This window comes from Triticum aestivum, chromosome 1B (assembly GCF_018294505.1).
Source record: "Triticum aestivum cultivar Chinese Spring chromosome 1B, IWGSC CS RefSeq v2.1, whole genome shotgun sequence".
Classification (NCBI taxonomy): domain Eukaryota; kingdom Viridiplantae; phylum Streptophyta; class Magnoliopsida; order Poales; family Poaceae; genus Triticum; species Triticum aestivum.
In genome coordinates this window covers 661,195,850-661,267,749 of record NC_057795.1, presented here as the reverse complement: position 1 = coordinate 661,267,749, position 71,900 = coordinate 661,195,850, and the positions used below count along the sequence as shown (strand labels likewise).

The window sequence follows — 71,900 nt, the reverse complement described above, 5'->3', positions numbered from 1 at the left end:
ATGTGGCTAGACTGACAACCATTCGAGTGTTACTCGCTTTGGCTGCCTCGCATGGTCTTCTCGTTCATCAGATGGACGTTAAGACGGCTTTCCTTAACGGAGAGCTCGACGAGGAAATTTACATGCAACAGCTGGATGGCTTTGTAGTAAATGGTCAAGAAAGAAAGGTGTGTAAGCTAGTGAAATCTTGGTATGGCCTGAAACAAGCGGCTAAGCAATGGCATGAGAAGTTCAACACTACTCTGACATCTACTGGCTTTGTTGTGAACGAAGCTGACAAATGTGTATACTATCACTATGGTGGCGGCGAAGGAGTTATACTTTGTCTGTATGTCGATGACATACTGATATTTGGGACCCACCTCAAGGTCATTGAGGAGGTCAAGTATTTTCTATCTCACAACTTTGAGATGAAGGACCTGGGTGTGGCTGATGTTAACGTGAACATCAAACTACTGAGAAATTCTGAGGGTGGAATTGCACTTTTGCAATCCCACTATGTTGAGAAGATTTTGAGCCATTTTGGATATTCGGACTGCAAACCTTCTGCAACACCATATGATCCTAGCGTGCGGATTCGAAAGTTCGAAGGCACGGCTGTAGATCAATTGAGATATTCTCAAGTGGTTGGTTCACTGATGTACCTAGCATGTGCTACTCGTCCTGACATCTCATTTGCTGTGTGCAAACTGAGCCAGTTTGTTTCCAATCCGGGAGATGTGCATTGGCATGCTGTTGAGCGAGTGATGCGTTATTTGCAAGGTACTGCGAACTATGGAATTCACTATTCTGGGTACCCAACGGTACTTGAAGGGTATAGTGATTCGAATTGGATATCTGATGCTGATGAGATGAAAGCCACAAGTGGACATGTCTTCACACTTGGTGGTGGTGCTGTTTCCTGGAAGTCTTGCAAGCAGACGATCTTAACCAGATCGACTATGGAAGCAGAACTCACAGCATTAGACACATCATGCGTCGAAGCAGAATGGCTTCGAGAGCTTTTGATGGATTTGTCGGTGGTTGATAAACCAGTGTCGGCTGTCCTTATGAACTGTGACAATCAAACAGTGATTGCCAAGGCTAATAGTTCAAAGGACAACATGAAATCCACAAAGCACATAAGAAGAAGATTGAAATCTGTCAGAAAATCAAGAAACTCCGGAGTAATAGCGTTGGATTATATCCAGACGGCTAAGAATCTAGCAGACCCTTTTACGAAAGGGCTATCACGGATTGTGATAGAAAATGCATCGAGGGAGATGGGTATGAGACCCACGTAAGTTGCCATGGGGGTAACCCAACCTATGTGATCGGAGATCCCGTGAATTAGGACCTAGGAAAACAATCCAGCGGTCAACTGAGGAGAGTATCCTTAATAAACCCACTCCGTTGGAGATGCAGTAATACTCTTAATTCTGTAAGGCAGGCTGACTTTTGTCTCAATATGTTCCAAAGCTTATGTAAGCAAGACGCTAACCTACAGAGCATTCTTTGGAGGGACACACCTATGTGAGCCCGACTGATGGTCACAGTCTATGAGATTGGGTAATCTCTAGTAAGCTCATGAGAAGGTACGGAGTATGACTAATAGGCTCCACCCGTGGGGTTTAGCCTACGGCGGCCATGTATCAGCTGACAATAGGCGAAACTTCTGCACGCCAAACTGACAATTCAAGGCATAGTCCATTGTTCAGTTGTGAAGAAGTCTAATCCTGTTGCTCTAGGTGAAAGATCAACTTAACAGTCTCCATTGAAAATTCTGGTATATCAAACATTGTTTGGAACAGTTGACAAACTTATGTGCCTCGAGATCTGGTGGGGGATTCTTGGATTATGGATGGGCTTAGGCCCATATAAGACACTAATCCCTGGTTAATCTTGAGGCCCCATGTATGAGATGGCAGGTGGTGGGAAGTTTAGTCCCACCTTGCTAGTTGAGGAGAGTTGAGACCCCTTTATAAGGGCTGCTCTACCACTTGCCATTGGGAGCTTGGGAAGAGGAGTGGTACACGCGCGCTCCTCCTCCTCCGCCGCCTGATACGTCTCCAACGTATCTATAATTTTTGATTGCTCCATGCTACTTTATCTACTGTTTTGGACTATATTGGGCTTTATTTTCCACTTTTGTATTATTTTTGGGACTAACCTATTAACCGGAGGCCCAGCCCAGAATTGTTGTTTTTTGCCTATTTAAGTGTTTCGAAGAAACAGAATATCAAACGGAGTTCAAACGGAATGAAACCTTCGGAAACGTGATTTTCTCACCGAACGTGATCCAGGGGACTTGGACCCTACTCCAAGGAACGAAAGAGGCGGTCACGAGGGTGGGGGCGCCCCCCCTAGGGCGCGCCCCCTGCCTCGTGGGCCCCCTGTCTCTCCACCGACGTACTCCTTCCTCCTATATATACCTACGTACCTCCAAACGATCGGAACAGGAGCCAAAAACCTAATTCCACCGCCACAACTTCCTGTATCCACGATATCCCATCTTGGGGCCTGTTCCGGAGCTCCGCCTGAGGGGGCATCCACCACGGAGGGCTTCTACATCATCACCATAGCCCCTCCGATGAAGTGTGAGTAGTTTACTTCAGACCTTCGGGTCCATAGCTAGTAGCTAATGGCTTCTTCTCTCTTTTTGGATCTCAATACAATGTTATCCCACTCTCTCGTGGAGATCTATTCGATGTAATCTTCTTTTTGCGGTATGTTTGTTGAGACCGATGAATTGTGGGTTTATGATCCAGCTTATTTATGAATAGTATTTGAATCTTCTCTGAATTCTTTTATGTATGATTGGTTATCTTTGCAAGTCTCCTCGAATTATCCGTTTGGTTTGGCCAACTAGATTGGTAGTTCTTGCAATGGGAGAAGTGCATAGCTTTGGGTTCAATCTTGTGGTGTCCTTACCCAGTGACAGAAAGGGTTGCAAGGCACGTATTGTATTGTTGCCATCGATGATAACAAGATGGGGTATTTATCATACTGAATGAATTTATTCCTCTACATCATGTCATCTTGCTTAAGGCGTTACTCTATTTTTAACTTAATACTCTAGATGCATGCTGGATAGCGGTCGATGAGTGGAGTAATAGTAGTAGATGCAGAATCGTTTCGGTCTACTTGTCACGGACGTGATGCCTATATACATGATCATACCTAGATATACTCATAACTATGCTCAATTCTGTCAATTGCTCAACAGTAATTTGTTCACCCACCGTAGAATACTTATGCTCTTGAGAGAAGCCATTAGCGAAACCTATGGCCCCCGGGTCTATTCTCATCATATCAATCTCCATCACTTTTATACTTGCTTTGTTTTTACTTTGCCTTTTACTTTTCACTTTGCATCTCTATACCAAAAATACCAAAAAAATATTATCTATCATCTCTATCAGATCTCACTCTCGTAAGTGACCGTGAAGGGATTGACAACCCCTAATCGTGTTGGTTGCGAGTAACTATCGTTTTGTGCAGGTACGAGGGACTTGTGCGTGGCCTCCTACTGGATTGGTACCTTGGTTCTCAAAAACTGAGGGAAATACTTACGCTACTTTGCTGCATCATCCTCTCCTCTTCGGGGAAATCCAACGCAGTGCTCAAGAGGTAGCACCGCCCGCCTCGTCACGACGCGCGCGCGCCGCGGGTTGCGGGTTGCGGGAATGAGCCGAGCCAAAGCTTATTTTTGCCGCTCAGGAATGAATTAATTAATCAGGGATTAATAAATGAGTCACTAATAGGTGGGCCACTGTCCGAGACGTTGGACTGTGGGCTGACTTGCACCCTTGCCGGGAGTGGGCCGACTCGGTCGTGGGCCTCCGTCAGGCCCACGACTTCCTACCTGACTGCCTATATAAGAAAGCTCTGCCCAGTGGAGTGACCTAGTTCAGTTCACTCACTCCCTCTCGCGTGACCTAGCCGTCATCTACTGTTCCTCACTCTGTGCTGCCTCCGGCGATCCCATCCCGACGACCGCGTGCACGGCTGGTCGGGAGAGCAGGTGCCTCCGGAACCCTGTCGTTTGAGATCCTGCCCGGGAGAACGGCAATAAGGTTTTTGGGGAGCGTCTCGACGTGACTGCTCCCGATCCGTCCCCAACTCAGTTCGCCTCTGCTTCCACTACTTCCTCTGCATCGACACCATGGTTGACGACGCTACCGCTAAGAAGAAGGCCACGGACGACGCTGAGGCTGCTGCTGCCGCCGCCGCGTTGGCCTGGCCAGCCGGAGGGTATGATTTGTTCATCCCTCATTTACTCGTACTTATGCTAGCCGTATATGTGCTGCTCATAGAAGGTTCGATTCTATGTTCTGTACGTGCTAGTATGCTTAGGTATCGCTATGAGATGCATACTTTTTATGCCATGCTTACTGTTTACTCGTGGATAAGTCTAATCGGAAAAGTGCTAATATTTCCAACCGTAATTTGTTCAATATAATCAATAAAGCTCTCATCCGATGGCATTAAGTTAGGGCGTGAAGCCGGTCATATCCCATAGCGCACCACGCTGGTGTTTCTCTCCGGCCCGGAGCAGTTCCGCCGGCGCCGACCGTCGTCTTGGCCGCTCCAACTCAACCTCGTCTAGAGGTACGTGTCCAGCTCTCCTCTCTCCCCACCGTGTTGCGTGCTCGCTGGCCCTTCCCTGGTTTTGTACCCATCCAAGCCCTAGATAGCAGATCCACTTCAGAGCAAGATACTCCGTAGCTCCCCTTGCAATCTTTCATATACCCTAACTAATTGGCCAATCGACATCCTTATTTAGCCCATGATTTTCCTAGTTCGTATAGCAAGCCTATACATCGAAGGAAGATAGTGGGGAGCTTGGCAAGTTTTATCTAGAGTATCTAGCATGCCATTGCATGCAGATATGATTATGAATAGTACAAGTTTTATGTACCTAGCATGCACCTACATGCAGATAAGTTCGTGATTCTAAAAGTATTATCACCATGAACGTGTTTGGCTCAAAGAATTTGAGGTGTAAGTAACCCTAGTATGTGGAAACAAATCCCCTTAATTCCTCTTTGGCTGTGGTGAGCTCTAATCGCATAATCAATTCCAGTTTCAGTACTGGAGTCCAGCCCTCAATCCTGCAGCCTGCCGGCTGATCCCTGACCCCTCTCCCAATCTTCCTCCCAGCTGCATATCTCTCTCAGATGCATCATCCATGGAGTTATCTCCTGAGGACCTGGGAAGAAGGTCCGCCTTGCTACTTCAGGATGCCTCATGCATGTTTCACAATTGGGACTGACAGTGATCTCCATTGCATTTTCTCCTTCCAAACATGTAGGCCGTGTCATGGGCGTAAGGGCGCCGGCTCGTGGTATGTTAGTCCATAGCGAGAACAATAGAGAAGGGTTTTCTTCTTCTTCATATTTTTCCATTATGAACTCTGTAGTCCAGTTATGTTCGTCAACCAAACAAATTCAGTAATCGTCCATAACTGCATGGACTGCTGTAGTGCTGTTGTGATCTCATTACGTTTACTTCATTGCTTGTGTGTCACTTTTTGTTGAACCAAACAGCTCCTAAGTGGGTGACGACCACCCAACGCACATCAAGTGCCCAAATAAAGCAGATTTTCAATTGATTGAATTCCATAGTAGTAACTTATTGTTCAATTTACCATGGTCATTTTGTTTTGTATTTTGACATTGCCAACTTTCCCTTTCAGTATTCTCCCATAAAAATGGATTCTAAGAAGGTGATTGCTGCTGCTAATCTAACTGATGATCTAGTGGTGGAAATCTTCTCTCGGGTACCGTTCAAGTCTTTTTGCCGCTTCAAATGTGTCTGCAAGGCCTGGCTTGCCTTCGCCTCTGATCCACACTACCATCGAAAACTGCCGAAAATTCCCACTGGTCTTTTTCATGGAGGCAATGATGGGTCTGTTGCCGAACTTGTTAGCATGTCCCCAAATGATGAAGAAATTAATGGTGCTCTTACATTCTTGCCGCACCATGAGCATTTAGAATTTGTGGACTGTTGCAATGGCCTAGTTCTTTGTAAGTACAAGATCACTTATGCTTCTGCGGAAGCTTGCCGCTTCATCATGTGTAACCCTGCAACAAGGGAGTGGAGTTCACTTCCTGTTCCTGATACTCAACCTGACCCAACTGAGTTCGTGGGTGACACTTTTTTGGCTTTCGACCCATCATGGTCAGCACAGTTCTATGTCTTTAACTTTCAGGAGAAGTTTGATGGTTATTGGACACTCGGTATCAACAAACTTGAGGTGTTCTCGTCTGACCTATCCACCTGGATTGTGGATGCTGCATGGAGTCCTTTTATAAAGATTTGTAATCCACACCACTTTATAGGAGGAGTTTTGTATGTGCACACAGATGGGGGCGACATTCTGGGGTTGGAGGTAATCGGTTCTGGCATACCACCACGTCATTTTACTTTCAAGTTGCCGCAAGGCCATTCAGATCTCGTGTCTGGTTGCTTTGGTCAATCATTAGGGTTCTTGCAGTGTGCACTTCCAGAGGAGAGCGGTCCGGTCATACAATTGCAGTTTTCAGTCTTGATACTTGTCATTCCTACAAATGGTCTTTGAAGTATCGTCTTAGTATGGGCAATGCATTTGGAAGGGACGACTTCCTTCACATTGATGACGAGGGCTGGTACCGTTGGCTTGATTATCAGATTGTCGCTCTTGATTCGGAAAGAAAGGTTCTCTCCCTTGTTGACAAGGTTCAAATGAAGCTTTTGTCATATGACATCATCACTGGAAAACTTAGCGAGATCGAAGATGGTTGTCGTACTGACTACCTTTATTATGTGGCATGCTACTCAAAACTTTGAGTTCTTTCCTCTTTTGAGCATAGACAAGAAAATTGTTAATTATTCTGGTTCTAGCTGACAAGAAACTCGTTAATGTTGTGCGTATTTGTGTCTGTTTTACAACAATGGATTAGGTTGGTAACATGGTGTTGTTGTACAATACAATGGATTAGGTTGGTAACATGGTGTAGAAACAGAATAACCTCAATTGTGTCGCAAATGAGCTTAACTGGCCAAGGGCCATTCTAACTTATGCAAGCTGTTGTTCTTATATATGGTTAAGCACACCTTCTGAATGTTCTTACCAGAATTTAAGGGACTAGAGATTGTAAAAAAAAATTCTCTTGTGCTTACATGCTTTGCTTTGTGAAGGAAATTAAGGTAATCTGTGATGGGCTATGTGGAGGATTCACTGACACTCCTCATTCTTCTGTCCAATGTGAACAATGTTTTTGCATTTGTAAAATCAGAAAAAATGTGTTTCTATTTGACACGGTGCACGCACATGTTTCCTACATACCTGTACAATTTCACACTTTAGCATATATAGGTCATGGATGTTCTTATAAAAAATGTTAAAAGTGCGAGGAATCAAAATGCCAAACGGAGACCAAGCTCCATGGAGGCCTTTATTTGAAAACTTTAAAATTCAATTTTTTTTAGTTTCAAAAAATTCTGAAAATAAATACACCTATACCTAGATACATAATGTACATGTGTGCAAATTTTATGGCCGAAATACATTAAAATGTGAGCTACACAAAAAAGACAAATCTGGAGCTTTTTAACATATGTACTGTTCATCTTAAAAGTCCATGATTTTGTTTTTTTTCTGTGCAGCTCGCCGTTCAATGTATTTCATCCTGAAAATTTTCACACATACACTTTACATCCTTGCATACATGTGTAATTTTTTGGAATTTTCCGAAACTGAAATTTATGAATTTTGATTTTTTCAAAATAAAGGGCTCCATGGAGCTCGGTCTCCAAAATGCCCTACTCGCGAGGAATGCCTTTGTTTTCTATTTTGGTTTCTCCTGTGCGTACATGCCTTGGTTTCTGGAGGAAAATAAGGTACTTTTAGTGCCCTTTCAAACAAAAGAGATAAGCAATGTGGGGAATTCACTCACACTATTAATTCTTGTGCCCAATATATATGAGCATATTTTATTTACATTAAAGAAATGACAGTTGCTTCCACACTTACACAGATGTTTATACTACACGTATATATACAGTTCCATGGATAATTTACTACCACACCTGCATGTAGTGTTGAGTACTCTTGCCTTCTTCTTTTTTGGTTCCTTGCTGATAATATCAGAGTCTACTAGAATCCATGTGCCATCCCATCACTTTGACTGCGTAGCCCAATGGATAAGGCGCTGGTCTTTTTTTTTTGAAAGAAAGGGGGTTGCCCCCCCCCCCCCCCCCCCCCCCCCCCATTTTTATAGAATGAAGTAGACTACAACCAGTCACAAGAATACAAAGTCCGAACGACCCGAATACTACAAAGCATCTAACTCGCCGAAAATAACCTACAGCCAACATACCAGTGTTGGAAATATGCCCTAGAGGCAATAATAAATTAAGTTATTATTATATTTCCTTGTTCATGATAATCGTTTATTATCCATGCTATAATTGTATTGATAGGAAACTCAAATACATGTGTGGGTACATAGACAACACCATTTCCCTAGTAAGCCTCTAGTTGACTAGCTCGTTGATCAACAGATGGTTACGGTTTCCTGACCATGGACATTGGATGTCGTTGATAACGGGATCACATCATTAGGAGAATGATGTGATGGACAAGACCCAATCCTAAGCATAGCACAGAGATCGTGTAGTTCGTATGCTAAAGCTTTTCTAATGTCAAGTATCTTTTCCTTAGACCATGAGATTGTGCAACTCCCGGATACCGTAAGAATGCTTTGGGTGTACCAAACGTCACAACGTAACTGGGTGGCTATAAAGGTGCACTACAGGTATCTCCGAAAGTGTCTGTTGGGTTGGCACGAATCGAGACTGGGATTTGTCACTCCGGTTAACGGAGAGGTATCTCTAGGCCCACTCGGTAGGACATCATCATAATGTGCACAATGTGACCAAGGAGTTGATCACGGGATGATGTGTTACGGGAACGAGTAAAGAGACTTGCCGGTAACGAGATTGAACAAGGTATCCGCATACTGACGATCGAATCTCGGGCAAGTACAATACCGCTAGACAAAGTGAATTGTATACGGGATCGATTGAGTCCTTGACATTGTGGTTCATTCGATGAGATCATCATGGAACATGTGGGAGCCAACATGGGTATCCAGATCCCGCTGTTAGTTATTGACCGGAGAACGTCTCGGTCATGTCTGCATGATTCCCGAACCCGTAGGGTCTACACACTTAAGGTTCGATGACGCTAGGGTTATAAAGGAAGTTTGTATGTGGTTACCGAATGTTGTTCAGAGTCCCGGATGAGATCCCGGACGTCACGAGGAGTCCCGGAATGGTCCGGAGGTAAAGATTTATATATAGAAAGTCCTGTTTTGGTTTCCTGAAAAGTTTTGGATTTTATCGGTAACGTACCGGGACCACCGGGAGGGTCCCGGGGGTCCACCAAGTGGGGCCACCGGCCCCAGAGGGCTGCATGGGCCAAGTGTGGGAGGGGACCAGCCCCAGGTGGGCTGGTGCGCCCCCCCACAAGGGCCCAAGGCGCCTAGGGTTGGGGGACCGGGCACACCCACCTAACTTGGGGGGCAAGTTTCCCCTCTTCCCCCCCTTGGCCGCCCCCTCAGATGGGATCTGGGCTGGCCGCCGCCACCCTAGGTGGAGGCGCAGCCCCCCCCCTCTCTCCCTATATATACTTGAGGGGTTTTGGGGCTGCCCATAGATGAGTTTTGACCTCTCCCTGGCGCAGCCCTACCTCTCTCCCTTCTCCTCTCCCGCGGTGCTTGGCGAAGCCCTGCTGGATTGCCACGCTCCTCCATCACCACCACGCTGTTATGCTGCTGCTGGACGAAGTCTTCCTCAACCTCTCTCTCTCCTTGCTGGATCAAGGCATGCGAGACGTCACCGGGCTGTACGTGTGTTGAATGCGGAGGTGCCGTCCGTTCGGCACTAGGATCTCCGGCGAATTGGATCACGACGAGTACGACTCCTTCAACCCCGTTCTCTTGAACGCTTCCGCTTAGCGATCTACAAGGGTATGTAGATGCACTCTCCTTCCCCTCGTTGCTAGTTTCTCCATAGATAGATCTTGGTGACACGTAGGAAAATTTTGAATTTCTGCTACGTTCCCCAACAGTGGTATCAGAGCTAGGTCTATTGCGTAGATTCTTTGCACGAGTAGAACACAAAGTAGTTGTGGGCGTTGATTTTGTTCAATATGCTTACCGTTACTAGTCCAATCTTGTTTCGACGGTATTGTGGGATGAAGCGGCCCGGACTGACCTTACACGTACTCTTACGTGAGACAGGTTCCACCGACTGACATGCACTTGTTGCATAAGGTGGCTAGCGGGTGCCAGTCTCTCCCACTTTAGTCGGATCGGATTCGATGAAAAGGGTCCTTATGAAGGATAAATAGCAATTGACATATCACGTTGTGGTTTTTGCGTAGGTAAGAAACGTTCTTGCTAGAAACCCATAGCAGCCACGTAAAACATGCAAACAACAATTAGAGGACGTCTAACTTGTTTTTGCAGGGTATGCTATGTGATGTGATATGGCCAAGAAGAATGTGATGAATGATATGTGATGTATGAGATTGATCATGTTCTTGTAATAGGAATCACGACTTGCATGTCGATGAGTATGACAACCGGCAGGAGCCATAGGAGTTGTCTTTATTTATTGTATGGCCTGCGTGTCATTGAACAACGCCATGTAATTACTTTACTTTATTGCTAACCGGTAGCCATAGTAGTAGAAGTAATAAGTTGGCGAGACAACTTCATGGAGACACGATGATGGAGATCATGGTGTCATGCCGGTGACGATGATGATCATGGAGCCCCGAAGATGGAGATCAAAAGGAGCAATATTATATTGGCCATATCATGTCACTGTTTGATTGCATGTGATGTTTATCATGTTTATGCATCTTATTTGCTTAGAACGACGATAGTAAATAAGATGATCCCTCATTAAAATTTCAAGAAAGTGTTCCCCCTAACTGTGCACCGTTGCGAAAGTTCGTCGTTTCGAAGCACCACGTGATGATCGGGTGTGATAGATCCTTACGTTCACATACAACGGGTGTAAGCCAGATTTACACACGCAAAACACTTAGGTTGACTTGACGAGCCTAGCATGTACAGACATGGCCTCGGAACACAAGAGACAGAAAGGTCGAGCATGAGTCGTATAGTAGATACGATCAACATGAAGATGTTCACCGATGATGACTAGTCCGTCTCACGTGATGATCGGACACGGCCTAGTTGACTCGGATCATGTAATCACTTAGATGACTAGAGGGATGTCTATCTGAGTGGGAGTTCATAAGATGAACTTAATTATCCTGAACATAGTCAAAAGATCTTTGCAAATTATATCGTAAGCTCGCGCTTTAGTTCCACTATTTAGATATGTTCCTAGAGAAAATATAGTTGAAAGTTAACAGTAGCAATTATGCGGACAGTAGAAAGCTTACGTCCTTAATGCACCGCTCAGTGTGCTGAACCCCAAACGTCGTTTGTGGATGTTGCGAACATCGGACATACACATTTTGATAACTACGTGATAGTTCAGTTAAACGGTTTAGAGTTGAGGCACCAAAGACGTTTTTTTTGAAACGTCGCGGAACATATGAGATGTTTCGAGGGCTGAAATTGGGATTTCAGGCTCGTGCCCACGTCAAGAGGTATAAGACCTCCGACGATTTTCTTAGCCTCCAAACTAAGGGAGAAAAGCTCAATCGTTGAGCTTATGCTCAGATTGTCTGAGTGCAACAATCACTTGAATCGAGTGGGAGTTATCTTCCAGATGAGATAGTGATGTTTCTCCAATGTCATTGCCACCAAGCTGCTAGAGCTTCGTGATGAACTATAACATATCAGGGATAGATATGATGATTCTTGAGGTACTCGCGATGTTTGACACCGCGAAAGTAGAAATCAAGAAGGCGCATCAATTGTTGATGGTTGGTGAAACCACTAGTTTTAAGAAGGGCAAGGGCAAGAAGGGATACTTCATGAAACGGCAAATCAGCTGCTGCTCCAGTGAAGAAACCCAAGGTTGAACCCAAACCCGAGACTAAGTGCTTCTTTGATGAGGGGAACAGTCACTAGAGCGGAATTACCCTAGATACTTGGTAGATGAGAAGGCTGGCAAGGTCGATAGAAGTATATTGGATATACATTATGTTAATGTGTACTTTACTAGTACTCCTAGTAGCACCAGGGTATTAAGATACCGGTTTGGTTGCTAAGTGTTAGCAACTCGAAATAAAAGAGCTACGGAATAAACGGAGACTAGCTAAAGGTGAGCTGACGATATGTGTTGGAAGTGTTTCCAAGATTGATGTGATCAAACATCGCACGCTCCCTCTACCATCAAGATTAGTATTAAACCTGAATAATTGTCATTTGGTGTTTGCGTTGAGCATAGACATGATTGGATTATGTCTGTTGCAATACGGTTATTCATTTAAGGAGAATAATGGTTACTCTATTTATGTGAATAATATCTTCAGTGGTCTTGCACCTAAAGGAATGGTTTACTGAATCTCGATCGTAGTGATACACATTTTCATGCCAAAAGATATAAGATAGTAATGATAGTACCGCTTACTTGTGGCACTGCCATGTAAGTCATATTGGTATAAAACGCATGAAGAAGCTCCATGTTGATGGATCTTTGGACTCACTCGTTTTTGAAAAGTTTGAGACATGCGAACCATGTCTATTGGTGTATATGCATGAAGAAACTCCATGCAGATGGATCGTTTGGACTCACTTGATTTTGGATCACTTGAGATATGCAAATTATACCACATGGGCAAGATGACTGAAAGCCTCGTTTTCAGTAAAATGGAACAAGATAGCAACTTGTTGGAAGCAACACATTTTGATGTGTGCAGTCCAATGAGTGCTGAGGCATGCAGTGAATATCGTTATGTTCTCACTTCACAGATGATTCGAGTAGATGTTGAGTATATTTACTTGATGAAACACAAGTCTGAATTATTGAATGGTTCAAGTAATTTCAGAGTGAAGTTGAAGATCATTGTGACAAGAGGATAAAATGTCTATGATATGATCATAGAGATGAGTATATGAGTTACGAGCTTTGGCACGCAATTAAGACATTGTGGAAATTGTTTCACAATTAATACCGCCTGGAACACCATAGTGTGATGGTGTGTCCAAACATCATAGTTGCACCCTAATGGATATGGTGCGTACCATGATGTCTCTTATCGAATTACCACTATCGTTCATGGGTTAGGCATTAGAGACAACCGCACTCACTTTAATAGGGCACCACGTAACTCCGTTGAGACAACACCGTATGAACTATGGTTTGGAGAAACCTAAGTTGTCGTTCCTTAAAAGTTTGGGGCTGCGACGCTTATGTGAAAAAGTTTCAGGTTGATAAGCTCGAACCCAAAGCTGATAAAATGCATCTTCATAGGACACCCAAAACAGTTGGGTATACCTCCTAATTCAGATCCGAAAGCAATAGGGATTGTTTCTAGAAACGGGTCCTTTCTCGAGGAAAAGTTTCTCTCGAAAGAATTGAGTGGGAGGATGGTGGAGACTTGATGAGGTTATTGAACCATCACTTCAACCAGTGTGTAGCAGGGCATAGGAAGTTGTTCCTGTGGCACCTACACCAATTGAAGTGGAAGCTTATGATAGTGATCATGAAGCTTCGGATCAAGTCACTACCGTACCTCGTAGGACGACAAGGACGCGTACTGCTTCGGAGTGGTACGGTGATCCTGTCTTGAAGGTCATGTTGCTAGACAACAATGAACCTACGAGCTATGGAGAAGCGATGGTGGGCCCATATTCTGACAAATGGTTAGAAGCCATGAAATCCGAGTTAGGATCCATGTATCATAACAAAGCATGGACTTTGGTGGACTTGCCCGACGATCGGCAAGCCATTGAGATAAATGGATCTTTAAGAAGAAGACGGACATGGACGGTAATGTCACCGTCTATGAAGCTCGACTTGTGGCGAAGAGTTTTTCACAAGTTCAAGGAGTTGACTACAATGAGATTTTCTCATCCGTAGCGATGCTTAAGTCCGTCGGAATCATGTTAGCATTAGCTGCATTTATGAAATCTGGCAGATGGATGTCAAAACGAGTTTCCTTACCAGTTTTTGTAAGGAAAGGTTGTATGTGATACAATCAGAGAGGTTTTGTCGATCCTAAGGATGCTAAAAGGTATGCTAGCACCAGCGATCCTTCTAAGGACTGGAGTAAGCATCTCGGAGTTGGAATAAACGCTTTGATGAGATGATCAAAGATTTTGAGTTTATACAAAGTTTATGAGAAACTTGTATTTCCAAAGAAGTGAGTGCGAGCACTACAGAATTTCTGATGAGTATATGTTGTTGACATATTGTTGATCAGAAATGATGTAGTATTTCTGGAAAGCATATAGGGTTATTTGAAAGGTGTTTTTCAATAGAAAACCTGGATTAAGCTACTTGAACAATAAGCGTCAAGATCTATAAGATAGATCAAAATGCTTAATAATACTTTCAAATGAGCACATACCTTGACGTGATCTTGAAGGTGTTCAAGATGGATCAGTCAAAGAAGGAGTTCTTGCCTGAGTTGTAAGGTACGAAGTTAAAGACTTAAAGCTCGACCACGGCAGAAAAGAGAGAAAGGACGAAGGTCGTCCCCTATGCTTTAGATGTAGGCTCTATAGTATGCTATGCTAAGTACTGCACCTGATGTGTGCCTTGCCACATGTTTGGCAAGAGGGTACAAAGGTGATCAAGGAGTGGATCACCAGATAGCGGTCAAAATTATCCTTAGAGGAATAAGGATTTGTTTCTCGATTATGGGGGTGATAAAGAGTTCGGCGTAAAGGGTTACGACGATGCAAGCTTTAACACCTATCCGAATGACTCTGAGTAGCAAACCGGATACGTATAGTGGAGCGACCATTTGGAAAAGCTCCAAGTGGAGCGTGCAAGCAGCATTTACAATATGACCTAGAGATTTGCAAAGTACATACGGATCTGAATGTTGCAGATCCATTGACTAAAACCTCTCTCACAAGCAAAACATGATCAAACCCCAGAACTCATTGAGTCTTAATCACATGATGATGTGAACTAGTTTAGTGACACTAGTAAACTCTTTGGATGTTGGTCACATGGCGATGTGACCTGTGAGTGTTAATCACATGGCGATGTGAACTAGATTATTGACTCTAGTGCAAGTGGGAGACTGTTGGAAATATGCCCTAGAGGCAATAATAAATTAAGTTATTATTATATTTCCTTGTTCATGATAATCGTTTATTATCCATGCTATAATTGTATTGATAGGAAACTCAGATACATGTGTGGGTACATAGACAACACCATGTCCCTAGTAAGCCTCTAGTTGACTAGCTCGTTGATCAACAGATGGTTACGGTTTCCTGACCATGGACATTGGATGTCGTTGATAACGGGATCACATCATTAGGAGAATGATGTGATGGACAAGACCCAATCCTAAGCATAGCACAGAGATCGTGTAGTTCGTATGCTAAAGCTTTTCTGATGTCAAGTATCTTTTCCTTAGACCATGAGATTGTGCAAATCCCGGATACCGTAAGAATGCTTTGGGTGTACCAAACGTCACAACGTAACTGGGTGGCTATAAAGGTGCACTACAGGTATCTTCGAAAGTGTCTGTTGGGTTGGCACGAATCGAGACTGGGATTTGTCACTCCGGTTAACGGAGAGGTATCTCTGGGCCCACTCGGTAGGACATCATCATAATGTGCACAATGTGACCAAGGAGTTGATCACGGGATGATGTGTTATGGGAACGAGTAAAGAGACTTGCCGGTAACGAGATTGAACAAGGTATCCGCATACTGACGATCGAATCTCGGGCAAGTACAATACCGCTAGACAAAGGGAATTGTATATGGGATCGATTGAGTCCTTGACATCGTGGTTCATCCGATGAGATCATCATGGAACATGTGGGAGCCAACATGGGTATCCATATCCCGCTGTTGGTTATTGACCGGAGAACGTCTCGGTCATGTCTGCATGATTCCCGAACCCGTAGGGTCTACACACTTAAGGTTCGATGACGCTAGGGTTATAAAGGAAGTTTGTATGTGGTTACCGAATGTTGTTCGGAGTCCCGGATGAGATCCCGGACGTCACGAGGAGTTCCGGAATGGTCCGGAGGTAAATATTTATATATAGGAAGTCCTGTTTTGGTCACCGGAAAAGTTTCGGGTTTTATCGGTAATGTACCAGGACCACCGGTAGGGTCTCGGGGGTCCACCAAGTGGGGCCACCGGCCCCGGAGGGCTGCATGGGCCAAGTGTGGGAGGGGACCAGCCCCAGGTGGGCTGGTGCGCCCCCCACAAGGGCCCAAGGCGCCTAGGGTTGGGGGACCGGGCGCACCCACCTAACTTGGGGGGCAAGTTTCCCCTCTTCCCCCCCTTGGCCGCCCCCTCAGATGGGATCTGGGCTGGCCGCCGCCCCTAGGGTGGAACCCTAGGTGGAGGCGCAGCCCCCCCTCTCCCCCTATATACACTTGAGGGGTTTTGGGGCTGCCCATATGTCACATCCCTAGCTGCTGGTAGTGCTCTAGGCTAGCTCATGTGTGCATCATGTTTAAATTCTGAAAATTTGAACTGAGGGAATTTTGGAAGCCTCAAAAACTTAAATAAAAGAGGGGCAAAAACCCTAGAAATCTCATTCATTGCTCCAAAATGCTCTTCTTAAATGTTTGATAATTTTTGGTAAGGGTTCTGGTCCCAACCAAAATATTGAACATTTTTAAGGAATTATTTTTGGGACTTTGGATTTAATTCATTAGCTATTTGAATTTGAGTTATATTCATATAATTAGAATATAATTTCAAATACCCCTGATATATTTTATAAGCTTTTGAAAAGTCCATCTAGCAATATAAAATATTCAGAGGAGTTTTTGGCATTGTTTGAATTATTTTAAATTCAAAACAGTGGCAAAATAAATTAAAAAAGAAAAACAGAACAGAATTAAATAAAAAGGAGCAGAACCACCTGGACTTACCTGTGAAGCCCACCTGGTGGCCCAACAGGACTGGCCCAGCGCAGCCCAGCCCACCCTTCTCCTGTCGTCTTCCTCCCCTCGCACCGAAGCTGCTCGGTGGCGAGCGCTGGCGATGCCCCGGCCACCTCCTGCTTCCCCGGTCTCCCTAGCGACGCCACGAGGACGCCTCGTGCCCCCTCGCCCCTCTTCCTCCCTCGCTGCTCCCTCTCTCTTTCCCGAACACTCTCCCCCTCCTCTGTTCCCCTCACCGAACGCGCCCGCCGCCGCCGACGAGAACCACCGCGGCCATGGTCTCTCCCTCGTTCCCTTGAGCAGCCCAGAGGCTCCGCCTCGACCCCCTCCTCCCCTCCACCGAGCCACGAGGTCCCGGACGCGCTGCAATGCCGCCACCATCGCCGTTCCCCTCGTCGGCCACCGGAGATCGCCGCCGTCAATTCTCCGTCGCAGAAGCGTCCCCGAGCCCACTGAGCCACCCTGCTGCCTCCCTGTGAGCTTGCCGTCGTTTCCCCTCACCTCTCTCTCTCGCGCGCGCCCTGTAGCCGCCGCCCCACGAGCACCCGAAGCCGCCGTCCGCCATGGCCGGTGAGCTCCGTGCTCCCGAGCTCCTCCGCCTGCGCTCGTTGCCTCCGGGTGTTCCTGGTGACCCCAGCATCCCGTAGAGCCCATCGGCCGCGCCCGCCGTGCCGTGTAACGCCGAAACCGAGCACGCCCGAGCTCCGGCCGCCGTTGCCGAGCTCGAGGCCATCGTCTCCGGCCGCCCTAGCTGCTGCTGCTTGCTGAAACGGGCGCGGGTGAGCTCCAGCTCCCCGTAGCCGCTCTCCCCCGTCCATTTGGACGCCGGAGGAGCGAGCCCGCGCCCTCCGCCGCGCCTGTTGCCACCGGCGACGAACCGCCGGCGGGTTAGGCCCTGTTGACCAGGGGTTTGACCTCCCCTGGGTCGATGACAGGTGGGGCCAGCCCCCTGTTAATTAGTTTAGTTTTTCTATTTTTTTTTAGCCACTGACTCACTGACCGGCGGGCCCGGCCCGGCTAATTAAACTAGGTTAGGTTTAAGTTATATTAGGATTAGTCATAGTCACTGACCAGTGGGCCCCACTGGTCAGGTTTGACCCTGACCAGCCCTGTTGACTTGCTGACGTCATGCCAACGTCATGCTGACGCAATAGTTCCTTTCTGGAATTTAAATAAATCTTAAATGATTTAATAATTCCAGAATATATTCTAAACTTCTAAAAATCATAGAAATTTAACCGTAACTCCAAATTAAATAAATTATATATGAAAAATTATCAGAAAAATCCAAGGAATCCATCTGTACCATTTTCATGCATGTTAGAACAACTTATAGCTGCTGTTTAGCACAAATCAATTAAATGGCATTTGAATAATCACATATGGAGTTTAAATTTGAATCTTGTATTCAAACCAACTTCATTTAATCTGTTGCTAGTTGCATTAGCTCAAAACACATTCATATTGCCATGTCATGAGCATGCATCATATTGTGCATTGCATTGATTGTGTTTCTTTCTGTGTTGCCGGTATTTGTCCCCTCTCGATAGACGTGATACCGATGATGTGATCGTTGACACTGATGAAGACTCAATGTTATCTTCAGAAGTGCCAGGCAAGCAAAACCCCCTTGTTCATTTCGACACAATCCTACTCTCTCGCTCTTGCTCTCTTTTACTGCATTTGGACAACAACGATTCAACTGTTACTTGCTGCGGTAGCTGAACCCCTTTATCCTCTGCATGACCTGTCATTCCACAGTAATTAGATGAAACCCACTAGCATGAGTAGGAGTTGTTTGAGCCCTGATGTGCCTACTCATTCATGCTTGTTTGTCATGCCTGCTACTGCTTAGAGTTGAGTCAGGTCTGATTCATCGGGGATGAATCAGAGGTGTGTGAACATGTCCTACTGTGTGTGAGCTAAGTGTGTGAACACGATTTGGTAAAGGTAGCGGTGAGAGGCCACATGGTGGGTTGTCTCATTGCAGCCGTCCTCAGGAACTGAGTTCTGTGTTTGTGATCCATGATTCAGCTACTACCACGCATTGGGCCCGAAACCAATGGACCCTCTCGGCTTCTTAATCACCCTTGTCCTCTGTCCAGGAGTTGCAAGTAGTTTCTGGTGTTTGTAGTATGCTGGAGGCCGTGCGCAGCGCTGACCGTAGGGGTGGGCTGTGATGCGGTAGGCACGTGGCACGGTGTACCGGGCGCCCGTTTGGTGTCTCGGGAACCCTGTTCACATCGTTTGGGGCTGTGAGCGAAACTCCGGCCGGATCTCCTCATGGATGGAACCCGAATAGGCGATAAACCTGGACTAGAGACTTGAGTGTTTAGGTAGGCCGTGGCCGACACCCACGTTGGGCTTCCGCTTGAAGGTTGCCGAGTACATGTCGTGTAAACGGCGGTAAGTGGTGAGAGCGTGTGTGAAGAAGTACACCCCTGCAGGGTTAATATGATCTATTCGAATAGCCGTGTCCGCGGAAAAGGACTTCTGGGTTGCTTATATCAGTTCATAGACAAGTGAAAGTGGATACTTTAAAATACGCAAGATAAGCGTGAGTGCTATGGATGGCGTTCTCGTAGGGAGACGAGAGCGGATCCATAGTGGTGTATTGATATGGTGAATATGTGGACTCGTGTGCGCCACCTCAAGAGAGTCGCTTGCAGTCGTAGTTTAGGATAGCCACCGAGTCAAAGCTGGCTTGCTGCAGTTAAACCCCACCATCCCTTTGTTGATAATGATGCATATGTAGATAGTTCTGATGTAAGTCTTGCTGGGTACATTTGTACTCACGGTTGCCTATTTTATGTTTTTGCAGAGAGACTTCAGTCTCACTAGTATTTCCGCGTGGTCTTCGACGTTTAGCTTGTTACCTCAGCTACGATCTTGTGCCTCGGCAGGATTTGGTAGATAGTCAGGCTTCTCAGCCTTTTTCATTTATAGATGTCTGTACTCAGACATGATAGCTTCCGCTTGTGCTTTGACTTGTATGCTCTGAATGTTGGGTCGTGAGACCCCTGTTTGTAATATCTCGCTCCTCGGAGCCTATTGAATAAATTACTTGAGTCGTAGAGTCATGTTGTGATGCCATGTTGTATTTGCACATATCGAGCATATTGTGTGTGTGTTATTGAAATGCTTGGTATATGTGGGATCTGACTATCTAGTTGTTTATCTTTAGTAGCCTCTCTTACCGGGAAATGTCTCCTAGTGCTTCCACCGAGCCATGGTAGCTTGCTACTGCTCCGGAACACTTAGGCTGGCCGGCATGTGTCCTTCTTCGTTCCTGTGTCTGTCCCTTCGGGGAAATGTCACGCGATGAATACCGGAGTCCTGTTAGCCCGCTACAGCCCGGTTCACCGGAGTCCTGCTAGCCCAGTGCTACAGCCTGGATTCACTCGCTGATGACCGACACGTTCGATGTTGGGTCATGGATGCCTGTCCCTGTAAGTCTGTGCCACTTTGGGTTTACGACTAGCCATGTCAGCCCGGGCTCCTTATCATATGGATGCTAGCGACACCGTCATATACGTGTGCCAAAAGGCGCAAACGGTCTCGGGCTAAGGTAAGGCGACACCCGTGGGAATACCGTGCGTGAGGCCGCAAAGTGATATGAGGTGTTACATGCTAGATCGATGTGGCATTGAGTCGGGGTCCTGACAGCGTTGGTATCAGAGCTTGACTGCCTGTAGGATTATCAAGCTAAACTGGTCGAAGTTGAGTCTAGAAATTCTTTACTTATATAAGGGAATTGATTGTGGGATGGAACGTAAGGCTCTTTTTACTCCTTATACCTCATGCCCTTCTGATCTGAGTCATCTTATCTTTCCTACGGGGATTAAGAGCTAGGCTATCTCTTCTTTCTATCAGGATCACGCGTTACTAATTCGTAGACTTATAAGATTGTTGGTTTTAAGCTTGAGTTCAGACTCTACTACTTCCGTATGTTAATTATTGATCTCGATACCTTGATATTGTGCTTTTGAGTGGTTATGCCACCATTTTTGTGAATGTCTCAAATCTTTTCTAAGCATTTACAGCCGTTATGCTGTCCGAGTCATCCCAGGTCTCTGAAAATCTGATGCATTTGCAAAATCCTTTCCCTCTAGTTTCGATGCTCCTTTAAGCCAGCTTAACCACACTAATCAGTGAGTTGAGGTACTCTGTTACCTTGACATATATGTTGGAGATATTATTATGACCCTAGGTGTTTAGGGAGTCACCTAGTAATCTAGCAATGTTTTGTGATCTCAGTGTGATGATTCTGGCTTTTATTCTCGAAAGCATTCCGTGATGCCACTTAGTAGTAGGTATTCTGTTCCTGGGTTCTTAAACCCGAGATTCACTCTACTTACTTCATGTTGATAGTGTTTGCTAGTTCCTTCAGGATATTAGTAACTTGCGATAGTCCTCGAGGTCCGTGGTATTTCCTTCTTCCAAATACTATGAACCGCTTATGGCAGATGGTTATTGGATCAAAAGATCACAATTAGAGTACTCTTGAGGAGATCTCCATTCATAAATCGTGACTCTGCCAGTTCTACCTTTCTACATGGGTTATCCGGAAGAAATATGTTGAACTCCGTTCGACATGCTAATCCATGCATCCACAACTCAGAAAATCATATGTTCTTTTGAGTTGTCCCATCTTAGTTGTTTCCGACCCTCGCCTATCAATTGATAGTCAAGAGTATGCATGCATTCGTTTATCGATGCCTACTCTTGTGGTCCGTCAAGCCATTCTATCGCAGAATGACTAGGAGAAACAAACTCCAGTACCTCATCCATATCTAGGATTGGGTCAAAGTAGTTGTATTCCGCAGATCAAATGCCAATCCAGCTTTTGTTTTGTTCTACCTTGGAGTATTACCCCCTTTATGTCAGGATTGTCATGAGAACTGCACCAACTCTCATGAATTTTGACGTAGTGATACTTCTCACCATCATTACTCATTCCTCGGTTCCGTGTGGTTATAACCGGAATGTCGACAAGTGAATCGTGATGTGTGAAATCAATACTCCTCTTGGTAGTTAAATGGACAATAACCTCATTCTTAACGTGTTGGTTCTTGAATCATCATTCTAAGATTGATCGTGCTACCTTGTTCATCTTCCTGGTGCACATTTCGATTGATGAGTTAGGATCTTGTCAAGTCCTCGCTCATTTGATCATATCATCTTGCCCTGAAAAGCAAGATTGTTCTCGAGCTTAGTAACATATCGGTGGTTCGTGATTTCCGAAGATCTTCTCGGAAGTATTACCAGGTTGTCACCTGACCGCTATGTTGAGCTCATGATTAAGTTGGTTTCTTGTAAACCACCCCTTCTCCAAGAATCCGTGTTGGATATCCCTGAGCTAGTTGGTTAAGCTAGACAACAACTTGGAGAGTTGGAAGATAAAAGCTTGTCTGACTTAGTTCGTTCCAAAGGGATATTCTTGTGTAGGGTGTGCTGAAGAAAGATGATATCTTCATCGATTGGTCCCTGTGATCAGTTGCTGGACCTATTGTCTTATCAATCCTTTGATTTGAGTGTGGGCTATCGTCAAATCAAATCAGTACCAATGATGCTCGTAATGTTGTCTTATTCGTGGTTGATCCCTCGAGCATACACCATTACATCTTTGGCCTGACCAATGCTATCACTTGTTCACTTAACTATGGAATTCCTTTTAAAGGGAAACCCGGAAGAATTGTTGTTGAGCCCATTGACAACATCCTTATCTCCTCCATGATTTTGTTGAACATTAAGCTAGCGTTGGAAACTTTTGAAGGCATTTTCTTCATGCTAGCTCATGAAGTAATTGTTTGATGAAAGGAGTGACTTCCTCTTATACACGTGCATTTGGTGAAAGTTGCCGCCGTGGATTTGAGAAAGTTAGTTTTGCTTCCTCTGGAATCATCCCAAGTCAGTCATGCATACGTGCGAAGTATTCTGTGGCCTGGAGACTTGCAACCTTCATTCTATATGTGTCCCTAGCACACTAAGCCACTGATTGACTTGTTCAAGGAAAAGAAGTCTATGCTTGGGATCTAATCCATGGACTTGCGTAAAGACTTCGATATTCTCGATGATGGTTCTCCACCTGAACTCGGTAGTGTTTAATTATAAGACTGCTACGTGGCCATGCTTGTCTGGGACAACGTGTTCACATGTGTGTAGCAGAACCAGCTCATGTTTTGGAGTTTGCTATCGTAGTTCATCTCCCGAGAATCCCGCAACGTCATCTCGTCGATTTGTGTTGCAAACTTTCGTTTTCCTTTCTAGACTCGATGAGTCTGGAATATCCTGACACCAACCAGATCTGAATCTCAGGCAGATATGATGGTTTGGAACACTTCCCAAGAAATATAATATTGGTCTCACGATAACCGGTAAAGTGGATGTCGTGGCCAACACACCCCGCCGGGAGACCTAATATTGTAGTATCTTGATTGAGGAAGTTGGCCACCTCCCCATAAGGATTTCGTAGGATTTACCTCCGTAACTGTTCCTTATGGATTCTATTGCTCCCGAAGTCCGACCTTTACTTGATGTTCTAGTTATCAAACCATATCTATGAATGGGTTACACTAGCACGTCAAGGAGAACATTAGAAGCGGAGTGCTAAATGTCTCTCGGTCGATCATCCAGATTTTGTTTCCTTGGCCTCGCTAGGGTGAAATCTGAGTTGATGTTATCTTCCTATGCATCTGCATCATCCATCATCATTCATCGTGGTAGCAAGTTGTGTTGCCAGGATCCTTGACACGGATATTGGTAAAACCTTGATGAATGTGGAAATGCTCAAGTTCTTGAGAGCACGCTCAAGTGCTAGGTGTTATCATCGACGCTAACTGGGATTGCTCTCAGTTTCCTCGGCAATGCTATGATCTTTTCAAACAATGAATTCACTCTCTATTGTTGGGTTCTTCCCCAGTTACCAGAATCATTCCCAGCATTTGCATTTTGTTCCCAGCTTGCACCGCCAATGTGCCATTCTACCATGGGTCTCTTCCATTTCCGGTGATAAGCAAATTCATCCATTACGTTGTCTTCAACAAGGTAATCCACATCATCCAAGTCCGAGTATGCCATTCTACCGACCCCCTCCAAACGATCGCTCGAGAATTGCCTTAGGCTGGTATAAAGAGTCTCAATGATCTCTATATCAAAGGTAATTCTTTTTGCCACTTAAGGGGATATTTCTACGAGTCACCCTCCCTAAGGTGCATCATTATGGTGTCATGGCAGCTCAACTCCTCGCTACGTGACAATCGTTTACCACATTCTTGAGTCTGGAATTGTTGTCTACCTAGTGAACCTTTGTCATCTGCTTCACTCCAATTCCTATGGATGTGTACTTCGTCTCTCAGCTTGAGAGATGTTGTTATGTCCCATTCCGTGAGTTAATCCTGAGTTGTTCGACCTTCGAGAAGACCGATCCTTCTAGAGTTTTCCTTTCCTCTTCTTGTCATGATTAGCTGAAGTTCTCAGAGCAAGACGACAAGACAATGATGGTGATCGAAACAACGTTCCTATGAAGGGCAACCTGGATCGTGAAGATTGTGCTAGTTTGCGTTTCCCCTTCATCCTACCCTACGCTTGAATCTCGAGACGAGATTCTTGTTTAGTGGGGGTGAGTTGTCACATCCCTAGCTGCTGGTAGTGCTCTAGGCTAGCTCATGTGTGCATCATGTTTAAATTCTGAAAATTTGAACTGAGGGAATTTTGGAAGCCTCAAAAACTTAAATAAAAGAGGGGCAAAAACCCTAGAAATCTCATTCATTGCTCCAAAATGCTCTTCTTAAATGTTTGATAATTTTTGGTAAGGGTTCTGGTCCCAACCAAAATATTGAACATTTTTAAGGAATTATTTTTGGGACTTTGGATTTAATTCATTAGCTATTTGAATTTGAGTTATATTCATATAATTAGAATATAATTTCAAATACCCCTGATATATTTTATAAGCTTTTGAAAAGTCCATCTAGCAATATAAAATATTCAGAGGAGTTTTTGGCATTGTTTGAATTATTTTAAATTCAAAACAGTGGCAAAATAAATTAAAAAAAGAAAAACAGAACAGAATTAAATAAAAAGGAGCAGAACCACCTGGACTTACCTGTGAAGCCCACCTGGTGGCCCAACAGGACCGGCCCAGCGCAGCCCAGCCCACCCTTCTCCTGTCGTCTTCCTCCCCTCGCACCGAAGCTGCTCGGTGGCGAGCGCTGGCGATGCCCCGGCTACCTCCTGCTTCCCCGGTCTCCCTAGCGACGCCACGAGGACGCCTCGTGCCCCCTCGCCCCTCTTCCTCCCTCGCTGCTCCCTCTCTCTTTCCCGAACACTCTCCCCCTCCTCTGTTCCCCTCACCGAACGCGCCCGCCGCCGCCGACGAGAACCACCGCGGCCATGGTCTCTCCCTCGTTCCCTTGAGCAGCCCAGAGGCTCCGCCTCGACCCCCTCCTCCCCTCCACCGAGCCACGAGGTCCCGGACGCGCTGCAACGCCGCCACCATCGCCGTTCCCCTCGTCGGCCACCGGAGATCGCCGCCGTCAATTCTCCGTCGCAGAAGCGTCCCCGAGCCCACTGAGCCACCCTGCTGCCTCCCTGTGAGCTTGCCGTCGTTTCCCCTCACCTCTCTCTCTCGCGCGCGCCCTGTAGCCGCCGCCCCACGAGCACCCGAAGCCGCCGTCCGCCATGGCCGGTGAGCTCCGTGCTCCCGAGCTCCTCCGCCTGCGCTCGTTGCCTCCGGGTGTTCCTGGTGACCCCAGCATCCCGTAGAGCCCATCGGCCGCGCCCGCCGTGCCGTGTAACACCGAAACCGAGCACGCCCGAGCTCCGGCCGCCGTTGCCGAGCTCGAGGCCATCGTCTCCGGCCGCCCTAGCTGCTGCTGCTTGCTGAAACGGGCGCGGGTGAGCTCCAGCTCCCCGTATCCGCTCTCCCCCGTCCATTTGGACGCCGGAGGAGCGAGCCCGCGCCCTCCGCCGCGCCTGTTGCCACCGGCGACGAACCGCCGGCGGGTTAGGCCCTGTTGACCAGGGGTTTGACCTCCCCTGGGTCGATGACAGGTGGGGCCAGCCCCCTGTTAATTAGTTTAGTTTTTCTAATTTTTTTTTAGCCACTGACTCACTGACCGGCGGGCCCGGCCCGGCTAATTAAACTAGGTTAGGTTTAAGTTATATTAGGATTAGTCATAGTCACTGACCAGTGGGCCCCACTGGTCAGGTTTGACCCTGACCGGCCCTGTTGACTTGCTAACGTCATGCCAACGTCATGCTGACGCAATAGTTCCTTTCTGGAATTTAAATAAATCTTAAATGATTTAATAATTCCAGAATATATTCTAAACTTCTAAAAATCATAGAAATTTAACCGTAACTCCAAATTAAATAAATTATATATGAAAAATTATCAGAAAAATCCAAGGAATCCATCTGTACCATTTTCATGCATGTTAGAACAACTTATAGCTGCTGTTTAGCACAAATCAATTAAATGGCATTTGAATAATCACATATGGAGTTTAAATTTGAATCTTGTATTCAAACCAACTTCATTTAATCTGTTGCTAGTTGCATTAGCTCAAAACACATTCATATTGCCATGTCATGAGCATGCATCATATTGTGCATTGCATTGATTGTGTTTCTTTCTGTGTTGCCGGTATTTGTCCCCTCTCGATAGACGTGATACCGATGATGTGATCGTTGACACTGATGAAGACTCAATGTTATCTTCAGAAGTGCCAGGCAAGCAAAACCCCCTTGTTCATTTCGACACAATCCTACTCTCTCGCTCTTGCTCTCTTTTACTGCATTTGGACAACAACGATTCAACTGTTACTTGCTGCGGTAGCTGAACCCCTTTATCCTCTGCATGACCTGTCATTCCACAGTAATTAGATGAAACCCACTAGCATGAGTAGGAGTTGTTTGAGCCCTGATGTGCCTACTCATTCATGCTTGTTTGTCATGCCTGCTACTGCTTAGAGTTGAGTCAGGTCTGATTCATCGGGGATGAATCAGAGGTGTGTGAACATGTCCTACTGTGTGTGAGCTAAGTGTGTGAACACGATTTGGTAAAGGTAGCGGTGAGAGGCCATGTAGGAGTACATGGTGGGTTGTCTCATTGCAGCCGTCCTCAGGAACTGAGTTCTGTGTTTGTGATCCATGATTCAGCTACTACCACGCATTGGGCCCGAAACCAATGGACCCTCTCGGCTTCTTAATCACCCTTGTCCTCTGTCCAGGAGTTGCAAGTAGTTTCTGGTGTTTGTAGTATGCTGGAGGCCGTGCGCAGCGCTGACCGTAGGGGTGGGCTGTGATGCGGTAGGCACGTGGCACGGTGTACCGGGCGCCCGTTTGGTGTCTCGGGAACCCTGTTCACATCGTTTGGGGCTGTGAGCGAAACTCCGGCCGGATCTCCTCATGGATGGAACCCGAATAGGCGATAAACCTGGACTAGAGACTTGAGTGTTTAGGTAGGCCGTGGCCGACACCCACGTTGGGCTTCCGCTTGAAGGTTGCCGAGTACATGTCGTGTAAACAGCGGTAAGTGGTGAGAGCGTGTGTGAAGAAGTACACCCCTGCAGGGTTAATATGATCTATTCGAATAGCCGTGTCCGCGGAAAAGGACTTCTGGGTTGCTTATATCAGTTCATAGACAAGTGAAAGTGGATACTTTAAAATACGCAAGATAAGCGTGAGTGCTATGGATGGCGTTCTCGTAGGGAGACGAGAGCGGATCCATAGTGGTGTATTGATATGGTGAATATGTGGACTCGTGTGCGCCACCTCAAAAGAGTCGCTTGCAGTCGTAGTTTAGGATAGCCACCGAGTCAAAGCTGGCTTGCTGCAGTTAAACCCCACCATCCCTTTGTTGATAATGATGCATATGTAGATAGTTCTGATGTAAGTCTTGCTGGGTACATTTGTACTCACGGTTGCCTATTTTATGTTTTTGCAGAGAGACTTCAGTCTCACTAGTATTTCCGCGTGGTCTTCGACGTTTAGCTTGTTACCTCAGCTATGATCTTGTGCCTCGGCAGGATTTGGTAGATAGTCAGGCTTCTCAGCCTTTTTCATTTCTAGATGTCTGTACTCAGACATGATAGCTTCCGCTTGTGCTTTGACTTGTATGCTCTGAATGTTGGGTCGTGAGACCCCTGTTTGTAATACCTCGCTCCTCGGAGCCTATTGAATAAATTACTTGAGTCGTAGAGTCATGTTGTGATGCCATGTTGTATTTGCACATATCGAGCATATTGTGTGTGTGTTATTGAAATGCTTGGTATGTGTGGGATCTGACTATCTAGTTGTTTATCTTTAGTAGCCTCTCTTACCGGGAAATGTCTCCTAGTGCTTCCACCGAGCCATGGTAGCTTGCTACTGCTCCGGAACACTTAGGCTGGCCGGCATGTGTCCTTCTTCGTTCCTGTGTCTGTCCCTTCGAGGAAATGTCACGCGATGAATACCGGAGTCCTGTTAGCCCGCTACAGCCCGGTTCACCGGAGTCCTGCTAGCCCAGTGCTACAGCCTGGATTCACTCGCTGATGACCGACACGTTCGATGTTGGGTCATGGATGCCTGTCCCTGTAAGTCTGTGCCACTTTGGGTTTACGACTAGCCATGTCAGCCCGGGCTCCTTATCATATGGATGCTAGCGACACCGTCATATACGTGTGCCAAAAGGCGCAAACGGTCCCGGGCTAAGGTAAGGCGACACCCGTGGGAATACCGTGCGTGAGGCCGCAAAGTGATATGAGGTGTTACATGCTAGATCGATGTGGCATTGAGTCGGGGTCCTGACACCATAGATGAGTTTTGAACTCTCCCTAGCGCAGCCCTACCTCTCTCCCTTCTCCTCTCCCGCGGTGCTTGGCGAAGCCCTGCTGGATTGCCACGCTCCTCCATCACCACCACGCCGTTGTGCTGCTGCTGGACGGAGTCTTCCTCAACCTCTCCCTCTCTCCTTGCTGGATCAAGGCATGGGAGACGTCACCGGGCTGTACGTGTGTTGAACGCGGAGGTGCCATCCGTTCGGCACTAGGATCTCCGGCGATTTGGATCACGACGAGTACGACTCCTTCAACCCCATTCTCTTGAACGCTTACGCTTAGCAATCTACAAGGGTATGTAGATGCACTCTCCTTCCCCTCGTTGCTAGTTTCTTCATAGATAGATCTTGGTGACACGTAGGGAAATTTTGAATTTCTGCTATGTTCCCCAACAACCAGATTACGCCTAGAGGCACCGGAGCATTTGTCCAAACTGAATTATTACAGAGGTCCAACAGGAAAACGGGAAACGAAGAAGAATGGGTCCAAATCAGATCCTCAGGGATGATCCACCATCTCCATCGCCCTGATTCTTCAGTTGCCCCCCCTCCGCCTCACCTCCGTGCAATCCGGAGGAGTTCCCCACGCTGTTTGTCCACAGGAGGATGCATCATTGCAGAAGATTTGCTTGCCCATCATCGCAGAGAACTTTCCATTGGTGTAAAAAGCAGCTTAGTTTTGCAAGAATGCATTTCACATTTTTCCACTTGCGCCCCTGAAAGCAAAATTCATTCCTTAGTCTCCACAAGCTCCATAAGGCAGCAGTTGTTACCAGATTCAAAACAGCTTTTTCTTTATGTATATGCCAAAAGGACATAATTTTTGCAAAGCCAGACATTCTATCAATATTCAAAATTCTACAATAAGGTTCCAAACTTGCTGGGCCACCACACAATCAAACAACAGGTGTTGAACAGTTTCAAATTCCAAACAAAATAAGCAGGAAGGGTCTTCCACTTCCCTCCTCTTCGCAAGATTATCTCTAGTAAGTATCTTGTTGTGAACATATAGCCACAAGAACATATGAATGTTCTGTGGACATAAGATTTTCCACATCTTACGACTAATGTAAGGAAATACACCACCAAAATTGATTTGTTTATAAAAGGATTTAATTGAGAAAACCCCATTTGGTTCTAAGCCCCAGATTGGGGTGTCCGCTTCATCTACTGGGGGATGTTGTTTGACCGCACAGACAAGTTGATCCCAGCGTTTCATACCAAAGTGATCAACACACCTCCTGAAAGTTAGTTTCAAATCATTCCCATCCCAAACATGGGCTACAGTGTTGTCAGTCTGGTTACAAATATAAAATAAGTCCCAGAATTGTATCTTAAGGGAACAATCCCCTATCCACACGGTCATGCCAAAAACTAATGAGTTTTCCATTCCCCAATCTCCATGTATAAAAAGTTTTTGTAGCTGCCAATGCCCAAGTAATGCTCTTCCAAAAGGTAGAGCCCCCTTAACTTTTAGCCTAGAGGAGATTTGGAGAATTAACACGATACTTATACAGCAGAAGCTTAGACCAATCTGAATCAGGGTTATTAAAAAATCTTTTGCCCCAAGAAGCTAACAAGGCCATATTATATTCTTTGATATTGGGGACCTCCAAACTCTTTCCTCCTAGTGATTAAGCCCCAATTAGCTAGGTGGTATTTGTGTTGGCCTCCTATATTCCCCCAAAAGAAATGAGCCATCTGGGAGTTAATTGCAATAAATTGCCCACTTAGGAAACTTGATCACAGACATCAAATAAGCAGGAATACTAATCACACAAGCACACAATAAGATAATTTTCCCTTTATAAGTGAGGTATCTTCCCAGATAGCCAGAGATCCCTTTAATGATCCTATCAATGATAGGCTGAAGGTCTTCCCTTTTTAACTTATCATAGTGCAGAGGCACTCCCAAGTACTTAATAGGAAAAGATCCTTTTTTACAATAGAAAATTTGAGCAAATTCATTAGCAATTGCATCGCCTACATTTATAGTCATGAGATCACTTTTGTGGAAGTTAATTTTCATCCCAGACAGGTTTTCAAAACATAACAGAAGCCATTTAAAATTCCTTGCTTTTTGAACAGAATTTTCCAAGAAGAGTATGGTGTCATCTGCATATTGCAGACTAACCACACCTCCAGGGATCACATGGGGTAGAAGCCCAGAAATTAGATTTTGAGAAGTAGCTTTCTTGAGCATTTTAGTAAAAACATCAGCAACTAGATTAAACAACAGGGGGAGTGTGGATCCCCTTGTTTGAGGCCTTTCCCTCCTACGAAGTAGGGACCAGTTGTGTCATTAATTCTCACACTGAAAGTGCTATTAACAAGGGTGCTTCTAATCCAAGCAATCCACTTTGGACCAAAACCTCTCGAATGAAGCATATCAAATAGGAATTCCCAACTAACTCCGTCCTACGCCTTCTCATAATCTAGTTTGAGAACTAAACCTTGCGATCCTGATTTTTTAATCTCATGGATCACTTCATGGGCCATCACCACACTCTCTAAGATGTATCTCCCTTTAATGAATGCAGTTTGATTAGAAGAAATCAACCTGTGCCCGACAGGGGAGACCCTATTGGTCATGGCTTTAGAGAAAATCTTAATCCCACAATTTCTCAAACTAATAGGGCAAAACTTCTTCATTTCCCTGGCATCAACTTCTTTAGGAATGAGCACAATCAGGGCAAAGTTTAATCATTGTAAATCCAGTTTTCCTGTCTCAAAGTCTCTAACCAGGGCCATAAAGTCGTTTTTAATAACATCCCAAAATGTTTGATAGAACAAGAAGGATAGTCCATCCGGACCGGGGGCACCATGGGCATAAGACCCAAATATCGCCTCCTTAATCTCCTCTTCGGAAAAGTTTTTCTGCAAGAGGTCATTCTCTTACTGGGTAACTAACTCATTTTCCTCCCAAAAGGAAGGACCAAGGCAAATATTATGCTTGTTTTCAAAACAAAACAAGTTTTTATAGTAAGTAGTAGCCACCCCCAGCATTTCCTGAGTGGTGTAAACTGGGCCATTTTCTCCAATTAGTTCAGATAAATGGTTTTTTATATGTCTATGGTTGGCCATCGCATGAAAATATGCATTATTTTTGTCCCCATCAGTAATTCTACGATCTCTGGAGTGCTGCCACGAGGCAGTTTCTTCTTTGCTCCAGGTATACTTTCTATTTGCAATATTAATCTCCATAAGACACCATTTGTTAATCCAGTCGTTAAAGAGGTAAGAAAACTGATTATTAATAACACCATTTTTCTTGTCAACCGTGGACCTGACTAAATTGAAATCTCCCCCAAGTAAAACTGGGTAAGTAAGCTCATCCATGATATCATGTAATTCAGCAAAGAAATAAAGCTTAAACTCGTTATATGAGGTACCATATATAGCAACAAGATGCCACATGAAAGCATCTGATTTTTTTTTCAAAGTTGCAACAATGCAAAATTTCTTATTAATAAAACCAATTACTTCAAACAAGACACTTTTAAGACCCACAAGGATCCCACCAGCCATGTTTATAGTAGGAAGATAATGCCAGTCAAAAGCTATCCTACCAGAAATGTCATTAAGGACATGAGCATCAATATTTTCTCTTTTGGTTTCAGAGGAACACAGGAAGTCTACATGGTTATTACAAATGAAATCTCCTAGGCACTGAATTTTTCTAGGTTGTCCTAGACCACGAATATTCCAAAAAGCCCCTATCATTTTATTTTAAATGGATGAGATAAGCCACAAGGCTTTTTCTTAGTATTCAAGACAGGGCATTCTACATCTGAAACAGCAATGCCACCTGGTTCAGTATGTGGAATGTCCTCTTTCCCAGAAATAGGAGGAAGGCCATTTGTATCCAATAGATCTAGGTTATCAGGGAGAACAATCTCCAGGTTTTCATCAGCAATTTGTAACATCTAATTTTCTCTCTGTCAATCAGGTCCAGAATGATATTATTTTGTTCCTCCTCACTATTACCAATGCATAAGTCAACTTTAGCAGTATGAGAAGCAAGTTCATTAGGATCAAGGGTGGCAAAAGATTTACCTTTAAACATGGCCGGCATTTCCAAGTTCTTCTTCATCATGTATGCAGCAGCCTTGTCCATGATCTTTACATCTCCATGCTTTCTGGTCATAGGTCAGCCAGCGCTGGGCCCCAAGTAGGTGAGTTTTTGATATTGAGTTTCTTCTTGACCATAGTATCCGCCCTCTCCAGTGATTCTAACAAGGATCTTTTCACTGAATTCATTGCTAATGTTAGATCTTCTGGTAAGCATTCCATCTCCACATTGATGTTTCCCTCTTCCACATTAGATTCCTCCATCTCAAACTTATTAAGTTGTTCCGAACAGTAGTCCAGATGGACTGACAGAGCATTGGACTTTTCAAACCTTGAAGTTGGCTCAGTTTCACCTCCATCGGCCTTCATCGGGGTCCAATCTTCGAGGTCATCATTAATCTCTCCTTGTATTACATCACTCATGCTAACCTGATGGACTTCCACTGCAGAAGCAGCCACTTGAGACATGTTTTTGCCCGAGCTAGAAGAGGTGGTTATCTTGGTAGGGAAGTTGGCATTGTCCAATTCATCAATCGCCTCATCATTGTCTTCTTCCATTCCTTCTTTGTCCTCAGTATTCTTATTGTTATTTCCATCATTTCCTTCAAGATTATCCAGATCTGGATCATCATCCCCTCCATCAGCATCCTCATCATTCTGCTCAAACCCTTCCACTGTAAAGAACAGCAGGTATAGTTTTTTTTCATCTCCACCAATCTCTCAAAAGGAATCCTCCTGGGGTCTCTGCAGGCAACTTTGACTCGAATAATTTCATAGAATCTCTTGAAAATATCATTCCAGTCCACATCCACCAGTATTCCAAAACACGTTGTGATTTGGGCAAAGACTTTCCAGGCGCACCACTTGGGTGGAATTCCTTCAATCTGTACCCAGGCTTCAGTCAGTGCTCCAAATTCATCCAGCATTCCTTTCCATTCACAGATTTTGATAGATACACCAGCAATTGGAAGCTCAAAAGGGGGAAATTCAATTAGGTCATCCACATTTTTCCAAGGGGGAAATCTTAGCAGGAATTTCTTGTTCTCCAGCTCCCTGATTTTCCATGGCCACTCTTTGTTCTTACAAAAGATCCCATTTAACTGAGTTAGCAGATCCGAGGCAGAAACCTCTCCCTTAACCACCATGAGAATAGCACATTTTTTGTAATTTAACTAACTAGATTCAACCGCCATAGGAACTTCAACATGATAGAATCCCAGCCCTGGAGCAGCACTACCAAAATAAGTGGCAGCATGTTGTGGTTTTTCCCAGGCAGCGCAATTGTTAACGTTGTGGTTCCCAGCGCAGATAAAGCATTTTTTGCCTCCACACAATTCCCCACATAATGTCCAGGACAACTGCAGTTGAAACAGATCATATCCTTGTATTTGGGGTCGAGGATCTGTACCGCTGGAGGGGGGAGGAGGTGGTGGGGCAGTCGTCGGAGGGACAGCTTGGACTTGGTTCCCCTGGGTTGGTTTGGGCGCCCCTTGCAGACCTGGTTTCCCGGTGTTGCCCAACAAAGAGGCAGTGGATTTCCCCTCCTGGGGATTGGGTTTCTTCCCCGGCAGCGCCGGCGATTCCGCTGTGGCATCTGACCATGATTTTCCACCCCTCTCCTCATAGTTTCAACAAACGATCTAGGGAATCCTAGTGCCTCAATAGAGATCTTGAAAGTGGTAGGGATGGGGTCGAAAGGACCAACAGATGCAACCGGAAAACAGTCTTGGACCGAGAATTTCTTTGAGCAGAAATATTTTCTCACCCAAAACAGTTTGGGGACGGCGTAGCAAGGGTTTGGGGGAGCCTGCCTAGGTTTATGTAGGCGGCGGCTGCGGGTCGGGGAGGGGATAACCCAGAGCTGGAAAAAAAATTCGCCACCTCCTCTCCAAACCCGCTCACTGGCTCAGAACACGTCTTTTGAAAACCCGTTTTCCTCCCAACCACACATCCACGGATGAACGGAGATGGGGTGGGGGTCGGCCCTACAGCAGCAACTGGTTGGTTTGAACACAGTCCCGCCGTCCTCGCAAAAGCGAGCTCATCGGAATCTACATGGGTCATCGGAAACAGAACACTATGAGTGTTTCGGGGTGTTCCAGAGGTGCATGAAGAATCGCAAGGACTAATCGAAGGGACAACCCTTCCAATTGTATCCGGGACAATCGTTCTACTAATTTCCCCACCCAAAAGAATTTGGGAATCCCCAGTCAAATGAACTTCAGATCGAGAATTCAGCAAGACACATGAACGGGAATTGGGTTGATTGTTTTGTACCTTTGTCCGAGGTTTCTCCTCGCGATCACCCGGCCATGGTGGAGGCTCCAAGGTGGATCCCCTGGTCCTCCTGCGTCTTGTTTGCAGGGCGGGGGCACCCTGCAAGGCCCATGCGCCGGGTTGCGGAAGCTTCAAGGGACCCTGGGGAGGACAGTCCCCGGTGGCAGCGCTTCTGGATGGATGCAGGAGATCTGCAGCACCGGTGGAGGGCGGATGTTGAGCATTGACGGTGAGCTTGTCTTGAAACGCGCCCATCTCGCCTCCTGCCTCGGGTCTGATGATTCCGCCTCCTGAATCTCTCAGAAGATGAAGTCGTAGTCCATCCCGCCATCGTCGCCCACAAAGCGAGCGCGCTCCTCGAATGTCGCATGCCGAAGGATCTCCATGAAGATGTCGGGCCACTTGGAGCGGTTCGGGAATCTCTCCCTCACCACCCGACGCATCTCCGCCAGCGCTTCCAGCGACGACACGTCGATCTCCGGGAGTGTCGCCACCGGTGGCAGAGGCTGGGGCAGCGCCGCCACCTGATGCGCGGGTCACAGTCGCCTCGCCCCATGTCGCGCCCCTCCCACCATCTTGCTCGCCAGATCTGTCCGTGGCACTCAGGGAACCGTGGCTCGATCTGAGATGGGGAGGATGAGGATGGGAAACGGGAGGGGATAAGTCGTGGTGGTATTAATGGCGGCGGTGCCATTAATGCCGATAGGTGAGGAATCCCCCCCCCCCTCGCTCCGCGTCCATCCTGCCGGTGACCCCTTCGTAGCAGCAGCTTATGCTCAAGGCGCTGGTCTTTTCTTTGTTTTCTCCTTTTTCTTTCCAAAAACTAGAAAAATCTAGGCAAAGCCAGTGTAAACCCTCATTTCTAAGAGCAACCCATTGGTGCCAAAGCTTTGGAGCTCGAGGAACTATGAATGACTTGAGATTGACGATCCTTTAGGAAATAGAGTTTGAACTTAAATTTTGTTAGGAGGGAAGTGAATGTGTTAGCTCTTGTATGTGCAAATCAGGCTATCGATGTTAAGCGTAGGTGTGTGTGGGTCAATTTTATCCCAGGTTGTGACCAGGCATGGACGAGGGTTTATCTAAAAACACAGGTCTCCGCAAAGTCGTAAGACCATGTATGGGGCTGACGTCTGCCCAGTGCCGAAAGGTCAAGGAAGTTGGTGAACTGATGGCCGCTTGAAGGCCCAGCTCACCCGAAGTGATTTATCAAAATTCTTCTTTCTCTATGGTGATCGGTCATGGTATCATAACGTTGCATCTTTTTCGGTCAAATCCAGATTTTGTTTTGCTTCTCCCGGTCAATCGACTCGACTCTTTTCCCTGGCCCCGGCCTCTCACTTCATTTCGTTCTTTCTCGGTACCCCCGCTTGAACGAAGTGTCGCAAAATAATCTCCTGCTCCTTGTCAAATTAAGCTTCTTGCCGTAAAATGCCGTAAAAAAAAGCTACTTGATTCAGAAAAAGAAAAAGGGAAGAGCAGCACACCGCAATGGACTTGTACCGATTAATAGTGCTACAGCCGGATTTACACTTTGAAGGCTTCGTTTAGACTAATTTTGAGATCTGTAGTGCAACTTCCTGATATATTGCTTGATATGCTTCAAGATCTCATGACAAACCATTTTAATTCTACATCACCTTGTTTTTTGTTCTCCAGAGTGCCCATGACACAATGATGGCAGACTATGGAAAAAAAGAGTATTCCAGAAATGTATAAGATGTAGTGGTAAATCTGATGGAATTTTATGCTTCAAGACTATGTTTTTTTGTTTTTGAAATGGGTCTCTTCTATTAGAAAAGAGGCGCTTGCCCGGCCTTAGACTGAGGCCCTTACAAATCCAAAAGTCTAACCATCCATGAGACGAAGAAAGCAAATAAAGAAAAGATACAAGCCCGTAGGCTGGGACACAGCGGCGCAGCGCTGGCGGTCTAACTACACGAAGATCAAGGGCTGTCGAGGTAGCGAGCGACGGCGAAGATCAGCCGGGGATATCTCTCAAGATGTTCGGCGCAGCTCAGTGCACCTTGCCCGCACCTTTGCAACGAGCTCCTGAACGCGCCCTCTGTCCTTTGGTCTTGCCGGAAGCTTCCAGAGCTGCATAAAAGACACCATTTTGTACAAAAGATCAGCAGGGTGCTTGATGAATTGTCCCTCTATTAAGGCTTTATTTCTCGTGGTCCAGAGAGCCCAAGCAATGGCTCCAAACCCTAGCCAAGTCATCCGTCTATACCCCCCAGATGTGGCAGCCGCTAATCGGTAGAATTCTGAGAACCCACTCGGATTCCACGAGGAATGGTTCTCCTCTATTGGTAAAGCTGGTGCATTCTTTTTCTTTGTGTGGTGTGAGACAAAGTACCCTTGAAGGCAGTTCCTTTAAAACTGCCAAGTATATTCTCAGTTTAACATGTAGGATTAAAAAGCAAGAGAAGACGTTGATTCCCATGAGGAGCACAAACAAAAATTCCTATAAGGTGGGGGGGGGGGGGGGGGGGGCTTAGAGAGATTCACCTTTGTACTGGTTGCTTTACTTGGTATCCATAACGAACGTTACATTTTTCGGCCAAATCCGGATTTCGTTTTCCTTCTCTCAGTCAATCAACTCGACTCTTTTCCCCGCCCCTCCCCCTCCCCCCAGCCTCTCACTTCATTTGGTTCTTTATTCTCTGCACCCTCGCTTGAATGAAGGGCCCGCATAATAACCTCCTACTCCTTATCAAATTAAGCTTCTTGCCGTAAAATGCCGAAAAAAAGCTCCTTGATTCAAAAAAGGAAAAGAAAAGAGCAGCCCACCGCGGATGGGCTTTTACCGAAAAAGGTTTTCATCTCGTTTTATATATACAATGACCGACAACAACCCAGTACAAACGCACGCCACCACAACACACGCACACACCCAAGACAGGATACATAGACGCTGAGCGTAGCAACACGACCCATAGCACTATAAAAGCAACTAGGGACTCCAACAGTGACCACGCCACCGCGAAGAAATGAAGTCACATACGACGAACCATGAGCTCCTAGACGATGCCTTCAGAAAGATTACGACACCGGAGCAGATGGGCTTTTACCGATGAATAGTGCTGCAACCGGATTTATACTTTGAAGTGTTTCAAGATCTCATAACAAACCATTTTAATTTTACATCACCTTATTTTTTGATCTCCAGAGTGCACATGACACAACGATGTTGGATGTTTAGTCATGATCGATGACAACTAGACAATGATTAATGTATGCATGAAACAATGTGTATCCATGCAATGTATTGTAATCTTATCTGAACCAATGTGTGGGACGCAAACGTCTCTTTCTCTATATTGATAATAATAAAAAACGCCACCGTGACAGGTTTTTCCGCTGCCTTAAACTAGGTAATGGCGTGTTGACAAAATACAAAACCTCTAACTGTTCTATAGTTTGTGGTGTCCGATTATGGCATACGCCAGCTATACATATGACATTTCCGGCGTACACCTAGCTCGAATGCCATCAGTATATCCAACGGGTTTTTACATCTGTGTCCATGGTTCTTTAGCTCTACTCATTCATCCCGCGCTCTTAACTTCTGCTCAATTTTCCCACTCCCTTGCCAGAAACCCTCATAACTGGGCACAACGGACATTGTCGTCGGGTCAAAGGCTTGACCGTTAACTCTGACTAGTGGGGCCATGCTGGACTGTCTCGTTCGTTCGACCTGACAAGTGGGGCTGCGTTGGGTGGTGTCGCTGTTCGACCGTTGGGCCATGGTTTCGTTGGGCCGTCCCTTACATTAAACGTCTGGGCGCGCCGCCAGGATAGAAGCCTGCTATGCATGCACCCAACAAACCTTGCCTGCATGCGTCGACCGAGCCTGCATGCGCCGATGCCACGATCCCACGATGCGCCGACCGAGCCTGCATGCGCCGATGCTTCCGCCACGATGCACTGACCGAGCAACTTTCTTGCACGCCAGCCGCCACGGATGCAGCGACGGTCACTGCCGCTGGTTCCTCTCTTCTAGCTAGGTGGCTACATATTTGTGGCTTGTGTAAAAAAAGAGCCACTCTCTTGCTTAGTTGTACTCATTCATCCCTACTAACAAAGCTTGCTTGCATGCACTAGGTGGTTACTAACAAGGGAACCCTACTAACAAGCCGAGCTCTCTAAGAAAATAATCAACAAATATGTAGTCCCAATATGTAGATAGGGCCAACAAGCCCATAGCACGATCGCGTAGCTCAAACTAGGAAGAACTTAATAATAGAATAGATAGAAAACTTAATAATAGAATTTAAGAAAAGGGCCAACAAGCCTAAAGCAACTCCAACATAGTTCAACTACAACTTAACATAACATAGACTAAAAAAAGATAGAGGGTTTAGAACCCTAGCCGCCGCCTTCTCCACCTCGCTCCTCCTCCGGGCGCCCTTTTCACTGCTTCTCCAGGGCATTGTCGATGGGGTACGGAAGAGTGTGCATGCGCGTCGCGGTGGGAAGATGTTGTTGTACTCCGTGAACCGTTGTGGCTGGTGAAAGCGATGAACTCGGAGCCACACCAAAACACCCGGCCGAGGAGGTAGAAGGCGTCCAATGTGTTGGTGAAGTGGGCAAGGATAGCAACCACCACCCGGTTTTGGATGACCTCCTCGACGCGGAACATCATTGGAGATCCCCTCGGGAGGTGGTGGTAGCCGGACGCGAGGAAGAACTTGGTGAAGTTCCTTGCTGTTCTCAACCTTGATATCGCCCACACACGTAGTGTGCGATCAACGTACACATCGGTAGGGTAGAGCCTCTCCGGCACGGTGGGTGGGAAGCGGTAGGTTGGTCCGGTGTACTGCATGGCTGAGGGATGTGCAGAAGACGGAGAAGGGGTCAAAGAGCAAGAAAGGCAGATGGATGAGGGATGGCAGAGGCAGAGGGTGGCTTAAATAGCCGTATTGCTACGTGTTATTTGGCCGTGGCAATAACGGGGTCAAATGTGAAGTTAGTAGCCCGTTTTCAAACCCACTGCAGCATCGGGAGTGTACACGCGTGGGAAACAGTGTGAAAAGAAGAAGAAAAAGAAGCTAATTGCACGCGTGGGAATCTGTGGTCAAACCCTATATTATATGAACAAAAAGAGACAATTTTTGAAGAGCTTGTGGCCATTTTGCATGATAAAAATAAATTTGACCCATAAAAATTTGGTCATTTTGCATGATAAAAAGAGATAGAGGGCTTGTGGTTATTATACAAATGCAAAATGACCCATTTTGTAATAGTTTGTGGCCATTTTGCATGATAAAAATAAATTTAGCCAATTTGGTCATTTCACATTTGTATAGAACAAAAAGAACTAAATTTTCTATGCGATGTCAATTGTTGTGTAATTTTAAATGATGCAAAAAAACAGAGCCAACACGTTCACAAAAAACAGAGACAACACGTTCACAAAAAAACGACGAGATTCGACGGCCCAACTCGAGCTTGGTTTTCTTTTGGGCCCAACACCACCGTTTTTTTCCGCGGAGTCAGTGGTGGGCGAGCAGCCGAGCACAACCAAAAGAATCGCCTCTCGCGAGCCGTCCTTGTGATCCAACGGCCCGGAGCCTGCACGCAGCTTGCCCATCGAATTCCTTCTAGAAGACCACATCCGAGGGCTGTCGCTTGGCGCCAAGGTATGATCGGACGGCTGACGTTCGAAGCTAGGTTTAGGCGAAACCCCGCGGGGTTTAGAGGGGTTTTGAGCTGGTCAACGGGGTTAAAAAAGCTTTGACTGAGCATAACTAACTTAAAAAAATTGAAAAATATGAAACCTTCGTCGTTCGTTGTTTTATAAGACACACTAATGAGGAAAAATACTAAACTTGGTCTATGGTCATTTTCATGAAAAACCCCTAGCTAGCACGATCAGGGTCAAATGAGCATCATTAATTTATAAAAAATCAAAAAAATATGAAACCTGCACACAATGTTGTCTTATGTGACATGTTACCAACCAAAAATCATAAACTTGGTCTATGGTCATTTTCATGAGAAAACCTTCACACATATGAGCTACCACCTACAAGATTTCATAGAGTTCAAGGAGATGAGGTAGGGTTACCTTCCGTTTTTGAAAAATTTAAAAAAATCACCAAATCTTTATTTCAAAGTGAATAAGAAGGATCTGAACTTAGTTTTGCATTTTTATATTTTAGACGTGTCTTTATTAGTTTTTATATTAAAGCATATTTTTCAAAAGAAAATGTAAAAATATGAAGATTAATTCAAAAAATAGTGAGACTTTGAATCTACACTATATAGATTGAGTAGGTGTTAATACAAAACATTTGGCTCATTTAGAGTAGGTTCAAAAAAACTTGATTACAAATGGGTTGTTTACCCTAGCATGGGAGCTCATTTGGAGCATATTTCTCAAATTCAAAATTTTATGACCTCCTCTAAATCATCTCAAATTTTGCACACATGAACTCCTACACAAACATAGATAGTTTGCCAAGGTTTATTTTTTTGCATTTTCTTGAATTTACACAAACATACATAGATAATTTGCTGGTGAGAAAAGCATGCATTTGATTTGATTAATAAACATGAGACCAATAACATGTGTGATCAGTGAAGCCACACTGAAACAACATGTGTGATCAGTGAAGCAACATTGAAGTGATCAATGAAGCAACACTGAAACAACATGTCTGATCAGTGAAGCAACACCGAAACAACATGTTTGATCATTGCAGCACCTAAACTCTAGTTCACAACATCTAAACAGAATTAACCATACACCACAGGCAAATATAAGGACAGACAAATATAGATAGAATAATACGTTACTAGCATCACCATAGATTAAGTTCACACCATAAACTGCCACATTAAGTTTACCATAAGTAACCGGACCCTAAGTACCCAAACTACATCATCACACCATCACAACATCATCACATCACTTCACGCCGGAGTCAGGGCCTTCGCGAGCATAGCATGTTGCCCCCTGATCATGTAGTCCTCCCCGCGGATCGCTACATCCTCTGCATGAGACAGAAGGTGATCGAAGCGGCCATCCTTGGGCTTTGGCTTGGTGGTGCAGTAGGGGCAGTGCCACTTCTTGAACTTGCGATTGTAGAAGGAAGCAACTCCCTTGGCCTTGATCTTCTGCACCTCCTTGGTTGTGAAGGACGCGACGTTTCCCTTGTACACATCATCTCCAGAATCATACTGCACACATGAATGAATTGCATTAATACCTTATAGATTCATATACACCATGTCAAAGGAACTAAATGAACAAGGGATAGGCTTACCTCATATTCAGAATCGTCACTAAACACCCTCTCGTACGGGTTGTAGTCGGCCAGCTTCCTCTCCCCCCCCCAACCATCATCCTCCTAAATATACTATTACATCCATCACTAGTAGCCAATTGAAAATTTAGATATGCACACATGACACATTGATCATAGGGCTAACATACTCCCAATATCAGAAATGTTTTAGTAGTGGAGTTTTTTATTTCTGTGCCCCTTAGCTCTATGCATTCAAAAACCACATCCATCACTAGTATATCAATGTATTAGATTTGTACAGACATTGATCAAAAACCCCAATATGACATTCAAATAACACATTGATCATTGGTCATGCACACACATTGAAGAACAGAGCTAATATAACTACATATTGTGGACCAATTTATATACTAATGAATCAAATTTATATACTAATGAATCAAAAACCCCAATATGACAAATTTACACACATTGAATCAAATTTATAACTTCTTAATCAATGGATTCCATTTGGGCATATGACATTCAAAACCCCAATCTGAGTAGCATTCAAAAACAAATCTAATAGGGGCCCAATCTAAGGCAACGAGTCTGAGTAGCATTAAAAACCCCAATCTGTGAGCACTAAAAACAAATCTAATAAGCATCATAGCATTAAAAAAACCAATCTGTTCACAACATCTAGCATTTTTGCAATGAATTTATCCAAATCCCAATCTAAAAACCTCAATCATTGCAGCACCTAAAATCATAGTTCACAACATAGCATTTTTGCAACGAATTTATCCAACAAACCCTAGTCCAAAAACCTCCACCCCCCAACCCATACCCTGCAGAAAAAACCCGGCCCATCCGTCAAACCAACTACTCTAACCATCTAAACTACCGTATGAATCACAATCTAACCAATGCAACTAGGGAGCAATTAACTCTACAAGCTAAGCAAGTGCAAATACCTGCTCCTCCACGGCAGGCGGCGCAACGGGGGCATCTGGATGGACTGCGCCGCTCGACGCCTTCACCTTCTGCAGCGATGAGGCGGAGCCCGCCACATCTGCAGCCGTTGCGAGTTTCCCCGCACCGCCGTGGACGCTACCGACATCCGCGGTCACCGCACCTAGACCCTGCAGCTCCACCACATCTCCGGCCGCTGCGCCGCGTCGCCACGAGCGTCGGCCATCTGACAGATGGAGGCGATGAAGGTGAGGAAGAGGATGTGGTGGGGGAGAGCGAGACAGTGCGGTGGAGGCAGTGGAGGAGGAGAGCGAGACCATGCCAGTGGGGGAGAGGAAGAGGATGCGGCAGGGAGGGGATTTGGGGGGAAATGGTAGGGGCGATGGAGGTGGTTGCCCTCTTTATATGATGGGACGTTTCGGGCATGTCCATGGACACGTGCTACCCCACGACTGTGGTCTCGCATGCGCCCACGTATACGCGGCCCCACTCGTCAGCTAACGGTCAAAGGCATTGACCCGACGGCAACATCCGTTATAACCTGTTCTGAGGGTTTCGGGCAAGGGAGTGGGAAAAAGTGAGCAAAAATTAACAGAGTGGGCATGAATGAGTAGAGCTAAGGAACCAGGGGCACAGAAATAAAAATCCCTATATCCAATATATTGTTTGACGTGAGCGTCCAACGCCATCACTAATTTTTAACAGTGACGCATGCCAACACCAGCAATGCCTTCTTTACAACACCATAGTTAGGCTTTTCTACACTAGCTAGTCGGATCCCTTTTAGTGCCTAGCCCGTGCGCATGACCGGCCAGTCCACTTCCACACACTTCTCTGCCCCCCACGCGTCTGACACAGTGGTGTGGAAGTGGATCCCGGGGAGGTCCGGAAAGCACGACCATGAGGTTGGGTCTTCGTCTGGCTCGACGGGGCCGAGGAGGAGCACTGCCGACTTTGCAATCTCGCCGCCCGCTGCGCCGCAGCAACGGCCCTATGTAAAGATGGAGGTGTGCCAGCGCTACTGGGACATGGTCATTCCGATGCCATGGGACGACGCGTACCTGCACTCAAACCGGATCGGGTGCCCGTGCCTCCCATTCTAGCCAGCGGCCGCACTCGTCTTTTGGAGATCAACTGCCGGCGAGCCATGTTGCCTCCGGATCTCCTTTGTGATGTCAGGTACGCCATCGACTCACCATTGAGGGACACATGGTTCCGGAACGAGCACGACATGCGGCAGCAGACATTCTTTGTTGGTCGTGCTCCCAACCTGTGGGTGTGCGTGCATGTGCGTTGTGGGTGTGCGCGCGATCGCCGTCCCTTCCACCATCGATAGCAGCCGTCGACAACGACGAGCAGGACGAGGTCCTCAAGAAGGTGCTCGAGGACTCCAGGCTCGACGAGTTCAAGGGGTGGGACAGCCTCGCAATGCAGCTCGCCTTGACGGCTGCCGTTGACGTGGCCATCCCCGAGCCAGAGGGTCGGGTGGTAGTACAGGGCGAGGATGAGATGCAGGAGAGGAGCCGGCCTGGAACCTGTGCTGGTCAGGCAGTCCTGGTCGTGGAAGTCCGCCATGCCCTGTAGGCCGGAGTATGTGCCTGCCCTGGCCATGTGGATGAGTGTGGATGAGTGCGGAGTCGTAGTCATCGCCGAAGCCGTAACAGGCGCGCTCGCCCACCTGTGACAACCACCGCCCTTCATCGGCCTCACCGGGGATGAAAGGGGACGGCCGGGACTAGAAGATCTAGGTTTTTTAAGTTTAATTAAAGTTATTTTTATGCTTAAGTTTAATGAACAGCGCCGTGAACCGTCTGAACTTTTGAAATTAATGTAATAAATTGTACATTTAAGTTATTTTTATGTGTTTTTAAGTGTAAGTTTAAGTTTTTCTAGAGCAACTCTAATGGGGCGACCCATTTCGTCTGCCGCCGTCCGTTTAGGTCGGCGCGGACACAAAAGGCGGCCCAACGCGCCGATCCAAACGGACGCGCGTCCGCTTTTCGTCCGCGGGCGACCCATTCCCAGCCCATTTTTGAGCCGGATTTGTGTCGGCGCGGACACGCGACGGACGCGCGCACGCTTGCCTTCTCCTCTCCCCGGGCCCGCTGGTCGGTGGCTCATTGGCCTCCCCCCGCCCCCCAGCCAACAGCAACCCTCGCCCGACTCCTTCGTCGCCGATGCCGCCGCCCTTTTTTGTCGATGACTCTGCCAGCCGCCGCCGCCTCCACATCCGCCCAACAACGCCGCACTCCCCCCGTCGCCCGCCACCGCCGTCTTGCCACCGGGGAGCAGACTGCTTCCCACCATCGCTCCCCCAACTGCACAGCCGCCTCGCCGCCCTGGCCAGATCCTCACCGGCACGCTCGTCGGACGCCGACCCACTCGTCGGACGCCTGCAGGGCAGCTAGCTGGTCCGTGCGCGCCGCGACTCCCCGCGCCGGCCGTCTCCTTCTTCGATGCCCGCAAGCTGTTCGACAGTTTGCCAAGGTACGAAAATGGACTCCGCCGACGAGTTCTTTTTCCACAGTTTCCTTTGCGACTCCGACGATTCGTCGTCCGATGATGAGGAGGAGATATTGGCTGCCGTCTTTGTCCATCACCACCTCAACAGCCATCGCCCGTTGTTTCGTGGCTCCATTTTGGGCCACCTTCCGGCGTTTGAATCGCAACCGAGAGAGCGGTTATTTCTTTCTTTGGAAGGACTACTTTGATACAATAAACCCGTTGTTCAAACATCAAAAATTCCGCCGCCGTTTCCGTATGAGTAGGCATCTTTTCAACCGTATTAGAGAGGGGGTGGTCGGCTATGATGACTATTTCAAGTGCAAAGAGGATGCCGTCGGCAAGATCGGTTTCTCCTCTTATCAGAAATGCACTGCCGCCATCTGAATGCTTGCATACGGAGTGCCCGGTGATCTCATTGACGAGTACGTCCGTATGAGTGAGTCTACATGCCTAGAGTCCCTGTATAAGTTCTGCAAGGCTGTTATTGATGTGTTTGGCCCTGAGTACTTGAGAGAGCCGACAGCTGAAGATACAGCCCAATTGTTGGCGATGAATGCCAGAAGGGGCTTCCCAGGGATGCTTGGCAGCATAGACTGCATGCACTAGGAGTGGAAGAACTGCCTTTCTGCTTGGCAAGGGCAGTATAAGGGACATGTCAGGGCTTGCACTCTCATATTAGAGGCCGTGGCGTCTCAAGATCTCTGGATCTGGCACTCTTTCTTTGGCATTGCTGGATCACACAATGATATCAATGTGCTTCAGCGCAAGCCGGTGTTTGCTAGGCTTGCTGAAGGCAACAGCCCACCGGTGAAGTTTACTGTCAACGGACACAACTATGACAAAGGATACTACCTGGGTAACGGTATCTATCCTCAGTGGACCACTATTGTCAAGACAATACCCAACCCTGTCGGAGAGAAGAGGAAAAGATTTGCCCAAGAGAAAGAGAGTGCCAGGAAGGATGTCGAGTGTGCCTTTGGTGTTTTACAATCTCGATGGGGCATCGTTCGGTATCCTGCTAATACCTGGAGCACGCAAAAATTGTGGGAGGTGATGACTGCTTGTGTGATCATGCACAATATGATCATAGAAGATGAGTGACTGGAACGTCTGTACGATCAAGGGTTTCAGTTTCAGGGTGAGAATGTTGTGCCTGAACATGGAGTAACGGCAATATTTGAACAGTTCACCCAATTTCATGAAGACATGCGTGATTGGGAAACTTGCGTGCAGTTGCAAAATGATTTGATTGAGCATATGTGGGCTCATGTTGGCAACCAATAGATGTATCTTTTTTTATTCGCTTGCAAAACTATGTGAAACATTTTTATTTGTATCAGTCTTTTAAAAACTATAATATTTTTATTCGATAAAACTATGTTATTTGACAATATGTTTGAATGCAAATCAATGTAAATATTGAGCGGCCAGCCGGCCACGCCGGCACATATGAACGCGTTGAACGCGCTGCCGACCCAAATCTTAAAAAAGGCGGACGCAGGACAGGCGGTCGACCCAAACGAACAAAAAACGGACGAAATCGTCGTCCGTTTAGGTCGGCCCGTGCGGCAGGTGCGGCAGCCCGTGCCGCCACAGCCGCAGGCGGCAACCTTGGCTCAACAGGTTTTTTTTCGTCTGTGCGTCTGCTGCAACGAAACGGACTGGAGTGGTGGGCCCAGCCGCCACGCTGTGAGGCGGCAGCTACTGCTGCTGCAGGACGGATGCTGTAGTGCATTAACTGAGCTGACTCCAATTCTCGAACGTCCCGTCGCGGCACATGCATGTAGCATGCAGCTTGGCTTCCGTCCACCCATATGCGTGCCTGCATGGTGTTGAGGCACTGACAGAAGCGCACGTAGCGGCTGCCGCCTAGGGCCGTGGCGGCAAGCCCACCTGGCCTGTTGCGGACGCGGCTCGTCTGACGTACGGCCCACACACTGACGTGTGAGCCCGAACCCACCCGTCAATGGCCCAACGGTAGGGGGCCGTACGTCAGGGGATCTGGCTCCGGCTGGGTGCCGGGCAGCAGCAGTAGCTGCCGCGGCAGGGCCAACCACTTCCATCCGTTCCGTTGCAGCTGGCGCGCATACTGAAAAACTTGTTAAGCCGGGGCTGCCGCCTGCTCCTGTGGCAGCAGGGGCTGCCGTCGGCGCCTGTGGCGGCGGGTGCCATGTGTTGGCTGTCGCACCTGCCGTCAATTTATTTTAGCGGTTGTCTTTTCTGACAATTCAACTCGGTAGGTGGTTTTTTTGAACAAAAAATCAATATAAGCGACAAAAAAGAGACAAAACTGCATGCGCTTGCCTTGGCTGGTTGGAGTGGGAATTACGCACCGTCAATGGCTAGCCGAGTCGTACAAGATTTCCAACAAGGACGCAGCAAACAACCTATCCGGACTCTAATATGATCACTTTCCTGAACGAATTTAGCTACCAAACACTAGCACACGATCGAATCGAATAAAACACTAGCACTACTACACAGCTTGAAGCCAACTCCAACACGTACGTTGACACCCTATTACTACTTGGCAGTCAAGACTATTGGTCGTCAAAAAAAAGTAGTCAAGATTTATATTGCTAATATCTTCCGCCGCCGGCGACCGTCGTCTTCGCCGCGGCAACTCAACCTCCTCCACAGGTTCGTGCCCAGCTCTCCTCTCTCTCCCCCTTGGTGCGTGCTCCCTGACCCTGATCGTTCCCTGGTTTTGCACCCATCTAAACCCTAGCTAGCAGATCCACTTAAGACCAAGATATACTCCATTATATCCTAACTAATTGGCCAATCAACGTCGTTATTCAGCCCATGATTCTCCTGGTTCGTAGCAAGCGTATGCACCCCGAGAGATCTGAAGAGAAAAAAAGATTAATGAATAGTTTGTTGAGAAACCACAAGGGTTCCTAATAAAGAGAGTAATGAATCGTTTGTTGAGATCTCGTCCATGGAAGTTATTTCTCGCTGCTGCATGAGGCCTCGTGGTTCACAATTGAGACCGACAGTGCTCTCCATTGCACCTTCTCCTTCCAAACATGCAGGCCGTGCCATGGGCGTAAGGGCGCTGGCCGACGGCTCGCCGTATGTTGTCCATAGCTAGAACATTAGAGAAGGGTTTTTTTTTTCTTCATATTTTTCCATTATGTACTCTGTAGTCCAGTTATGTTCGTCAACCAAACTAATTCAGTAATCGTCCATAACTGCATGGACTGCCGTTGTGATCTCATTACGTTTACTTGCGTGTCACCTTTTGTTAAACCGAACAGCTCCTATAAAGGGGGTGGGCAATCGATGTGTGTCGGGTGGCTCTAGAATACTACTGGGTTACTATCTTACATATACTAGATCGATAATCCCTCTGTAAACTAATAAGAGTGTTTAGATCACTATTTTAGTTATTTAAACGTTCTTATATTAATTTACGGAGGGAGTACATGTGAAATACAGTAATTTTCCACGTACACAATCAAAACCTATGTAGGATGGAGGTATTGAATGAATTCCATAGTAACATATTGTCAATTTACCATGGTCCAAAAATGATTTGTATTGTATTTTGACATTGCCAATTTTTGCCTTTCAGTATTCTGCCATGCAAAGATGGATTCAATTAAGGTGATTGCTGCTGTTAGTCTAACTGATGATCTTTTGGTGGAAATCCTCTCTCGGGTGCCCTTCAAGTCTTTCTGCCGTTTCAAATGTGTCTGCAAGGCTTGGCTTGCCCTTGCCTCTGATCCACACTACCAATGGAAACTGCCGAAAATTCCCACTGGTCTTTTTCACGGACGCAAGGATTCATCTGTTGCCCAACTTGTTAGCCTATCACCAAATGATGAGGAAATTAATGGAGCTCTTACATTCTTGCCGCGCCATGAGCACTTAGAATTTGTGGATTGTTGCAATGGCCTAGCTCTTTGTAACTACAAGAGCAGTTACATTTGTCCAGAAGCTTGCCGCTTCATTGTGTGTAACCCCGCAACACAGGAGTGGAGGTCACTTCCTGATATTCACATTGGCCGAGTTGACTTCGCATGTGATGCTTTTTTGGCCTTCGATCCATCATGGTCGGCACAATTCCATGTATTTAAGTTTGATGGTGTTCGGGAACTCGATATGAGTAAACTTCAGGTGTTCTCGTCTGCTCCATGGAGTCCTTTTATAGACATTTGTAGTCCACACCGCTTTATAGGAGGAGTGTTGTACGTGCACACAGGCGGGGATGACATTCTGGGGTTGGAGGTAATGGGTTCTGGCAAACCACCCCGTCATTTTACTGTGAAGTTGCCGCACGGCCATTCGGATCTCGTATCCGGTTGTTTTGGTCAATCATCAGGGTTCTTGCAGTGTGCACTTCCAGAGGAGAGCGGTCATACAGTTGCAGTTTTCAATCTTGATACTTGTGATTCCTACAAATGGTCTTTGAAGTATCGTCTTAGTATGGGCAATCCATTTGGAAAGGGCGAGTTGCTTCACGGTGGTGCTGAGGGTTGGTTCCGTTGGTGTGATTATCAGATTGCCGCTCTTGATTCGGAAAGAAAGGCTCTCTTCCTTGTTGACAAGGTTCAAATGAAGCTTTTTTCGTACAACATCACCACTGGGAAACTTAGCAAGATCAAAGATGGTTGTCGTACAGACTACCTTTATTATGTGGCATGCTACTCAAAACTTCCGGTTCTCTCCTCCTTGGATCATAGACAAGAAACTTGTTAATTATTCAGGTTCTAGCTGACAAGAAACTTGTTAAGGTTGTGGGTGTTTGTGTCTGTTTTACTTGCAATACAAAGGATTTGGTTGGTAACATGGTGTAGACATCAATTGTGTCGCAGATGAGCTTAACTGGCTAAGGACCATTCTAATTTATGCAACTTGTTGTTCTTATATATGGTTAAGCACACCTTCTGAATGTTCTTACCAGAATGTTAGGGATTGGAGATTGTAACTTTTTTTTCAACTTTGTGCTTACATGCTTTGCTTTGGGAAGGAAATTAAGGTAATCTGTGAGGAAAAGAGATGGGCAATGTGGAGAATGCACTGGCACTCCTCATTCTTGTGTCCAATGTGGACAATTTTTTGACACGTGCACACACATGTTTCGTTCATATCTGTACAGTTTCACACTTGTGCATAGGTCACAGATGCTCTTATCAAAAATGTTAACAGTGCGAGGAAAGCATTTGTTTCCTTTTGGGTTTCAGGAGGAAAAGAATGTACTTTTAGTGCCCTTTTGAAGAGATAAGCAGTGTGGGGAATTGACTCACACTATTTATTCCTGTGCCCAATATATTTCATATCCTTTTATCACGGGAAGTTGTACTAAAGCTGCGACAATTCCAAATCTTGCATTTCTCCTTTACTCGTCAAAGGCCTCGTAGTGTTATTCCCATGATTCATGTGGGCTATCTGCTCTTTATTGTAGGCTGTGAAGTTCCCAGGAGATACATAGGGTAAGATCTATGACCAGGCAGCATATGGATCCGGGGGAGTAGCATATTTTATTTACATTAACTTCCACACTTACACATAGATTTTACTACATATATTTACAATTTCAAGGATAATTTTACCTTCACACTTACATGTGCTGTTGAGCACTGTTGTCTTTTTTCCATTCTCTGCTCATAATGGCCGAGTATTGTAACTTGTGTGTGCCACCAAGTCACACAGTGACTCCGTGGCCCAATGGATAAGGCGCTGGTCTACGAAACCAGAGATTCTGGGTTCGATCCCCAGCGGAGTCGCTCCTCCTTTTTCTCGTTTTTTTCCCAAATCAAACTTCATTCTGGGCCCACCTCCTGACAGATTTTGTTACATTATCATAGCTGAATCTCACGGTAAAAAAAATCTTATTCCATCGCCGCTTTTCACCAAATCGTCATGGAAATGAAATGTGCACGCCAAAAAAGAGCGCAAAACCATACATACATGCATATGCCATCTCTCTCGTGTATGAATGAGCTATAGCTATAATGCAAAACACAGGAGGCACAGAGTTTCATTCACAAGACAGTAAAAAAAAAATACCGTTTGCAAGATCATTGCAAATTGTACACCGCGTTGATAAAAAAAATCTCAATTGGCATAATAACTGCACAAGCTCTGGACAAACATCATTTTGCCAGTTTTAGAATAAATACACAACTAGCTGTCCTTACGATACTGCAAGTGGTCGTTTGTTTACCGGTAAAAAAATCGATTATGTGTGGACTCGAAGAACAAAGAATATACATATAGATGGATACAGAACACAATCTTCATGAGAAAAGGTATGGACACCAGTTGCATCTTCTTTACATAGCAAACAAAGTGGAGTGCTGCCATTGTTTGATGAATGAATGATGATAATATTATCGCTCGCCTTCTTCCATCAAAGGGCATTACAACTTGTGGGCACGGGGCCGGTTCGTGAACACCCGGCCGTTGCTTCTCACAAAGTGTGTGATACCGATACAAAGACCAGCCCAGAGAAGTGACAGCAATAAGTGACGAGCATCATGCCGAGCTGCAGCAAAGAGAGAGAGAGAGATTGCAATTGAGTTATATGCATTCCATGCATTCTCCACGTTGACATCTATCCATGGTACAATCAACCAGGGCAACTGGGGCTGCAGCTGAGTTATATGCATACATGTTCCATCAAGGGATATAAACATGTCATTTTTTGTTACAATCACCCGGCAAAACCGAGTCACAAACTTGCAAACTGATACAGATAGCCATAACTGTGATGATACCAAGTACATAACGGATGCTACAGAAGCATACACTGGAGCTTTGATAGTTTGATACACACTTGAAACATACATCAATCTAGATTTTATGTATTATTACGGGTATTATTTGTGAGTAGAAAACAAAATCAAGGATGTCTACAATAATATTAATGTATGTAAGTTAAGGTTGAAAATATGTCCGAGTGGCACAGTTGGAAGTATTAAACCCCACCAGGCATACTGTAATAACAGCATGACTCTTCTTCTATTAATCCATTGAAATATGAAAAGAACTACAAGAAACTTGCCCAAAGTGGATTTTGGCAAAATGTACTAGTTTTAACTAGCATAATACAATTATTTAGGGGTAAAACTTGCGCGTCCAGCACCCAAAGAGTTCTCAAAAAACAGACTTCAAAAGTTTCTGCTTGAAAGAATGCAAGCAAATCATAGCGAGCACTAGTTAACATAATTATCAGAAGCAGCCAAGCATAACATAACAAGCACTAGTTGACAGAATGCAAGCAAATCATAGCAAGCATATATTTCAGGTTTTCAGCAGATTGAGAAATCTTACCATGTCTCAGGGACATCATCATGAACATAAAAGCTCCGGAAACCAATGCAAAAGCAAGGCGGGCGGACTGTAAAAGAAGAATAGCACAAGTGAGAGATCTTTTCTATTCGGAAAAGAGATGAAACCCGTCTCTATCCATTCTAGTTGTGTACCATACATAACTATATGCTGAAGTGAGTACTACTAAGTGTCTGCAATCATGTTCCTAGTAACAGCACACCCACAAGGCCAGGTACATATCAGAAATATTCCAGAGCTGACCTATACTAGAATACTAAATAAGCATTTCCATTTTCCAATGAACAACTTCACAATCTGACTGGTAAGAACAGAAAGCAATAGTAAAACTGTACTCACCGCATAGCTCTCTACAAATCCTGCTTTTGCTGGAGGTGCCATGTCTCGACTAACAGATGTGATGTAACGTCCTTGAAGAAGATCCATGGCATCCTATAAAGGACAACCAATAAATAGACAAATAAACAATGGGGCACTTGCATCCTAGTTCAGTTTTTTTACTGGAAGTAAGTTAAACAAATGTTGCCCGCTAGATTTTGGAAACCTAAGCAACACAAAATTACGGAGGATCCTTTTTTTGGCCAACAAGGCCCTCTTCAAACGTAATAGTCCATTTATAGTACATTTTCCTCATGTGTCAAACAGATTTCATGATATGTAATTAGTTGCATTCGCACTATTCAATGAACAACTAAATGTCACCATAAGCTACCAATTGTTTGATGTTTGGGCACCATCAAGATGACGAATCGACAAAGTCTCAATCATGAATTTACTTGGCTACTGACATAGCGACATACTCACGAGTCTCACATGCATAAAAGGTCAGCTGCATACCTGCTTCGTCCCATCTGCGAAGTTGTTGAAGTAGTATCTAGCAAGTGAATACTGGAGATCATTGAAAATTCCCTGGGCACTTCGCTTCCCATATCTTGTAGACAAAAATAATGATTGTAAAATACACTATGTTTCAGCAGAAGTGTCCAAATAAACAATAAAATGAGCTTAAATAAGTAGCATTAATATAGGAGAGTTCCAAGAACAGAAGCATATCACTTCAACGATAGTTATCTGTTATCTTAGGCCCATTTTCTCTGATAGGTATTGACATTAACAAAGAGACACTACCCAACCACAATGATGGGGACTTTGCACCACAGATCAGTAAAATATATCTTTGCAGTTGCTCGTTATCTCGGTGAAAGTGGTATGGACTATAGAGATTTGCTGTGGTTCAGCTGTGAACACAATCAAGGTGGTGAAAATACTAATATTCCTATTTGCAATGCAAAACTGAGAGTAGTTCCCAGGCTTTCTGGAAAAGGGATGAACTAAGACTAGCAATAGATGTAAATATAATGCACTTCCAATAAGAACATGCAAATTGTGTTGTATAGAAATTACCGAACAAAGTCTCCCTTCAAAGCAGGAGTTCCAGAGTACTGAATACTTATTGCATCTCCATGATTGGCCCACACTGGAAAATGATTCTTCCATTTCAGCAACACGGTTCAAATATACAAAAGCATGGGAGACATACAAATGAGAAAAACACAGGCTAGTAAATATGAACATAATACTCACAAACTTTGTAGCTTGCATCAAAAGCTGGATACTTGGTTATTGTATCGTTAACACCGAAAACTCCTATTTGTTGAAGTTGGCTCTCCAGAATTCTTCTCGCAATCATGCTCTGTTTTGTCATAGTAGAGATTATCAGCAAAGTTCAGACATACGGATGAGAATTGAACATTCGACAGACGGAAGAGAATATAAAACAAAAGAAAGAACGGTAGTAACAGACTAATAATCCATGACAAAAGAATTTATACCAAGATAGAAGTAAATAACAGACTAATAACTCCGCCTATGTCTTCTAGGCATAGCCGGTCCCAAGTCCGGGTAAAGGAGGAGGGTTGTGATAGGCTTGGCGAGCCAATGTAAAAACTAGCCAGTCCCATGGGTATGAAACCCATTTGAGCGAGAGTAGTATTAGGATGGGTGACCTCCTGGGAAGTCCTCGTGAAAGGGTTTCATATCTAAGGGTTGTGATAGGCTTGGCGAGCCAACGTAAAAACTAAGCCAGTCTTTTGGGTATGAAACCCATTTGGGCGAGAATAGTACTAGGATGGGTGACCTCCTGGGAAGTCCTCGTGAAAGGGTTTTTATCTAGCCTACCCCAACTTGTTTGGGATAAAAGGCTTCGTAAGTAAGTAAGTATAGAAGTAAATATAATGCCTGGTTATCCATGATCATGAGTTAAGCAGGGTGACCCTGTCATGCAGTTAACTGCGCCACAGAGATAGGGGCAAGGGATTTGTCTACCGAACATGTTGAGCCTTGGAGATGAGAAATATTAGTGATAACATAGCCTCATTATATATATGACTCTCCTCCTAACAATTCTTGACAGAATCAATCTTAATATAAACTGGGTATGATAAATATATCAAACAGTTAATTTGTATCCTGGGTAACTAATTACACTATTTAGGGAAATAGATTACTTGATTGGAAAGAACCATCCTAATTCTCGACGCAGGGCCACTACTGCAGAATTGTGAGTGACTTGGTACTGGCCATCCCTGGCGTGGAGCAGCAGCAACCTTAGCAAGCTCAGTTCGCCTGCCCTCAATGTAGACTAGGGAATACCAACTATTGTCTCCTTGTGTGATTTATCTCTTGTCTTTTACTTTGCGCTTTGCATTTCTAGAATCGCATTGTCTGCTTGCTTGTAACCCTAGGATAGCCTCGACCTAGTATCCTAGAAAAAGGGTGTTGATGCACCATGCATTTAGCAAATAACAGATTATGAAGGCATCAAATGGCACAAAACTAATTTTCTCGAGTTTTTCGCACAAAAAAACTTGTTAGAAGGTTTTAGAGATCTTCTATTCCCACCCCCATCGCTCATATTGTCATCCTTGATCCTACATATTGGACTCTATAAGTTGTTTGCTAAACTATAGCCCATGTAAAAATAATGTCAGTCGTGCCAAGTGAATTAATTAAAGTGTTATCGGATTACAAAACCTGTTGTTAAAATTGAGATTCATACGAAAGGAAATAAAAAATGTACTTGAAATTGGAAAGATGTACCTGAGTTACATTGGTACGATCTAAACAATCAATACAATTATTTCTGACAGTGCCGAGCTGCTCCTGAATTTTCTCGCCTTTCTCGTTCAACAGGAAGTACCTTTAGCACAACATTGTTAGCAATACGCCAATACCATGAGAAGGAAAGATACCATCGAAGGATATAAGAATCTCTGATATAAAGCACAAGGGAACATAATAGATGGATGTACTTAAAACCACACAAATTGGTCTTCACTTTTCTTCCTAAGACGAAGAAAACTCAAACAGCTACACAGGACAGTACTAAGAGTACAACTGTAGACATGCTTCAATTTTCATGTTCTGCCAGGAATTCCGTTTTACCAAAAACAGCATATATTAGCTCTCTTGAGGCAGATGCACTAGTGCCTTAAAGGCTCCAACCAATACCCAAACCTTAGAAGTGGAGTCAAAAAATAAGTTGTTTGCTAACAAGATGACTGGGGGTATGATGGTATCGTTTTTTATGTTATAATGTAAATAATCAAGCACCACAAATAGGTTATGTCACTTTAGTAGCAAGCAAAGCTGACCGATTAACAATTACCATTAGGCTAGTAAGTACAAAAAGAAATAGTAGAGCCCTGGTCCCCGACTTGAATATTAGCTGTACAAATCTTGGAACACCTCAAGGAGCAAGCAGATCATATCAACCCTATTCCTGCTTTAAGATTGGTGTAATTTTCAAGGGAATGAGCATAGATCAATCTCTCTATGGTTAAGAGATTGCCTGATTGCAGAAAAAAGAGAAAAAACATATCAACTATTAAGAGAGTGTAATTTTCAAGGAACACCTCAAGGAGCAAGCAGATCATATCAAAGCCTTTCAGTCCCAAACAAGAGGAAAAAACATACAATAATAGAAAAGTAAAACCAAAGTTAAATGTACAAAAGTGATTGGTAGTATGTCATGGAAGATGGAACACAAAATACTATATCTTCTGGCAACATACTTGTGTTTCTTCAGGTAATCCTCAATTTGCTCATACAACTGTGAGAGGCGCTCAAAGTGAACATGGCCACAAATACGATGGAAGTCAAAATGCACATATCTGCAGAAGACAAGCTTAGATACGCATTTAGCTACTAAGACGCGATGTGATAACTCTACAGTAGATAGAAACAGCAAAATAAAGCATTACCTTACATCTTCACTGAGAATTGGTTCGATAGATTTTGCATATCTTTCATGGAGTCGGCCTTCACCACCTTGCTGAATATAGCCATACAGGAAAAAGAGAGGTGCAAGATGAATATTACATGGAAAACATAATAAAGTTAACAAACCAGACTCATTAGGAAAGAATGTGCTACTCATGCTCTGTCGAAAAGGAAAATCTGTCAATAATCACTTCATCAAATATTATTTTTTACTAATCTGCAACATAAGCTGAACAGATAATTTAATTCCATGTCAAGGAATAAATCATACCAGAGAAAGAAATAGCACACACATTTACAAGTGACTGAGAATCATCGATCATTAAAATAAAGAATTTGAATCTAATTTTGTACATTTGACACCTTTAACCGGGAGCAGAAGCAATGTGTGATGGCATTTTCTGAAGCAAATATATCTTAGTTTGAACAGAACACTGGTTGAGCTAGAAGGCCGAGAGCACAGTACTTACTGTATTGACAAGATCAACAGCCAAGACAGCTCCATATTTCTTTTGTAAGTCTTTGAAGTGCCTCTCAAGTACACTAGGCTGAAGACACATAGAAAGAAGTCCGAGACAAATTAAGAGGAAAGAAAATAGTAAACGCAGCTTGGATTGCTGATCAGTGTCAACAAAACAAAGCATAAGTTGAGAGGGTTAACCGCTTCCTCTTGTCTAACAACGTCGAAGCTAGGTTTGTATGTCAAATCAACAATCTGCTCCCACAAGAATGGCATAGAACCTCGAACCTACAGAAAACATAATTTGTTAATGTTTGGAGGTGATTAAAGTATTTTAGGAACCAAGAACCAACAAACGAGATTACTAGCACATATACTGAAAGAATGGGTAATAGGCTGTCTGTATGTATGAAGAAACTTACTTGTACATAGGATGCTGTATACCCTTTTGATTGCATTATCTGCTCTGATTCAACAAAGTTTGCAGCATAACCCTCTGAATCAGCTCCTCGTCTCCACATACGAGTACCTTCATTTATATAATAGCTTCATGAAGTGTTGTTCAATCATAGGGCATTGAGTTTCTCGAGAACAAGAAATCAGGATATAACATTATAATAAAAATGTGTACATATAGTAAAATGTATATCAGTAGCATTGATTGAAGGAAACTTGTGAATAATCTTATTTTGATGTCTCATAAACCTCACCTATCCTCCCTGTGCACCTACGTGCTATCAGGGTCACATTTACCTTCTCTGACCCAACTTCTGCCTGGATATTCTCAAAACCTGATATTTAGTTAAGTTGCAGTAACTCACATTATAGGGCTCATTGAGTTTCACATAGAAATATATCATCTTATATATCTGGCCGTGACAAGTGTAAATGACATGCAAGACAAGGATACTGCCTTGAATGACTGGCAATAAATACTGGTCCAGCTGTCAATGGAAAAAGGCAGGAATCAAATACTCTGCATATATTGGTTATACCTACTTTAAAACTGAAAAAACAAATAAACGGAAAAACTTATCTTACTTTGTTCTCAATTAGAGGTTCCAACAAGTAGCTGTTCCACAGAAATCTCGGCTCTGCCTGAAAGAATAATGTTCATTAATCTGTGAAAGAATAGTTATACTGATAGCTGAAAATGCAGCTGGCGGGACGTAACAAAGATGGCCTGGTACTGGTGTTCCATATACAAGTAAGTGATAAGCAACAAAGCTTCACATATTACGAGGAAAGGGGGGAGGGGGGATCAGGCCCTCCATGTGTAAGCACACTGTACAACTAGAAATGACAAGGAATCAAACCTGTCTCCAAAGAGGACGTGATTTGAACTCGTCATCTACATCATACAGACTCTGTGAACTGGAATAGCAGGGACAAAGATATGATGTCAATTACAGTGAGAACATAAGAATAAAAGTAACTAAAACATGTCAGCATGTCTGTATCATAAACATGAAGAGAGAGGGAGAAAATGCCTTCTTCGTTTACAAGTTAAATGGCTTGACCCTAATACACAAGTGCAGCTGGCATGTTTTGTAAATAAGATACTCACTTAAGTGTTAAGTTGATATCGTAGGAGAAGTAGAGGCCCATGGTCTTCTCAGCAGCATCCAGGAGTTCGGAAATTTCAGATTCCATTTTTTTCTGCTAATAGTTAATTGGGATGTTCAATAGATGGAATATAGGTGGAAATAATATTAACTGGGAGCAAATAAGCATTGTTAGACCTGCTCGGAAGAAGTGGTAAGTGAGTCATTGCAGCGAAGGACTTTCAGTCCTGTAACTTTGAAAATTGCATGCCCCAGGTATGATCCCACACAATCACGGTCAGTGATCACAAAAAAATACGATCCAACTGCAAGTTTGAGCACTCCTATCACACCATAAACTGTTTGAACTTTAGGATTTGTGGAGGGGCTACGTGGTGGCAACTCTTCAACTAAATTCATTGATCCACTGGCCCGGCTAACTGACAAATATAAGTCAGCAAGACCATCAATTGGTTCAAATATATAACGGTCTGCAAACTCCCAGAGTCTCAGTCTTGTGTGGAGTTTACATGACGGGTTTGCATCCTTTGCTGCATCCATGATGGGATACCCTGAAATAGAGATCAAATACCATCCACGGTAAGTATAGTGAAGCAGCCATATGTGATATGACAAGGGATACAAATAAAAATGTTAATATATTCAACAGACCACAATGTGACCATACACTTAAATAATGAGGAATTGAGGATGCATTAAGAAACCCCATACAAGTCATGGGGTTGTAATAAAGCAACTACTTCTGTGCTAAACACCCCCAACAGCCATTGATTGTCTCAACAACGATACTCCTGGTGTTACCTATTCACTAAATTTCAACAGAAAGCGTGAATTGTTTTTCTAACGCTGGCATTGAAATAGTAGCCTAAGATGCCAAAGATGGTGATTTACTTTGTAGTTTTTCTGTTATACTTCCTACAACTTTTTTTTTCATGAGCATGACTAGCAACATAGGCTTTGTATGTTAGTGTTAGCATTAACTGATTTTTTCAGACCACATAAAAATTTCAGTTTCAATTTAACGATAGAAGTCAAGAGTTTGATCAAAGTTTTGCAACCATAAAATACTTGTGAGGTGGTGCTTAGAATTAAAAAAAAGTCATGAGGGCGTATATGGAACTAAGATTTCTACTAAAATACTCCCTCTGTTCCAAATAGAACAACATTGTTTTTTACCTTTCAGTCTTCAGTATGCAACATGGACAATTACTAATTTTTTTATGAACATATAAGGAAAAGATTGTGCTGCCAAAGTAATTTTCATGGCAAATGTAATGACGCCATTCCCACCTGGCCTGAACTTTATTTCTACTAATTACTCCCTCCGTCCGGAAATACTTGTCATCAAAATGGACAAAAAGAGATGTATTTAGAACTAAAACACATCTAGATACATCCTCTTTTATCTATTTTGATGACAAGTATTTTCGGACGGAGGGAGTAGCTATCAAAGATAGAGAAGTTTGGCTGCATCGTTTCTTTTGGATTGAAGACAATAACCAATATTATCATGAGAGCAAGCCCCTTGTAATGCTGAAACCCACCCAAGCACAAGCAGCAAGCCAGCAGCCAAAACATATAAACTGAACCTTGGGCATGGACAAGCGTAAGCGGGCCGAGCAAGCGGCCTGCGCCGCGCCAGGGAAAACGAGCTTTGGAAGCCATGGGGCGAGCACAACAACTCTGCTGCGAAGCAAGCCATCTTCTAGCGCCCTTCACCCTGCCAGTCAAGCGGCGATTTGCGCAGGGGGGCGGAAGGGCGTAGAGAGCGCGGCCTGCGGCCATCGACGCCTAGGCACGCGGGCGGTGCTGGAGATCTCGGGCCATGGGGGATCTGGCTGTCCGTGCGGCGTGGCCCTGCCTGCCTATAGGCTGATTCCGGATCAGGATCGGGCGGGCAAGCTGAGAATCATCAGAAGAAGGTGGGTGATAAACTTTGTGGCGTGGGGTACTGTAACCGGGATCCAGGCACGGCCGAGCTCAAGCTCTGGCAAGGGGCTCCTCGGATCTAGTCAGGCGCAGGCAGCAGGCACGTCGCCGGCCGACTAAAAGGTTGATGCTTGAGCTGAAGAAGCAAGGTAAATCACGGCGAGAGCAAAAGGGAATCTGAGCTGCCGACTGACTGACCTTTTCGGCCGGCGCGCGCGAGTCGGCTGGGAGATGGGGGCGAGCGGCGGAGCGACGCCGGGGGCGGCAGGGCAGGGACCGACCGGCGGCGTCGGTGATGCGGATGGTGCCCTCGTGTCTCGCTCCTCCGCGGTTTTGCAGACCAGGACCAGGGGCGGACGCACGTTGACTCCCCACCGGATTTTTCACTTTGATAGGAAAGCGGATTCACAGTTACTATATGAGACCATGTTTGTGTCGGTTTTGATCTAGATTCAGCGGATTCAGCTTCACTAGCAATGCTGGTTCGAAATTGTTGTTTGTTTTAGATTCCAGATCCAACTTCACAGTTACTATATAATTATGCAATTCTCTCTCTCTTTCTATAGGTCGTCTATAAGGTTTTTTCCGTTCCAATTTTTTGTTTGTGTGCAATTTCAATGTTAGAAACAATGTTAGTTTTAACAATTTTATGTGTATAAATTAACCGGCTTAGGGGACTAGGCCAGTTCAAATATTTTCTTTCATAATAACATGTAGATTTTAGTATGGAACTTTATACTTGCAGGTAAAATTGGCTAGTTCGGACCAGTGCACTTAAATTTGATTCAGATCATCTACTCTACATGGTCCCCAGTACACTCGCAATGTTGGTTGTAGAGTTAAAATGGCAGATTTCATGTGGTAATTTCCGAGTTGTTTTGGTGTATGTATGCTTTGAGTCCAAATGATTAGTCTTCTCAGTTTAATGTTAAGAAGTTGATAAAATTGACTCAGTCTTATCGAAGTGACTTTGATGATACAATGGTTCTTGAGCGTGCACTTTATCTCTGTTTTGATGGTGTCACCCATGATACAAGGTTTGTTAGCTTGTAAAAATATCTATGATTTGGAATAAAGTGAAGGTGACTACAAAGACGCATCATTCTTATCCTTTAGTCTATAGACTTGCAAAACTATTAATAACTCTGCGTCGGAGGGTGATCTCCAGACACCGGGGATCAATGATACCCCGTATTTGTTAGTTCGGCCTGGGGCTAAAACACCAAGTCAATCAACTCTCAAAGACAAGCAAGGAAAGCATGAACACATAAGGGTTTAAATACAGGAGTTTGGTTCTTTTCTTTCTGTATCAGAATGCGCCATAGAGACCGAGCCTTCCGATTGATCGAACCAGCCAACTAAGGGTCCATTCACTTCTGTAGTACATCCGAATCAGATCTAGGCAAGAAAGACCAGAATTCTGAGCTCTCCCCCTTTTCAAGTAAGAGCGAAAACCCGCAGTCGTGGGTTATATATAGGTGTCTTAAATAGAGTTATCTCCCGTAAGCCCACGACAGGGGATACATGCCCCTAAAGGTGCATCGACCCTGGCCACACTCTTTCTTAGGCTTGACGAGTAAATCGAAAAGGGGTGCCAAGATCTACTGAGTTTCCTATCCATCTCTAGAAGCATTCATTCCATCTCTGGTTCTTCTCTCTTTTCCAGATCGGTAATAAAAGGACTAGGAACATGTACTAAGTTGACCAAAAGGTCCCGATTCAAGATAAATTCATGAGGAAGTGGTATTTCTATAGGATCCACCCTAGCGTCAAGAAAATGGTTACGTTTTCTAGGATAATGACCACCACGTGCGTTTCATGGCTCAAAACGAAGTGGGTAAGACCAAGTGTTCTTTAAACAAAACTCTCAGTGCACACTTTAGAGCACGGTCTTCCTTTAAGTCCTTCACGCGCAATGAAAGCTCCTTGGTTATACTCCGCTCTTCGCCTCCTGTTGTTCCGTTCTATTCTTTTGGCTCGACCAAGTAGATAGAAAAGTGGGACCAGCACAATGAGCAAGCCGTGTGAAAACCCACTTCTTCTTTTTTCTGATTCTGTAACAAGTTGTGTGAATTGAGGTTCTACCGGGAAGCCATGGCCGAGAGGGGATGGGGCTACATTCTTATCTAAAGCCATCTTTTCCTTCATCGAAGCCCACTAGTTGACAGCAGGGAGCAAGGGTGAAGCCTTTGATGCAGGTTGAGCTCTCATCTCCTTCTCCGTCCTATCATCAGCGAATCTAAACTATGGTTCCTTCACTTATAGAAGAACAATAAGAATCCGGATCCTCCGATATGATTTGTACCCTGCTAGTAGGGAGGGGGGCATGAGTTAACCGAACATGATAGGGCACCGATCCACGTGTAACCAAGCAAGGGCGTACATGTGGATGTTCCCTACATGTATGTACAGTTACATGGATAATTTTGCTTTTGCACTTGGATATAGTGCTGAGCACTGTTACCTTTCTTCATTCCCTGCTTATGTTGCAGACCTAGTTCACTAGTAGTGCAAATTCACCATCAATGACTCCGTGGCCCAATGGATAAGGCGCTGGTCTACGAAACCAGAGATTCTGGGTTCGATCCCCAGCGGAGTCGCTCCTCCTTTTTTTTTGCGTTTTTCCTTTTCTTCTTCCTTACTTTTGCCCCTAAAGCTTCTGTACCCATGATAAATAATCCATGAAAGTTCCCAAATCCTGCTGATTATGAGACCTGGTGTATGTACCTTCCTGATCCATCGCTCAAAATGCTTCAAACATACCGTGACAGAACCATTTCTATTTCATATATATCCTCTGATCCGAAAGATGCTGCAGTGGTAAAGGTGCTGCCTTGTGACCATGAGGTCATGGGTTCAAGTCCTGGAAACAGCCTCTTACAGAAATGTAAGGAAAGGCTGCGTACTATAGACCCAAAGTGGTCGGACCCTTCCCTGGACCCTGTGCAAGCGGGAGCTACATGCACCAGGTTGCCCTCTGATCCGAAAGAATCTTATGGTTTTGCTGCTCTCCAGAGTGCCCAGCTCACGACACAGCGAAGGCAACAATGCCTTAGCATTACAGTTTTGCTTATTCATTCTCATCATGGGCCCTTGCATCTGATGAAGTTACAGGAAGAACTCGCCCACTGTATCCGGGTTCAGTTCGTTGTTTTTCAGCGGGCAGCACTGAACGGCGCGCATTTTATTCGGGGCGAAAAGAAGACGGCTCCACAATTTACACGTGCGTGTGTGCGTGTGTTCGGGCGACATGAACACATGCCCTACAATTACTTTGTGTGCGCGAGAGAGCCTCTCTATCGGCGCCGGTTGCCGGTGGCGATCTCCCAGGCTCGCAGCACGTGGTCCACGATCTCCTCCACGCCGACCCCGTGTTTCACCTGCACCAGCGATGCACAGAGCAGAATGAGTTCATGGCATTACGATTATTACAAGAACGAGAGAACTGCGCAAGTGTGCGTGTGTGTGTGCGTGCGTGAGCGTGTGTATGGTCTGATGTTGAACCTGGGCGAACACAAAGGGCCCTCCTTCCCGCATCCGAAGGGCGTCCCGCTCCATCACGGCTAGGTCAGCTCCAACCGCGGAGGCCAGGTCCGTCTTGTTTATGACCTGAGTTTGGAGTGAATGATCCGAGTTGGTGAAACCGGTGGGTGCGTCTCAAACAGGTGACAAGATAGATAGATCAGTTTGACAGTGCAGGTTTGCATTGTGGTTAGGAACACACCAAAAGATCTGCCTGGGTTATACCAGGGCCACCTTTTCTTGGTATCTTGTCCCCACCAGACACATCTATGATGTAGATTATGTAGTCTGCTAGCTCCCTGCTGAAGTTGGCTGCCAGGTTATCTGCACACAAGATGCACAAACAGTAGCTTTCTTATTTCCTGATCAGTGATCATATGGACTTGATCATAAAATGGCAGAAGTTGGGCCATGAGGATACTATTCAGCCACCCAATATCCAGAAGCAAAGGGATCGTGAGATGTTCAGCTAATGCCAAGAAACAACGATATAGCTTGAGAAAAATCAACGGCTCACGCAACATGTTCCTAGACAATATTACGGAAAAAGATACAGGTTTCACTCAAAAAAAAAGCTACAGGACATTTTCCAAACAGTCAACTGACAACACTAAGCCTGTCTAAACATACACGATGATTGTGAGATTCAACAGGGACAATACCTCCTCCAGATTCACAGAGCAGCAAATCAGCCTTGTACAAGTTGGAGAGCTCCTCCAGAGGGCCCAGATTTATGCTGATGTCCTCCCGTATAGCTGCATGAGGGCAGCCTCCAGTTTCAACGGCACGTATACGCTCTTCAGGAAGAGCTCCATGCTTGACCAAGAATTCTCCATCCTCTTTTGTGAATATATCATTCGTGACCTGCACATAATAAGAAGCAAAGAAAGAGAAATCCTAAGTATGCAATTTAAGCTGATGGTGGGGGCAAGGTTTAGTGTTCGGAAAGTTATCATAAAAATGCAAGTAAATTATCTTTCAGTGTCCAGCCATAACGGAAGATTGATATTAGCAAGCAATTTTTTAATTGACATGAATCACTGGAACTGCGGCCAGCAAGATACTTACTTTATGAATTAACACATGGAGAAAGAGAAAACCTAAGGTGTACTGTAATTCAAGCATACATGGCAGAGACTATCAAGCATACATAGTGGAGACTGTTGGTATCTGTGTTTCAGAAGAATATCGGTGCAATGTCAAGTAACTACATTTCAATGTCCGCTCACTGAAAATATTGGCAATCAAGCTTTGCTTTCAGCTGAACTATTGTAAATGTGGAAGCGAGACACTTATTTTATGAATCAACTGTTTGCAGTTCAGAGACAGGAGCAACTGAATATATTTTCAAATGGTATGATGGTGAAAGTGTGCTCAAAGATGTGACAAGCGGTGTATTCAATCTGGAAAAGTACACCTTGAGAGAATCAGAGGTTAGAACCATGGTGCATACCGCTGCAAGGCTATATTTGTCACGCAGGGAAGTGCAGAGTGCTAACATCAGGGCAGTCTTCCTGCACAAGGCAGAACAGGCAGAAGATTGTGGGGATCATGTCACTTCATCATTTCATAGTTGCTGTCATATGAAATTAGAAACCCTTGCTTCACCACATGAGGTTATTTTGTCAACACGAAAACGCTATGCGCAAATTCCTTCGAATTAACCAGATCTCCCAAACTCTCTTCTGAATTCCAAAATGCTAGGATGGTATATACTGTGGTAGGGAAACATAACCCCAGAATAACTCCAACATTTCACAACAGATTTGTGGTCCAAGGAACATTTTTCAGCGGCTAAATGTGTGTAGTACATGCATCCACAATTATCTCCAAAGATCAAAGATCAATAGGCTACAGCTGACATCTGCACCGACGGTACGCGGGAAACACAGGCAGATTCAGAGGTAAATGCAGCAGAGACGGCTCCTATCTCGCCGGACAGCACAACACAACGGCCAGCCCGCCACCTAAGCAACCGGAGGAGAAAAGCCGGGCGTACCCGGTGCCGACGGGGCCGCCGATGCCGACGGTGAAGGCGCGGTCGGCGAAGCTGCGGGAGTCGAGCGGCGGCGCGCGCTTGGAGAAGTCCCCGGCGGAGTAGATGGGCTCGTGGGAGTGCGGCGCCAGGCCGTCGTGGGAGTGCCACACGCGCCCGTCCTCGCCGACCCACAACCCCGCCCCCGCCCCCGCCCCCGCCCCCTTCCCGGCGGTCGCGGCGGCGGCATCCCTGCAAGCGCAAAGCAAAGCAGAACAGGCGCTGGTTTAGTCGGCTGCACGGACGGCGAGAAGGGGGGCGAGGCAGGGAAGGCGGAGGCGGGTAAACGCACCCGTGATGGTGGTCGTCGTCGTGGGAGCGGCCGCCGTGGTGGTGGTGGTGGTGGTGATCCTGGGACGCCATGGACGGAATCCAAACTTGGGAGAGTGGGAGGATAAGAGTTTGATTCCGCTGGTTGGTTGACCTTGTGGGATTCTCACCTCAAGAGGAGGAATGGAGGATGACGCTACTAGATTCGTTTGGTGACGTGTTTTTTCGGTTTCCTTTTTGTTGCTGGGAGATCGGAGAGACGTTAAAACTAAATTTTAAAAAAAATAATCACCGTCTTCAGAGATTCAGTACTTCTTTTTGAAAACAAATATAGGTACACTGATTCGGATCTAAGATCCAACAAAATACAAAGTAACTCATATGATTAAGAACTACAATGGAGTCTCTTGGAAACACCTTCTTCGCTGTATCAATCTCTATTAAAAGAAATAATTCAGAGACTTCGATAAAAATGCTATAATTGGACTGGAGCAACGATGTTGTCACTCTTTCATCCGCACAAACATTACCAACGATGATTTTTGAAAGCATTTTAAGTCGCCCATCCAAAAATATGGGAAGGCTTGATCGATGAACATACTTGGGCCTGGGATGATCCCCTAGAAGTGCAGGACGTCGGATCCATAATATCTTCACCACGATGTCGATGAAACACTTCAACTTCATAAAGGATCAAACATCCGAATAATCAGATCTGCGAGGACTGAAAACTCTCTACCCTTATGGCACCGTCAAAAGAACAAGAATACATTTATTCTCATAAAATACTCATGAATAATCATGATGTCGACGCACATCAGCCGTCCGGGGCTGCTGCCCCGGCATCCATCAAACTCGACATAGGAGAAAACCATATGCACCAAGCACAAGCTAACTCTCCCAAGCAACGCCCCCAAGGGGGGAACGACGAAGACGCCGCTGTCGCCCGCTCCTAAAACATCTGGAGCTTAGGGTTTCACCCGGAGAGCCCGAGCCCCACGTAGAAAAAGATGAGTTCCACAACGACGCCTCCAAGAAGGGTACGACGCCCGAAAACGCCGCCATCGACGACACCGACAAAGACGGGTCAAGGCTTTCGCCCGGAACACACACATCCCAATGGAGGCCTGCAAATATGATCCACCCAAAAGCATGGAGATCGTTGGAGCCGTTCGGGTTGCGCCTTGCACTCTCCAGCGTCGACCACCAAGCTTCAGCGCGCAACACCCACAATAGCGCCACCTCAAACTGCGAATGAGATGCGAGGGCACACATCACCACAGCCAAAACACCATGGCTCCCAGCCCGGGGCCGCCGCCCCGGCTTCCTCCTCGCCCCTGTTCCACACCTCCCCGCAAGAGCACCACCAGGCCACACCCACACTTTCCATGCTCGCGCCGCGCCGGACCAGATCGGCCGAAGCATGGGCCTCCGCCTCACAGCGCCAGGGCCGTGCCGCAGGCCGGCCCCGCAAGCACACCACCAGATCCCGGCACGAGGGCCCCGGATCCGCCGCCCCCGCCGGAGGAGAGGAGCTCCAGCCCGCCGACGTCGAGCTCGCGACGACCACGCGTCGACGCCGCACGAGGCATCCACGGGCCGCCCGCACCCTGGAGAAGAAGCCCCGCAGCCGCTGCCACATGGGCTTTTCCCGGCGGCGGCGAAGGGGGGGGGGGGAGGGACACGACGGAGGAAGTGTTGTCGGCGGTGGCTTCGGTCGCCGCCCGTGTCACTCATTCGGAGCGATGCGAGGGCCTTTTTTACTCATAGCCACTCCGATATCTTCACTAAAGTTTCAATCCTTTCCCTTAGGAGCATATACAGCCGTACCCCATATTTCTTCCCTCCCTAAACGTCCGCCTGGTCAGTGTTTGGTCAAAAAAAGTTGACCCAACTAGATCCCTCACTTTGTTCCTAAAACGTCCGGACTGACTGACGTACTTCAAATGCTCAAATCCATCTCAAATATGGGATCAATACATATGAGGCTGCTCGGGCACCCCGCTCGGTCCCACCTGCAGCAAGTACCCAGTACTTCTTCCTCCCGTCTCTCTCGCGGGAAGCATACAACGACGCCGACAGGGGTGGTCATGCCTCGCGACGGCGACGGGGTGGGCGTAGGAGCCCCCCTGCGAGCATGCTGGCGTGGGTGCTGGTCACTGTGGGCGTTTTGTCTGCCATTGGTAGCCCAACTGGCCGTGTTGCTAGCCGAGCTGGCCATGTTGTCGCCATCGTGATACTAGCACAGCAGGCCGTGGTGTCCGCCTGCGTGTGCTGAGACTGCATGTTGCCAGTCGGATTTGGCCGGACGGCTAGGATGGCTGGATGGAGAATCGATCCGTGGAAAGGCGAGATTGACCAATCACAACGCATGCCTGATTAATTTATTTACTGCTAGTACGTTGTTTGAGGAGGCCATCCATCTATGCGAACAATTTTTTTTTTTGAGCATCAGTACAGACACAAGCGCTCATATACACGCGCATACACTCACCCCTATGAACGCACACACGCACACCCTACCCCTATGAGCACCTCCGAGAGACCGAGCCGGCATATCATCTTGAGATTTACGAAGTCACCGTAGGCGTCTCGTCGTCGACGGGAACGTCTCCTCCCACTGAAAGCGCATCGTCGGAAATCTTGAAATAAATCCAGGAATAATGCGAGCACCAGGATTTGAACCCTGGTGGGTTGGGGATACCACGCGAACAAAATTAATTGACACATAGAAACCCATCACTTGTTGACCAGCCGCAAATGAAGGGACTATCCTAATTAAAACACCGATGAATCTGGATGAACGATGAGGATCGTATTTAGAAGGGGATCGATCCGTGTGAGGCAGACGATAGCCAATGGGCAAGAAGCGATCCGTGGGAGGCCAAACGAAACAAATTACTGCCCTAGTGTAAACTAGTAGAGTGCCCGTGCGTTGCCACGGGCTCTTGAAATAGTTTACCAGAGTTACATGTTCAAATCCACACATACAAACAATATAACACAAACTGAAGTCCATTATTGCAATGTAACAAGCTGAGTGATGTTACAACTTAACATATATTACAAAAATATTAATATCTAGATGATGCGCTTAAGAAATTCTTTCACAATATTAGGAAAGTTTCCTCTAGCTTCATTCCCGCGATGTTTTAGCAAGTATAATAAAAAATGCTTCCTCAATTCATACCCATCCTGCAGAAAAAATAAATGTAGTTAGTATGAAAAATTCACGGAGAAGGTCTTAAAACATATTACCCACAATACTCACCGCGCAAACCGGTTTGACCAATTCTGTACCGTTCCACCAGAGCATAAAATGAAAAACCAAAATAGCCAGACACATTCCTGGAAAACTTTCAATTAATATTATAAATAATATAGTGATAACAAAAGTATATATTCTTGTTTTGAATTCATTACCCGTCTATACTCGTTGGAACACCGGCCGAAAATAAACGATGCCATTTAGATATATCAGAATTCCACCCAGGCAGCTTTATTTCGAGTGCTTCTTTGAAATCCCTTGAAAAACTTTTTAATTTCAGTGAATGCCTCAAGTTTTTATCCTCTGACGACTGTGATGATTGAATAGGATCCATAATATATAGACGACGTGCCTCTTTGTCGATGATGTACAGGATGTATCGGCCGATGGATGCATAGGGAAGATAAATCTACAAGTGGAGCTATTAGAAACAAAAACAAACCATGATAACAATACTTACAAAATATTTTATTTACCTTATTGCAAGATGAGATGTCGGTCTCCATCCCAGGCCAGCAATCAAATAATGTTGCCAACGTCTGGATAGTTTCCTTCTCACAAAACTTCTGACCTCGTGTTGACTCTAGCAGCATGGACTAAGTAAAAGAAAAAAATATTGTTTCAACATGTTGATACTAATGGCACCTAGAATGAAGAGTTACGGTAACTTACACAAAATCGTAGATCCATGTAGTGTATAGGAGGGTCTGTGAACAATACTCCCTCGTCACATGCCAGCATAAGCACGGCGGTGTTGAAGCAATCATTGTCCATGGGCTGCTCCATGTTAAGTATGCACTGAAGTTTCTTAAGACTTAAGGTTATTGGATCGGGTGTGGAGCTCCGGACCCATACCTAAGAAGAACAATAATATACATCCGCACATTAAATATTGATACATGATACTTACTCCAAACATCCAACATCATTGATCGACATGATGTAGTTGCAGAGGCCGGCAAGTATTTCACGTTGGTCCGTGGAAATGATAGTGATTGGGGCGGGACGTTTCTCTTCGACCACGTGAGATGGATTATCCAGGACCTCAAGATCAGAATTAGATAAAGTTTCTTCCTTGAGAGGTTGATGGTACATGGGACATCCTTTTAACTTATTAAGCTCTGAATCGAGCAAAATAATTGCTAATTTTTGTCGAAAATGTTTCATATCCTCCTACATAAAAAATATGAAAACAATTTATAAGACATTTTGATAAAACATTATGAGATAATGTATAACACTAAAATACCTGCGTAAACTGGTCTGACAGTCCATGTGGTGTCCAGTATTCCATAAAATTTAGCATAAACAATCCACATGATACGCTATAATATTAT

The 71,900-nt window shown here is 45.4% G+C and overlaps 2 protein-coding genes and 2 non-coding genes across 5 annotated transcripts; 2 read left to right on the top strand and 2 right to left on the bottom strand.

Moving 5' to 3' along the window:
• Positions 1–51,593: 51,593 nt before the first annotated feature.
• Positions 51,594–51,666, top strand: TRNAR-ACG (transfer RNA arginine (anticodon ACG)). Its single transcript has one exon. It is a non-coding gene; the product is annotated as a tRNA-Arg (tRNA).
• A 316-nt stretch (positions 51,667–51,982) lies between these two features.
• Positions 51,983–61,957, bottom strand: LOC123146170 (phosphoinositide phosphatase SAC7). Of its 2 annotated transcripts, none has more exons than XM_044565769.1 (19): positions 61,667–61,957; positions 59,717–60,090; positions 59,542–59,633; positions 59,291–59,348; positions 59,016–59,072; positions 58,885–58,918; positions 58,685–58,765; positions 58,397–58,503; positions 58,176–58,262; positions 57,985–58,062; positions 57,496–57,566; positions 57,307–57,405; positions 56,333–56,432; positions 54,818–54,926; positions 54,638–54,710; positions 54,071–54,164; positions 53,573–53,665; positions 53,216–53,282; positions 51,983–52,427 (listed from the first exon to the last, which is right to left on the bottom strand). In XM_044565769.1, exons 2-19 carry the CDS (start codon positions 60,077–60,079, stop codon positions 52,303–52,305), a joined length of 1,788 nt encoding a protein of 595 aa, XP_044421704.1. In that variant the 5' UTR covers positions 60,080–60,090; positions 61,667–61,957; the 3' UTR covers positions 51,983–52,302. The 2 variants fall into 2 exon arrangements, with proteins under 2 accessions (XP_044421704.1, XP_044421696.1); XM_044565761.1 differs by lacking the exon at positions 61,667–61,957 and adding an exon at positions 61,129–61,512.
• Positions 61,958–63,995: 2,038 nt separating this feature from the next.
• On the top strand, positions 63,996–64,068 carry TRNAR-ACG (transfer RNA arginine (anticodon ACG)). Its single transcript has one exon. It is a non-coding gene; the product is annotated as a tRNA-Arg (tRNA).
• A 437-nt stretch (positions 64,069–64,505) lies between these two features.
• On the bottom strand, positions 64,506–67,487 carry LOC123146162 (urease accessory protein G). The gene is made up of 7 exons (XM_044565751.1): positions 67,318–67,487; positions 66,990–67,217; positions 66,444–66,504; positions 65,653–65,854; positions 65,193–65,314; positions 64,973–65,077; positions 64,506–64,848 (listed from the first exon to the last, which is right to left on the bottom strand). Exons 1-7 carry the CDS (start codon positions 67,386–67,388, stop codon positions 64,765–64,767), a joined length of 873 nt encoding a protein of 290 aa, XP_044421686.1. The 5' UTR covers positions 67,389–67,487; the 3' UTR covers positions 64,506–64,764.
• Between the last annotated feature and the right edge of the window lie 4,413 nt (positions 67,488–71,900).

Excerpts from the sequence above, each read along its gene's own strand:
- LOC123146170 (XM_044565761.1), bottom strand. The coding sequence starts at position 61,324 with ATGGCCGCAGGCCGCGCTCTCTACGCCCTTCCGCCCCCCTGCGCAAAT. Across the intron at positions 57,567-57,984 it reads CTGTTGATCTTGTCAATACA|CAAGGTGGTGAAGGCCGACT; the intron begins GTAAGTACTGTG and ends GGCTATATTCAG. Across the intron at positions 54,711-54,817 it reads TGATGCAAGCTACAAAGTTT|TGTGGGCCAATCATGGAGAT; the intron begins GTGAGTATTATG and ends ATCATTTTCCAG.
- LOC123146162 (XM_044565751.1), bottom strand. The coding sequence starts at position 67,388 with ATGGCGTCCCAGGATCACCACCACCACCACCACCACGGCGGCCGCTCC. Across the intron at positions 67,218-67,317 it reads GACGACGACCACCATCACGG|GGATGCCGCCGCCGCGACCG; the intron begins GTGCGTTTACCC and ends TTGCGCTTGCAG. Across the intron at positions 64,849-64,972 it reads GGCCCTTTGTGTTCGCCCAG|GTGAAACACGGGGTCGGCGT; the intron begins GTTCAACATCAG and ends TCGCTGGTGCAG.